At 37.9% G+C, this 72,089-nt stretch overlaps 1 protein-coding gene, 1 non-coding gene and 1 pseudogene across 2 annotated transcripts; 1 reads left to right on the plus strand and 2 right to left on the minus strand.

Annotated features, from left to right (window-relative positions):
* Window positions 1-1,049: 1,049 nt before the first annotated feature.
* On the minus strand, window positions 1,050-35,060 carry LOC133248689 (uncharacterized; annotated as a pseudogene).
* A 16,832-nt stretch (window positions 35,061-51,892) lies between these two features.
* Window positions 51,893-52,732, plus strand: LOC133248858 (olfactory receptor 6C2-like). The gene has a single exon (XM_061419144.1). It carries the CDS (start codon window positions 51,893-51,895, stop codon window positions 52,730-52,732), a length of 840 nt encoding a protein of 279 aa, XP_061275128.1.
* Window positions 52,733-59,131: 6,399 nt separating this feature from the next.
* LOC133249034 (U6 spliceosomal RNA) lies at window positions 59,132-59,238 on the minus strand. Its single transcript, XR_009736842.1, has one exon. It is a non-coding gene; the product is annotated as a U6 spliceosomal RNA (small nuclear RNA).
* Between the last annotated feature and the right edge of the window lie 12,851 nt (window positions 59,239-72,089).

Raw genomic sequence — 72,089 nt, forward strand, 5'->3', positions numbered from 1 at the left:
TGTACACATCACTTTTTATCTTAGGGAATTTATACTATATTTTCTTTCCCACATTTCTTTTGTTCAAAGTATAGCAATACTGTACATAGAATCAACTTAATTAGCAGAAAGAAAAGACTAGTGACTCCACTGACCTTTCTGAGATTTAGTTTGTATCAGTAGCATGACCAGTAACAGTACCAAAGGCTCAGTTGGAAATAGAAACTAGAATAGAATAGTAAACTGCAATTTGACATTGTATAAAATAATAATTATTGAACTCAAATAAGGAATGTTTTAGATAGTGAAAGCAGCTTTATTCAAGCAGGAAAATTCTGTGGAAGACATAGACTGTACTTCGGTTTTGAAGTAAGACAATGCAGCAAATTCTTACATTATAATTCAACTCATAGGTATAGGTAGACAATATCTCTCAGAAACTCAAAATTTAGCAGTGTAATTAAAAATATTTTCATTTGGGGTCATATAAAATACGATGATTTTTCTTATTCATCACATAAAGAATAATCAAAATGTATTATCTTACTCTGTGAAAACATATTTTGTAAAATAATTATAAATTATATCTTACTTTATAATTTATACAATCTGTTCACACATTAAAAATTATGACACTTATGAAACTATATTCTCAGGAGCATAATACTATATCTATTATAATTGAACTATTTCTTAACTAAATAATTGATTTCATCATTTCTTTCAAGTAGTCAGTTTTGTTCTAAAACTATAAATACAGCTCCATACATTTTATTAACATGCCAAGTCCTGAAAATTTATCTAACACATAGCTCATAGAAAGCCTTATTGAAAACATTTGTTTCTTACAATGTGATCTGTGAAAAATATCACATTTAAAATACTGCATTCCTGAAATTGATAAACGAACAGATTTGTAGAGCAGAAATTCTAGCAGGAAATGATAGCTTGGAAGGAGGCCCTAAGTTGGCTGAAATTGCTATATAATCTAAAAATATAGACAGAATAAGACAAACTAGACCAAGATTAAAAGGAAAACATTTTTTTCCTTTATACATTTTAGAATTTTCTCATTTGTTTGAAGTTAACCAAACTATCTGGGCCATATTTTTAAAGGCATGTTTCACTAGCTGGTTTCTTAGGGTATAAATGAAGGGATTCAGCAAAGGGGCAACTGAGGTATTGAGCACAGCTACTCCTTTGTTTAAGGTCACTCTGTCATTGGCTGATGCTTTTATGTACATGAAGATGCAGCTTCCATAAGAAATGGAAACTACAATCATGTGGGACTAACAGGTAGAAAAGGCTTTGGTCCTTTGTTGGACAGAAAGGAATTTGAGAATTGTCTTGATGATATAAGCATAGGAGAGAATCACTAACATCAGTGTGGCCATCAGTGTCACCATAGCCAAGAGAAAAGACATGAGCTCTAGGAAATGTGTATCTGGACAAGAGATCTGTAGGATGGGAGAAGAATCACAAATAAAATGATCAATGACACTGGAATCACAGAATTCCAACTTGAGTCCTAAGATCACTGGAGGAAAGATCATCAGGAATCCAGTTGCCCAAGAGCTGAGTACAAGTTGGTGGCAAACACTATTGCTCATGAGAGTGGTGTAATGGAGGGGTTTACATATGGCCACATAATGGTCATTAAGACATAGCAGGTAGAATGTAAAATTCAGTGATTCCCAGAAAAAAACAAAACAAAACAAAAAACTGAGTCATACAACTCATATAGGAAATAGTTCTGTCCTTTGTGACAAGGCTCACCAAGAACCTTGGAATGCAAACAGTTGTGAATGAAATTTCTAAAGAGGAGAAATTGTGTAGAAAGAAATACATCGGTGTCTTAAGGTGGGAATCTAGCAGAGTGAGAAGGATAATGGTTAAGTTTCCTGTCACACTGAACACATATTTGAAAAAATAGAAAGAGAAAGACTACAATCTGGAATACAGGGTCATCTGTCAGACCCAAAAGAATGAACTCTGCATTGAGTGGTTCCCCATTTTTCTCATAGGGGTTTTATCAAACCTAGAGAAAAAGATCTTAAAAAAAATTAATAGGATTGGATGTGAGAGTCAATAAGAAAAAAAAAAAAGATGAGAGAGAAGCTAACATGAAATTTACGCCAACAATATGCTAAGCACCGTGTTTGGGAATGTACATAAATTTTCTTGTTAATATCTGCAAACCCCTCTATGAGTAGAGTATTACTATCCCCACTTTTTAGAGAAAGAAATTGAGGCTTAAAATTTTTTTCTGAGGTACATATCTATATCTCAGCTTTTTAATAGAAATATGTTGAATCTTTAGTGAAGATAAATATTATAAAGACACAACAGATAAAATCTTTCTGAATCCCTTGGGTGAGATCTAAGCATTTATATTTCTACAAAGTTTAAAGTTCATAGGCAATGAAGATGTACTGTGTTGGTAATTCAGTGGGATGTTGAACCCAAAGCCTTTTACATTCAACACCTTTGCTACTTTCAACTTTATCATAATGAATATCCACTACAAGGTCTTAGTCTTAAATGCATGAATAAATTTATAGTGTTTGTGAATTCACTTAAAATCTATGGAAATTATATATGAAGAGGGCATATATAGTTTTTTTTTTAAATCTTCTGCATGTCTTCTTAGCCTCCTTGTAGATAAGATGTACTACTTCCATACGAAGTTTACCATTTACATGGCTCCTAACAGATAAAATTACTGTAAAACTTTCAATTGATGGCAATAATGCTTTTTCTCAACATGTCCAAATAGTCAGCTTTCTTTTAAAATCTATCATATATTGTATCTAAAATTTCTTACCATTCTATGTTTCCTTTACTTTCTTTAGTTTCTATATCAGAATTTAAGTCTGTATAGTACAATTATGTGTTGCTTCCTTAATAGCTGTCTCTTAGGGTGATTTAAAAAGATAAACTCTGGTTCTTTGAGAGGATAAATAAAATTGACAAACCATTATCCAGACTCAACAAGAAACAAAGGGAGAAAAATCAATAAAAATAGAAATTAAAATGGAGAGATCACAACAGACAACAAAGGATCATAAGCGACTACTACCAGCAATTATATGCCAATAAAATGGACACCTTAGAAGACATGGACAAATTCTTAGAAAAATACAGCTTCCAAAACTGAACCAGGAAGAAATAGAAAATCTTAACATACCATCACAAGCATGGAAATTGAAACTGTAATCAGAAATCTTCCAGCAAACAAAAGCCCAGGTCCAGACGGCTTCTGAATTCTACCAAAAATTTAGAGAAGAACTGACACCAATCCTACTCAATCACTTCCAGAAAATATCAGAGGAAGGTAAACTTCCAAACTCATTCTATGAGGCCACCATCACCCTAATACCAAAACCTGACAAAGATGCCACAAAAAAAGAAAACTACAGGCCAATATCACTGATGAACATAGATGCAAAAATCCTTAACAAAATTCTAGCAATCAGAATCCAACAACACATTAGAAAGATTATACACCATGACCAAGTGGGCTTTATCCCAGGGATGCGAGGATTCTTCAATATCTGCAAATCAATGTAATACACTACATCAACAAACTGAAAAATAAAAGCCATATGATTATCTCAATAGATGCAGAGAAAGCCTTTGACAAAATTCAACATCCATTTATGATAAAAACTCTCTAGAAAGCAGGAATAGAAGGAACATACCTTATCATAATAAAAGCTATATATGACAAACCCACAGCAAACATTATCCTCAATGGTGAAAAGTTGAAAGCATTTCCCCTAAAGTCAGGAACAAGACAAAGGTGCCCACTTTCACCACTACTATTCAACATAGTTTTGGAAGCTTTGGCCACAGCGTTCAGAGCAGAAAAAGAAATAAAAGGAATCCAAACAGGAAAAGAAGTAAAACTCTCACTTTTTGCACAAGACATGATCCTTTACATAGAAAACCCTAAAGACTCCACCAGAAAATTACTAGAGCTAATTAATGAATATAGTAAAGTTGCAGGATATAAGATCAACACACAGAAATCCCTTGCATTCCTATACACTAATAATGAGAAAATAGAAAGAGAAATTAAGGAAACAATTCCATTCACCATCGCAAGGAAAAGAATAAAATACTTAGGAATATACCTACTTAAAGAAACAAAAGACCTATATATAGAAAATTATAAAACACTGGTGAAAGAAATCAAAGAGGACACTAATAGATGGAGAAATATACCATGTTCATTGATTGGAAGAATCAATATAGTGAAAATGAGTATGTTATCCAAAGCAATCTATAGATTCAATGCAATCCCTGTCAAGCTACCAACGGTATTTTTCACAAGCTAGGACAAATAATTTCACAATTTGTATGGAAATACAAAAAACCTCGAATAGTTAAAGCAATCTTGAGAAAGAAGAATGTTACTGGAGGAATCAACCTGCCTGACTTCAGGCTCTACTACAAAGCCACAGTCATCAAGACAGTTTGGTACTGGCAGAAAGACAGAAATATAGATCAATGGAACAAAATAGAAAGCCCAGAGATAAATCCACACACCTATGGACACCTTATCTTTGACAAAGGAGGCAAGGATATACAATGGAGAAAAGACAATCTCTTTAACAAGTGGTGCTGGGAAAACTGGTCAACCACTTGTAAAAGAATGAAACTAGAACACTTTCTAACACCATACACAAAAATAAACTCAAAATGGATTAAAGATCTAAGTGTAAGACCAGAAACCATAAAACTCCTAGAGGAGAACATAGGCAAAACACTCTCTGACATACATCACAGCAGGATCCTCTATGACCCACCTCCCAGAATATTGGAAATAAAAGGAAAAATAAACAAATGGGATCCAATTAAACTTAAAAGCTTCTGCACCACAAAGGAAACTCTAAGCAAGGTGAAAAGACAGCCTTCAGAATGGGAGAAAATAATAGTAAATGAAGCAAGTGACAAACAACTAATTTCAAAAATATACAAGCAACTCCTACAGCTCAACTCCAGAAAAATAAATGACCCAATCAAAACATGGGCCAAAGAACTAAATAGACATTTCTCCAAAGAAGACATACAGATGGCTAACAAACACATGAAAAGATGCTCAACATCACTCATTATCAGAGAAATGCAAATCAAAACCACTATGAGGTACCATTTCATGCCAGTCAGAATGGCTGTGATCCAAAAGTCTACAAGCAATAAATGCTGGAGATGGTGTGGAGAAAAGGGAACCCTCTTACACTGTTGGTGGGAATGCAAATGAGTACAGCCACTATGGAGAACAGTGTGGAGATTCCTTAAAAAACTGGAAATAAAACTCCCTTATGATCCAGCAATTGCACTGCTGGGCATACACACCAAGGAAACCAGAATTGAAAGAGACACCTGTACCCCAGTGCTCATCGCAGCACTGTTTATTATAGCCAGGACATGGAAGCAACCTAGAAGTCCATCAGCAGATGAGTGGATAAGAAAGCAGTGGTACATCTACACAATGGAGTATTACTCAGCCATTAAAAAGAATACATTTGAATCAGTTCTAATGAAGTGGATGAAACTAGAGCCTATTATACAGAGTGAAGTAAGCCAGAAAGAAAAACACCAATACAGTATACTAATGCATATATGTGGAATTTAGAAAGATGGTAATGATAACTCTGTATGCGAGACAGCAAAAGAGACACCGATGTATAGAACAGTCTTCTGGACTCTGTGGGAGAGGGAAAGGGTGGGATGATTTGGGAGAATGGCATTGAAACATGTATAATATATGTGAAATGAATTGCCAGTCTAGGTTCGATGCACGATACTGGATGCTTGGGGCTGGTGCACTGGGATGACCCAGAGGGATAGGATGGAGAGGGAGGTGGGAGGGGAGTTTAGGATGGGGAACACGTGTACCCCTGTGGCAGATTCATGTTGATATATGGCAAAACCAATACAATATTGTAAAGTAATTAGCCTCCAATTAAAATAAATAAATTTATATTAAAAAAAAAAAAGATAAATGGAGAAGGCAATGGCAACTCACTCCAGTACTCTTGCCTGGAAAATCCCATGGATGGGATTGTCTGGTAGGCTGCAGTCCATGGGGTCGAGAAGGGGTCAGACATGACTGAGCGACTTCACTTTCACTTTTCACTTTCAAGCATTGGAGAAGGAAATGGCAACCCACTCCGTTGTTCTTGCCTAGAGAACCCCAGGGACGGAGGAGTCTGGTGGGCTGCCGTCTATGGGGTCGCACAGAGTCGGACATGACTGAAGCGAATTCACAGCAGCAGAAGCAAAAGTTAAAATTTGATCTAATCCAGAGGGTTTGTGTGAATATCACAATAATTTCCAGAATTAAATGAGGAAAGATTTAGAGTAATTAATGATATCTTCTGTGTCAAATGCTGCTTAATATTATTGTCTGCTAAATGAAAATAATCTGTTCTTCTTCACATATATTCTCATTTAATAAGTATCTTAATAACTTCTATTTTTAATTAATGAATGGATGTATTTTTTTAAGAGGATATAATCATGCAGAAGAAATTGATAACTAAAATGTGGCCAAATTTTGATTAGAAGTGAGGATGTCTCTTTTTTGAGATCATTTTATTAGTCTTCTTTTCTCAACTTTTTCATTGTTAAGTTTATGCAGTTAATAAAAACCCCAATGGACAGATTTAAATCATTTTATGAATAGACACCATTTATATATATTATATTTCTATACAAAAAAGATGAAAAACAATTATCCAGAAACAAAAAAATCAAACTGCTTATAAATATCTGCCTTTGATTTCCAGAAAATTACCTTAATTCACAATTAAAACAAAAGATCCAACCTCTAAAGCACTTACCTTATTTCCTGCATTGTCCTGTATTTTTGCCTAAGATGTGAAAAGGGAGAGAAAATGGATTATCAATCTACTCAAAGTCTAAACAATATTATTTCATCAAGAAATTGAAAGAAAAATAGCTTTTAAGTTATAACTCAATGCCAAAATGTGGAATGTATTCTATGCTTCTGTAAAATTTCTGCTCCCACCTCACTCTTGTATGAAAATGTAAACTGAGGCCAACATTCTGGACTTGGGTAGTAGAAGCTACTTTATTTGATTTTAGCCAAAATAAGATAAATTCTCTAGAATTTACGTGAATAAGTCCAAATGATATCATATATATTATTAGTATAATACATTCTTATATTCCTTACATGTTGAAATAGAATTAGAAAAAATCCAGGCACTTTTGACAAAAGTGTTGGCATATCCTCCAAATAGGGAGATGTTTTATAGTTAATTTCACACACTAATTGAAGAGGCTTTCTTTTATAATTTATTTACTTACTTACACATTCAAGGGATTTACTGAGAAGGTAAAAGATGCAAAACTACACAAAGAAAAGTTACCCTTGGGACTAATGAACAGAACACACTAATTATATGCAATAAAACTGACTTGTATAGCATATTATCATACAATGTGAAGGGCGTATCACCTATAGAGAACTGAGATTATTAAACATCTCTAAGACAGCAAACAAGAACAACTGGTGGGTCAGGATCATAGTCATTATTCAGTGATTAGCTTTAGTATTTAAGGTTAAAGGTATACAAATTTTGTTAGTTTTACCACATTCACAAAATTTTTCATTCAGTCAATCCTTGTTGAGATGACCGAAAAGTTACTAATTTTATCATGAATTGTGGCATGCTCCAAGCTGATTAATTTGGGTATCAATGACCTTAGTATGTAAGACTCAACTTAAGTAGAGCAGTATTTAAGACTCTAAGAAACATGACTGAGTGAAAGGAGATATGAGGTTAAATGGTGATGTAAGAATTGTATCCAAGGAATGTAAAAACTATATGACACTTTTAGTGACTCAAGAAATTAAGGAAGAATCACATTCAGACATTAGTAACTTTATGGTATTTCTTCCAGGTGTGTTAAAATAAAAACGTTAAAGGTAACGGTATTCCTACCCTTGACTTACCATGTATGAGACAAAGAGAAACCCCATGAAGTGAAAAAAACCCAGCATTATCCCACTCACATACACTCAAAGAGAATGGCAAGGGTTGTATATCCCTATCTTGCCCCCTCTCTCCTCTCTTCCCCCTGGTAACCACTAGTTTGTTCTTTAATTGTGTAAGCCTGTTTCTGTTTTGTTATATTCGTTTCTTTCATTTTATAGGTTCCTTAAGAAAGTGATAGCATACAGTGTTTCTCTTTCTGTGGCTGACTTATTTCACTTAGTGTGATACCATCCCAGTCCATCCACCGTGAGATATTACCTCACACCTGTGTCAGAATGGCTATCATCAAAAAGACCATAAAAAAAAGTTGGGGGAATTAAGACAAAAGGGAACCCTAGTACACTGCTGCTGAGAATGTGAATTGGTGCAACCATTCTGGAAAATGGTTTTGTGGTTCCTCAAAAGACTAAAAATAGAACTGTCATATGATCAATCAGTTCCACTCCTGGGTATTTATCTGAAGCAAATGAAAACACTAATTTGAAAAGATACTTGCATGCCAATATTTATGGAACATTGTTCACAGCTGCCAAGATATAGATGCAACCTAAGTGTTAATCAACAGATGAAAAGATAAAGAAGGTGCTGTATATATATGCATACAATAGACTAGTATTTAGCCATAAAATAAAGAGATGTTACTTTTGAAATACTAGCATTTATATACAATTTAGAAAATGAAAAAAAGATATTATAATCCCTTTTCTCTGAACAAATTTTGATGTCCAAGAGGAAGGGATGGGGGTGGCAGGAGGTGGTAATGAGTTACTCTATTCTTGTTTAGGTTTTATTTTCTCCAGCTTTATTGAGATATGACTGACATATACAATTTTGTAAATTAAGTTGTACAATATGTTGATTTCACACTTGTATGTTGCAAAATGATTACCACCATAGAATGAACTAACAACTCCATCACATTACATAGTTACCGTTTCCTTTTTTGAGGTGAAATCATATAAGATCTACTTTCTTAGCAACTTTCTTGTATATCAGATCAGATCAGATCAGTAGCTCAGTTGTGTCCGACTCTTTGTGACCCCATGAATCACAGCACGCCAGGCCTCCCTGTCCATCACCAACTCCCGGAGTTCACTCAGTCCATCGAGTCAGTGATGCCATCCAGCCATCTCATCCTCTGTCGTCCCCTTCTCCTCTTGCCCCCAATCCCTCCCAGCATCAGGCTTTTCCAATGAGTCAACTCTTCGCATGAGATGGCCAAAGTATTGGAGTTTCAGCTTTAGCATCATTCCTTCCAAAAAAATCCCAGGGCTGATCTCCTTCAGAATGGACTGGTTGGATCTCCTTGCACTCCAAAGGACTCTCAAGAGTCTTCTCCAACACCACAGTTCAAAAGCATCAATTGTTCGGCACTCAGCCTTCTTCACAGTTCAACTCTCACATCCATACATGACCACTGGAAAAACCATAGCCTTGACTAGACGAACCTTTGTTGGCAAAGTAATGTCTCTGCTTTTGAATATGCTGTCTAGGTTGGTCATAACTTTTCTTCCAAGGAGTAAGCGTCTTTTAATTTCATGGCTGCAGTCACTATCTGCAGTGATTTTGGAGCCCAGAAAAATAAAATCTGACACTGTTTCCACTGTTTCCCCATCTATTTCCCATGAAGTGATGGGACCGGATGCCATGATCTTCGTTTTCTGAATGTTGAGCTTTCAGCCAACTTTTTCACTCTCCACTTTCACCTTCATCAAGAGGCTTTTTAGTTCCTCTAATACAATATTATTAACTATAATCACCATGCTGTACATTACATCCTCAGAATTTATTTGTTTTATTACTAAAAGTTTGTACTCTTTGACCCAACGTCTGCTTATCTTTGCAAGAACATATAATGGAGAAAAGACAGTCTCTTCAATAAGTTGTTCTGGGAAAACTGGACATATACATATAAAAGAATGAAATTAGAACCCTCCCTAACACCATACCATGATCAAAATGGACTGAAGACCTAGATGTAAGGTTAGACACTATAAAACTCTTAGAGAAAATCAGAAGCAGAACACTCTTTGATATAAATCACAGCAAGATCTTTTTTGACCCATCTCCTTGAATAGTACAAGTTACAATAAAGCAAAAATAAATAAATGGGATCTAATGAAACTTAAAATCCTTTACACAACAATGGAAACCATAAACAAAACAAAAAGACAACACTCAGAAATAGAGAAAATATTTGCAAACAAAGCAACTGAAAAGGAATTAATCCCCAAATATACAATTAGTGCGTGCAGCACCTTACCAGAAAAAACAAAACAAAACAAAACAAGCAAACAAAAAACAAGAACAAACATCCTAGTCAAAAAATGGCCAAAAGAATTAAGTAGACATTTCTTCAATGAAGAGATACAGAAGGCCAACAAACACATGAAAATATGCTCACCATCACTTAAGTATTCAGTTCAGTTCATTCACTCAGTCGTGTCCGACTCTTTGCTACCCCATGAACCACAGCAGGCCAGGCCTCCCTGTCCATCACCAACTCCCAGAGTTCACCGAAACCCATGTTCATTGAGTTGGTGATGCCATCCAACCATCTCATCCTCTGTCGTCCCCTTCTCCTCCTACCCTCAATCTTTCCCAGCATCAGGGCCTTTTCAAATAAGTCAGCTCTTCCCATCAGGTGGCCAAAGTATTGGAGTTTCTGCTTCAGCATCATTTCCTCCAAAGAAATCCCAGGGCTGATCTCCTTCAGAATGGACTGGTTGGATCTCCTTGCAGTCCAAGGGACTCTCAAGAGTCTTCTCCAACACCACAGTTCAAAAGTATCAACTCTTTGGCTCTCAGCTTTCTTTATATTTCAACTCTCACATCCATACATGACCACTGGAAAAACCATAGCCTTCACTAAATGGACCTTTGTTGACAAAGTAATGTCTCTGCTTTTAATATGCTGTCTAGGTTGGTCACAACTTTCCTTCCAAGGAGTAAGTGTCTTTTAATTTCATGGCTGGAGTCACCATATGCAGTGATTTTGGAGCCCAGAAAAATAGTCTGACACTGTTTCCACTGTTTCCCCACATATTTCTCATGAAGTGATGGGACCAGATGCCATGATCTTAGTTTTCTGAATGTTGAGCTCTAAGCCAACTTTTTCACTCTTCTCTTTCACTTTCATCAAGAGGCTCTTTAGTTCTTCATTTTCTGCCATAAGGGTGGTGTCATCTGCATATCTGAGGTTTTTGATATTTCTCCTGGCAATTGATTCCAGCTTGTGCTTCCTCCAGCCCAGCATTTCTCATGATGTACTCTGCATATAAGCTAAATAAGCAGGGTGACAATAAAAAGCCTTGACATGTTCCTTTTCCTATTTGGAACCAATCTGTTGTATTAGAGAAATGAAAACAAAACTACAGTGAGGTATGATCTCATTCCAGTCAGAATACCCACAATAAAAAATTCTACAAACAATATATGCTGGAGAGAGTGTGGAGAAAACAGAATGCTCCTACACTATTGGTGGGAATGTAAATTGATACAGTCACTATGGAGAACAATATGGAGATTCCTCAAAAAATTAAAAATTAAACAAACATGTGGCCCAGCAATCCCACTTCTGGGCATATACTTGGAGAAAATAATAATTAAAGAAGACATGTGCACTTGAACGTTCATTGCAGCACTATTTACAATAACCAGGGCATCGAAGTAACCCAAATGTCCATCCAGAGAGGAATGGAAAAAGAAGATTTGGTATATATATACAATGGAATATCAGCCCGAAAAGGAATGAAACAGTGCCATTTGCAAAGACATAGATGGACCTAGAGACTGTTATATAAAGTGAAGTATGTCAGAAAGAGAAAAACAAATATCATTTAATATCACTTACATGTGGAATCTAGAAAATGTTACAGATGAACTTATTCTCAAAGCAAAAATAGAGACACAGATGTAGAACACAAATGTATAGTCCTACTATGGGGTGGGGGAAGGGATGATGAGTGAATTAAGATATTGGGATCTACATATACACACATTATATATAATATAGATGACATCTATAATATAGATGACTAATATAGATGACTAGATATAGATGATATCTAGTGTATAGCACAGGAAAACTGTATTCAATAACTGGAGTAGGGTATTAAAAGATGAGTAACACTTATTCTTAAATATGAACTAATATTGATAACAAAAAGAAAGCATTACCATTCAACATAAGACACTGTCAATAGTATCCTTCAAGTTAGTCCAAAACAAGAAAAAGAAAGTAAAAAATCAGGCTGAGTTACAGCTTTGTTTGGAACTATTCTCTGGATGTCATTTATTTGTGGACATTAAAAGAAAAACCAATATTGAATATGTGTGTTAACCTATAACATGCAGTAATAAAAATGTACTTAATACTCCTTTAAAGAAGCTGAGATAGTAAATTTTATTTTATATGTATTTAGTCAAAATTGTAAAAAAATAAAATGAGAGAGTATCAACAAAAACAAATATATATTGAGGATAATCACAGAATAAAAAGAAATACAGGTCAATTCTCTTCACAAGATGTTGAAAAGAATGAGCAATTTTGAAAACTATGAAAATTAAAAATAAAATATTTAACTGTAAAAGTGAAGTTGTTCTGACTCTTTGCCTGCCAGGCTCCTCCGTCCATGGGATTTTGCAGGCAAGATTACTGGAGTGGGTTTCCATTTCCTTCTCCAGAGGATCTTCCCGACACAGGGATTGATGCCAGGTCTACCTGCATTATAGACAGACACTTTACCATCTTAGCCACCAGGGAAGATCACCATTTAATTGTACTACTAAACAAAAATAGATTGTAAAATATAATATTATCTCATTTAAAAGTATAAAGTATGAAAAATGTCATAATCAGAAAAATATGAATTCTTTCTGAAATGTAACTTGAGATTCTATTTCAGGAAAATCCACAAACAAGTTGAAGACCAGTAAAAAAAAACTGGGGAAAATAGTCACAACCCACATAACAGTCAATATGTCAATGTACACAGAAGTAATAACAGCAATGCTCACTTTTTTGTGGCATCTTTGTCTGGTATCAGGGTGATGGTGGCCTCACAGAATGAGTTTGGGTATTTACCTTCCTCTGCAATTTTCCTGAAAAGTTTGAGCAGGATAGCTGTTAGTTCTCTAAATTTTTGGTAGAATTTACTGTGAAGCCATCTGATCCTGGACTTTTGTTTATTGGAAGATTTTTTAAATTATGATCTCAATTTCCATGCTTGTGATGAGTCTGTTAAGACTTTCTATTTCTTCCGGGTTCAGTTTTGGAAGGTTATATTTTTCTAAGAATTTGTCCATTTCTTCCAAGTTTTCCATTTTATTGACATGTAATTGCTCATAGTCTCTTTTGTATTTCCGTGTTGTCTGTTGTGATTTCTCCATTTTCATTTCTAATTTGATTGATTTGATTCTTCCTTTTTTTTCTTGATGAGTCTGGCTAACAGTTTATCCATTTATCTTCTCAACAAGATTTTAGTTTTGTTGACCTTTTCTATAGTCACCCTTGTTTCTTTTTCATTTATTTCTGCTCTGATTTTTATGATTTCTTTCCTTCTACTAACTTTGGGGTTCTTCTGCTCTTCTTCTAGTTGCTTTAGGTATTAAGTTAGGTGGTTTATTTGATGTTTCTCTTATTTTTTGAGGTAGGCTTGTATTGCTAGGAGTTAACAAGGCCCAAGGATGGGGAAGCCTGGTGGGCTGCCGTCTATGGGGTCGCACAAGAGTCGGACACAACTGAAGCGACTTAGCAGCAGCAGCAGGAGATGGGAGAAAGGGGAGGACTTACAAAGGTTGGAATAAACAATGGATAGGAGGCACAGTGAGGATTTGTAGTTCTGGAGGGAAATAGGTCAAAGATTAGAAGGTAATGAGTTATAAAATCTATATGATAGAAGGATTGAAGATATTGGTAAAGATCTAGTTTATAGCCAGGTCTAGTTTATAGCCAAGGTCTAGTTTGTAGTCAGGCCAATGAGAGCTCAAATAAGAAGTTATACCCAGTGGAATATTACTCAGCTATAAAAAATAACACATTTGAGTCAGTTCTAATGGGGTGGATGAAATTGGAACCTATTACACAGAGTCAGAAAGAAACACCAATATGGTATATTAACGTGTATATATGGGATTTAGAAAGATGGTAATGATGATCCTATGTGCAAGGCAGCAAAAGAGACACAGATGTAAAGAACAGACACTTGGACTCCATGGGAGAAGGTGAGGATGGAACGATTTGAGAGAATAGCATTGAAACATGTATATTACCATATGAAAAATAGATGAATGGTGCAAGTTTGATGCATGAAGCAGGGCACACAAAGTTGGTGCTCTGGGACAATCCAGAGGGATGGAGTGGGGAGGGAGAAGGGATGGTGGTTCATGATGGAGGGATATGTGTGGACCTGTGGCTGATTCATGTTGATGTATGGCATAATGTTCGTAGGTCTGATGCTGTATAGAGCAATATTGCATAGGCACCTGGAATGTTAGGTCCATGAATCAAGGCAAATTGCTGCTACTGCTGACTGCTAAGTCGCTTCAGTCGTGTCCGACTCTGTGCGACCCCATAGACGGTACCCCAACAGGCTCCCCCGTCCCTGGGATTCTCCAGGCAAGAATATTGGAGTGGGTTGCCATTTCCTTCTCAAATTGGAGGTGGTCAAACAGGAGATGGCAAGAGTGAACATCAACGTTTTAGTAATCAGTGAACTAAAATGGACTGGAATGTGTGAATTTAACTCAGATGACCATTATATCTACTACTGTGGGCCAGAATTCCTTAGAAGAAATGAAGTAGCCATCATAGCCAACAAAAGAGTCTGAAATGCAGTACTTGGATGCAATCTCAAAAACGACAGAATGATCTCTGTTCGTTTTCAAGGCAACCTATTTAATATCACAGTAATCCAAATCTATGCCCCCACAAGTAATGCTGAAAAAGCTGAAGTTGAATGGTTCTATGAAGACCTACGAGACTTTATAGAACTAAAACACAAAAAAGATGTCCTTTTCATTATAGGGGACTGGAATGCAAAAGTAGGAAGCCAAGAGATACCTGGAGTAACAGGCGAATTTGGCCTTGGAGTACAAAATGAAGCAGGGTAAAGGCTGACAGAGCTTTGCCAAGAGAACACACTCATCAAAGCAAACACCCTCTTTCAAGAACAGAAGAGAAGACTGTACATGTGGTCATCACCAGATGGTCAATTATGAAATCAGATTGATTACATTCTTTGCAGCTATCGATGGAGAAGCTCTATACAGTCAGCAAAAACAAAACTGGGAGCTGACTGTGGCTCAGATCATAAGTTCCTTATTGCCAAATTCAGAATTAGGTCGAAGATAGTAGGGAAAACAAATACCATTCAGGTATGACCTAAATCAAATCCCATACAGTTATACAGTAGAAGGGACAAATAGATTCAAGGGATTAGATCTGATAGAGTGCCTAAATAATTATGGATGGAGGTATATGACATCGTACAGGAGGCAGAGATCAAGACCATTCCCAAGAAAAAGAAATGCAAAAAGGCAAAATGGTTACCTGAGGAGGCCTTACAAATAGCTGAGAAAAGAAGAGAAACAAAAGTCAAAGGCGAAAAGGAAAGATATACCTATTTGAATGGAGAGTTCCAAAGAATAGCATGGAGAGATAAGAAGGCCTTCCTCAGTGATCATTGCAAAGAAATAGAGGAAAACATTAGGATGGGAAAGACTAGAGATCTCTTCAAGAAAATTAGAAATACCAAGGGAACATTTCATACAAAGATGGGCACAATAAAGGACAGAAATGGTACAGACCTAACAGAAGCAGAAGATATTAAGAAGAGGTGGCAAGAATACACAGAAGAACTATACAAAAAGATCTTCATGACCCAGAAAACGACAATGGTGTGATCACTCACCTAGAGCCAGACATCCTAGAATGTGAAGTCAAGTGGGGCTTAGGAAGAATCACTATGAACAAAGCTAGTGGAAGTGACAAAATTCCAGTTGAGCTCTTTCAAATCCTGAAGACGATGCTGTGAAAGTGCTACACTCAATATGCCAGCAAATTTGAAAAACTCAGCAGTGGCCACAGGACTGGAAAAGGTCAGTTTTCATTCCAATCACATAGAAAGGCAATGCCAAAGAATGCTCAAACTACGACACAATTGCACTCATCTCAAGTGCTAGTAAAGTAATGTTCAAAATTCTCCAAGCCAGGCTTCAACAGTATGTGAACCATGAACTTCCAGATGTTCCAGCTGGATTTAGAAAAGACAGAGGAACCGGAGATCAAGTTGCCAGCATCCATTGGATCATCAAAACAGCAAGAGAGTTCCAGAAAAACATCTATTTCTGTTTTATTGAGTGTGTGGATCACAGCAAACTGTGGAAAATTCTGAGAGAGATGGGAATACCAGACCACCTGACCTGCCTCCTGAGAAATCTGTATGCAGGTCAAGAAGCAACAGTTAGAACTGGACATGGAATAACAGACTGGTTCCAAATCAGGAAAGGAGTATGTCAAGGCTGTATATTGTTACCCTGCTTACTTAACTTATATTTAGTGTACATCATGTGAAATGCTGGGCTGGATGAAGCACAAGATTGCTGGGAGAACTATCAGTAACCTCAGGTATGCAGACTATATCAACCTTATGGTAGAAAGCAAAGAACTAAAGAGCCTCTTGATGAAAGTGAAAGAGGAGTGTGAAAAAACTGGCTTAAAACTCAACATTCAGAAAACTAAGATCATGGCATCCCATCTCATCACTTAATGGCAAATAGATGGGGACAAAATGGAAACAGTGAGAGACTTTATCTTTTTGGGCTCCAAAATTACTGCAGATGGTAATTGCAGCCATGAAATTAAGACACCTACTCCTTGGAAGAAAAGCTGTGACCAACCTAGATCAGTTGGTCAATCTAATACCTGGATCAATCTAATATCTTAGCATGTTAAAAAGCAGAGATATTACTTTGCCAACAAACGTCCATCTAGTCAAAGCTATAGTTTTTCCAGTAGTCATATATGGATGTGAGAGTTGGACTATAAAGAAAGCTGAATGCTAAAAAATTGATGCTTTAGAACTGTGGTGTTGGAGAAAACTCTTGAGAGTCCCTTGGATTGCAAGGAAATCCAACCAGTTAATCCTAAAGTAAATCAGTCCTAAATATTCATCGGAAGGACTGAGGTTGAAGCGGAGGCTCCAATACTTTGGCCACCTGATGCGAAGAACTGACTCACTTGAAGAGACTCTGATGCTGGAAAGATTGAAGATGGGAGAAGAAGGGGATGACAGAGGATGAGATGGTTGGATGGCTTTACCGACTCAATGGACATGAGTTTGAGTAAGCTCTGGGAGTTGGTGATGGACAGGGAGGCCTAGTAAGACATGACTGAGAAACTGAACTGACTGAACAGAACTATAGGGAGGGCCTCCCTCGTAGCTCAGCTGGTAAAAATCAGCCTGCAATGCAGGAACTCACGGTTTGAATTCTTGGGTCGGGAAGATCCCCTGGAGAAGGGATAGGCCTACCCATTCCTTCTTCATTTTTTCTCGATTTGTTTTCTCCACTAATCTCCCATAGCCTTTTGGGTACCTACTGACTTGGGGAGTTCATCTTTCACTGTCCTATCTTTTTGCCTTTTCATAATGTTCTTGGGGTTCTCATGGCAAGAATACTGAAGTGGTTTGCCATTCCCTTTTCCAGTGGGCCACGTTTTGTCAGAACTCTCCACTATGACCCGTCCATCCTGGGTGGCCCTACACTGCATGGCTCATAGTTTCATTGAATTAGACAAGGCTGTGGTCCGTGTGATCAGGTTGGTTAGTTTTCTGTGACTGTGGTTTTCATTCTGTCTGGCCTCTGATGGAGAAGGATAAGAGGCTTATGGAATCTTCCTGATGGGAGAGACTGACTGAGGGGGAAACTGGGTCTTGTTTTGATGGGCGGGCCATGCTCAAGAAATCTTGAATCCAATTTTCTGTTGATAGGCAGGGCTGTGTTCCCTCCCTGTTGTTTGACCTGAGATCAAACTATGGTGGAGGTAATGAAGATAATGTTGATCTCCTTCAAAATATCCCATGCGTGCACTCCTGCACTCAATGCCCCTAACCCTGCAGCAGGCCTCCACTGACGCATGCCTCTGCTGGAGACTCCTGGACACTCACGGGCAAGTCTGGGTCAGTCTCTTTTGGTCTCACTGCTCCTTTCTTCTGGGTCCTGGCTCACAAAAGTTTTTGTTTGAGCTCTCCAAGAGTCTCCCCAGTTCTGTGTTAAGTTTTGGCAGCTCTATGGCGGGGTTAATGGCGACCTCCTCCAAGAGGGCTTATGCCATATCCAGGTCTTCTGCACCCAGAGCTCATGCCCTGAGGCAGGCCACTGCTGACCGCTACCTCCACAGGAGACATTCAAACACAGTGCTGGCTCAGTCTCTGTGAGGGCTCTGGGTCTTGGTGTGTACAAGGTTTGTTTGAGCCCTCTGAGCATCTCTGGCGGGTATAGCATTTGATTCTAAATGCAATTTTGCCCCTTGCTGGGGCTTTTCCTTTGCCCTTGGATGTGGGGTATCTATTTTTGGTAGGATCCTACACTCTCCTGTTGAAGGTTGTTCAGCAGCAAGTTGTAATTTTGAAGTTCTCACAGGAGATGAGCACGAGAGATGATTATTATATGGCCCTATAGTTATTAAAGTCAAAAATTACAAAAGTGTAACTGTGGAAAACTGTGGAGAAATAAAAGTTAAAATATGTAAATATTGCTAGTTGGAAAAATGTGGAGAAATGAAAGTCAAAGTAAGTATACTATTGCTATCAAGTGGCATAAATAGGATTCTAAACTATTTTTATTGATTCAAAATGGAACTCTTTGTCTAAGTAAGTGTGTCTGCAGAGGCACCAATAGTATTTCAAGGAATAACCCAAGGAATACTACCCAGCATTAAAATTGAGCAAGATATATGTCATATACAAAGTACAAAGTTAAAAGCAAAATATAATTCATTATGCTACTGCTGCTACTGCCAAGTCGCTTCAGTCCTGTCCGACTCTGTGCGACCCCAGAGATGACAGCCCACCCGTCCCTGTGATTCTCCATGCAAGAACACTGGAGTGGGTGGTATTGATAAATGATATCAATTGTAATTTGATAAAATACTAAAAATATGAAATTAAATATAAAATTAGTGTACTGATATATGAAATAAAGAGGAAGCAAAAATTTAAAAAGAAGTACAAGCAATAGATCTTCAATCTCATTGAGAAAAGCCTGCCTCCAGGCACTCTTCTTGTTACTAATCATCTTGCTGTGACTTATGTCAAAGAGGTACTGCCTATATTTTCCTCTAAGGGTTTTATAGTTCCTGGCTTTACATTTAAATCTTTACTCCATTTTGAGTTTATTTTTGTGTATTTTGTTAGAAAATGTTCTTGTTTCATTCTTTTACATGTTGCTGTCTAGTTTTCCCAGTACCACGTACTGAAGAAGCTGTCTTTTCTCCATTGTATATTCTTGCCTCCTTTGTCAAAAATATGTGCCTATAGGTGCATTGTCAGGAGCTGCGTTAGGTATTACTGACAAAATGGAGGCATGGCCCCAATGCCCTCTCCTCATTCCGCAGGCACGGCCCTGGGATGAAGGAGTTAGGTCTTGTGATTCTGACTTGTTCTTTCCTTTCTTCGGTTGAGTTGGCTGGAAAGAATATTAAGGTGCTTATTGTTCTTGAGAGAAGCATGAGAAAGCACAAAGCCTTCTGCTGTTGTGCCCAGAAAATAATCTATAAAGTAACTATTGGCATTTGTTCAAGGATCTTTACAAAGAATGTTCCAGGATGAGCATGTAGGCCGCAGCTTGAGGCCATGGGAAGGACTGTTATCTGAGACCTGTTTGTGAGGGGAATGTTTATGGCAAAAGAAGTTTGCTGAGCTTAGGGTTTAGGAATAATTAAGAATAGCTAGAAACCTTTTTAGGAGATAGTGATCTTAAGACGCTAGGGGCAAACAGGATTTAGAAAGATAAAAAATAAACTGAGGAATGTAGCATGAGTTACAATGTAATCACAAGTTAAGTATAAGACACATAAGAGGAAGTAGATAATAGATAGTAAAGCTGATTCAGAGAGAATTCCTGAAGCAGGAACTCTGTTTGTAGGGCAACAATGATTTCTGGAGACAATAACTCTGGGTGGGGGAAACTAAAAATGTCAAACCTCTGACCTAACGCTTTGGTCAAAGTATAAAAGAAAACTTGAAGCTTGAAATAAACATGTAGTCCTGTACTTCGAGACAGAGGCTACATCATTGCCTGTCGACACCACTCATCCCTTCAGGCTGATTCCCTGGCTGCTGGAGATGGACTCTGGCAGTGCATATGTTTATCTCCAGGTTTTCTCTCTTATTCCATTTGTCTCTATTTCTGTTTTCATGCCAACACATAGTATTTTAATGACTGTAGCTTTGTAGTATAGTCTGAAATCAGGAAGCTTGATTCTTCCAGTTCCATTTTTGCTTCTCAAGATTGCTTTGGCTATTTGCAGTCTTTTGTGTTTCCATACTAATTGTGAAATTTTTGTCCTAGTTCTGTGAAAAATGCCATTAGCAATTTTATAGGAATTTCAATGACTCTGTAGATTACTTTGGGTAGTATAATCATTTTCACAATATTGATTCTTCAAGTGCAAGAACATGGTATAGCTCTCTATCTGCTTGTGTCATCTTTGATTTTATTCATCAGTGTCTTATAGGTTTCTGCATACAGGTCCGTTGTCTCTTTAGGTATGTTTATCCCTAGGTATTTTATTCTTTTTGTTGCAATGGTGAGTGGAATTGTTTCCTTACCTTGTCTTTATGATATTTCATTGTTAGTGTATAGAAATGCAAAGGCTTTCTCTGTGTTAATTTTATATCTTGTTACTTTATTATATTCATTGATTAGCTCTTGCAATTTTTGATGGAATCTTTAGCATTTTCTATGTTTAGTATCATGTTATCTGCAAATAGTGAGAGTTTTGCTTCTTCTTTTCTAACTTGGATTACTTTCATTTCTTTTTCTCCTCTGATTGCTGTGTCTAGGACTTCCAAAACTATGTTGAATTTAGTGGTGAGAGTATGCACCCTTGTCTTGTTCCTTATCTTAGAGAAAATGCTTTCAGTTTTTCACCATTAAGAATAAAGTTTGCTGTGGGTTTTTTGTGTATGGTCTTTATTACGTTTAGACAGGTTCTTTCTATGCCTACTTTCTGGAGAATTTTTATCATACATGGTTATTGAATTATGTTAAAAGCTTTTTCTGCATCTACTGAGATGATTATATGATTTTTATCTTTCATTTTGTTGATATGGTATATCACATTGATTGATTTGCATATATTGAAAAATTCTTGAATCCCGGGATAAATACCACTTGATCGTGACGTATGATCATTTTAATGTGTTGCTGGATTCTAGTTGCTAGAATTCTGTTGAGGATTTTTGCATCTATGTTCATCAGTGATATTGGCCTATAACTTTCTTTAGTGTGTGTGGTATCTTTGTTATCTTCTCAAAGAACCAACTTTTAGTTTTTTTGATCTTTGTTATTGTCCCCTTTATTTCCTTTTCATTTATTTCTGCTATGATCTTTATGATTTCTTTCTTTCTACTAACTTTGGGTTCCCCCCGCTTCTTTTTCTAGTTGTTTTAAAGTGTAAGGTTAGGTTGTTTATTTGATGTCTCTCTTGTTTCTTGAGGTAGGCTTATATTGCTATAAATTTCCATCTTAGAACTGCTTTTGCTCTATCCCATAGATTTTGGACATGGTTGTTTTCAGTGTCATTTGTTTCTAGGTATTTCTTTTATTTCCTTTCTGATCTCTTCGTTGACTTGTTGGTTATTTAGCCTCCATGTTTTTGTGCTTTTTACAATTTTTTCCCCCATAGTTGATATCTAGTCTCAAAGTGTTGTGGTCAGAAAATATGCTTTATAAGATTTGTTTTCTTGCATTTACTGAGGCTTGATTTGTGACCCAAGATGTGATCTATCCTGGATAATGTTCAATGTGCCCTTGAGAAAAAAGTGCATTCTGGTGTTTTTAGATAGAAAGAATGTCCTGAAAATATAATTAGGTTCATCTGGTGTGAGATTCAAGGCTTGTGTTTCCTTATTAATTTTCTGTCTGGATGATCTGTCCGTTGGTATAAGTGAGGTATTAAAGTCCTTTACTATTATTGTGTTACTGTCAATTTCACATTTTATGGTTGTCAGCATTTGCCCTATGTTGGGTGCATAAATGTTTATAATTGTTATATCTTCTTGTTGAATTGATTTCTCCATCATTATGTAGTATCCTTCCTATCTCTTGTAACAGTTTTTTTTTTTTTTCTTATAACAGTTTTAATTTTAAAGTCTCTTTTTTATGATTTGGGTATTGCTACTTCATCTTTCTTTTGATTCACATTTACATGGAATATCTTTTTCCACCCTCTGATTTTCAGTCTGTATGTGTCCTTCATGAGAAGGACTAGCTTTCAGCTAGAGAAGCTTCTTTAGCATTTATTGTAAGACTGTTTGGTTGGTGCTGAATTCTCTTAGCTTTTGTTTGTTTATAAAGCTTTTGATTTCACTTTCAAATCTGAATGAAATCCTTGCTGGGTAGAGTAATCTTGGTTGTACGTTTTTCTCTTTCATCATTTTAAATATATCCTGCCACTCCCTTCTAGCCTGCAGTGTTTCTGTTGAAAAATCAGTTGTTAGCCTTTTAAGGATTCCTTTGTATGTTGTTTTTGTTTTTCCCTTGCTGCTTGTAATATTTTCCCTTGTGTTTAATTTTTGTTAGTTTGATTAATATGTGTTTTGGTGTATTTCTTTTTGGGTTTATCCTGTAAAGAACTCTCTGGGCTTCCTTGAGAACTAAGACCTTGGGAACTTTTTTCCGTATAAATCACACTGCTTATTCCCCCTACATATTTCTATCTTCATGTTAGCCTTTTGCAATGCTGTGGCATTTTCCTCTTTGTTCTTCTTGTTAAGAAAACTATTCATTTTGAGATATTTTTTATTTTTCACCCTTTTTTGGGTAATTTTTCTGATTTTGCTTTTGATATATTTGACTGCTTTTCTTATAGTTCTTTACCAGCTGTAGCTATTCCTGAATATATCATATCTTTTTCACATACATCTATTTATCTTTGCTTTTCTATTTTTTCTTTTGCCTTTCTGTTTTACCCTCTTTTCCACCTTTCTTTTTCTCTCCCCTCTCCTGTATTTTTCCTCTTTTTTATTGTCCTTGTTTTCCTTCACTCTTTCTTTTTTCACCAAGTAAGTTAAATCGTTGAGCTCTCTTTGCTATATTCCACAGTTGACACTCTGTGCAGGCTCAGTTTTCCAGATTGAACGTTAGTTAGCTCTGCTTTTAATTGGTTGATATCACTTTTTATTTTCTTTGTTCACCAAGTCAATCTCCTGTACTCTTTTGTTTAGAATACTTTGGTTATAACTATGTGTTGAAGTGTGCATATATGTCCCATTATTTCTGTAACTGCCTGCTTGATCTCCCACTAGAACACAGGCACAAATCACCCCTAACAAGAAGTCAACACAAACCACTCAACCAACCTTTCCCTCAAAGGGAAAAACCAAAAGGAAGAAGGAATACAACCCTAAAAGAAAAGGAGACCTCAAGTGGAGCAAGTTAGAAAAAAAAAAAAAAATACAGAGAAATACAGTACAAATGAAAGAACAAGGTAGAAACTCAGAAGACTAGATGAATGGAGAGGAAATAAGCAATCTGCCTGAAAGAGAATTTAAAATAATGATAGTAAAGATGATCTGAAGAGATGAAAATAGAATGGAGAAAATTCAAGAAATAACACAGTTAATACAATCACCAAGGACATAGAAGAAATAAAGAATAAACAAACAGAGATGAATAACACAGTTACTGAAATTAAAAATACTCTCAAGGAACCAACAGCAGAATGACTGAGGCAGAAAAACAGATAAGTGAGCTGGGAGATAGAATGGTAGAAACACCCGATGAAGAAGAGAATAAAGTAAAAAGAATGAAAAGAGTTGAGGATAGCCTCAGAGACCTTTGGGACAATATTAAATGTACCAACATTCAAGTTATTGGGTCCCAGAGGAAGAAGAAAAAAGAAAGACATTTAGAAAATTTTTGAAGAAACTATAGTTGAAAACTTCCCAAACATGGGAAAAGAAATTGCCAGACAAATCCAAGAAGTTCAGAGAATCCCTTATAGTATAAACCCAAGGAGAAACACATCGAGACATATATTAATCAAGCCAACAGAGATTAAGCACAAAGAAAGAATATTAAAAGCATCAAGGGAAAAGCAATAAGTAACATACAAGGAAAAACCCATATGATTAACAGCAGATCTTTAAGCAGAAACTCTGCAAGCCAGAAGGGAATGGCAGGGTATATTTAAAGTACTGAAAGAAAAAATTTACAACCAAGATTACTATATCCAGCAAAGATCTCATTCAAAATTAACAGAGAAATCAAAAGCTTTACAGACAAGCAAAAGCTAAGAAAATTTAGCACCACCAACCAAGCCTTACAACAAATACTAAGAAGACTTACATAGCCAATAACACAAGAGAAAGGAAAGACCTACAAAAACAAACCCACAACAATTAAGAAAATACAAATAGGAACATATATATCAACAGTCACCTTAAATGTAAATGGATTAAGTGCCCCAAACAAAAGATAAACAGACCGACTTACTGGATACAAAACAAGACCCATATACCTGCTGCCTTCGAGAGACCCACTTCAGACCTAGAGACACATACAGGTGAAAGTAAAAGGATGAGAAAAGATATTCCATGCTAATGGAAACCAAAAGAAAGCTGGAGTGGCAATCCTTATTTCAGACAGAACAGACTTGAAAAATATTATAAGAGACAAAGAATGATACTACAAAATGATCAAAGGATCAATCCAAGAAGAAGACATAGCAATTGTAAATATTTATGTACCCAACATAGAATGATCTCAATACATAAGGCAAACACTATGAGGCATAATAAGGGAAACTGACAGTAACACAATAATAGTAGGGGACATTAACACCCCACTTACACCAATGGACAAATAATCAAAATAGAGAATCAATAAGGAAACACAAACCTTAAAAGAAACATTAGACCAAATGGACCTAACTGATATCTTCAGGACTTTCTATCCAAATGCAGAAGAATAAACTTTCTTCTCAAGTGCACAGGAACATTATTGTAGGCCCACATCTTGGCTCACAAACCAAGCCTCAGTAAATTTAAGAAAATTGAAATCATATCAAGTATCTGATAGCTTACTGTGATCGGATTTGTGATCTCTGAAGAATAAGATTTAGCTTTGGGACTAGGGAGCAGGTTTGATCACTCAAGAGCTTTTGTGTACCAGAGTTTTATTAAAATGAAAAAGGTACAGAAAAAAACTTCTGACATAGACATCATAAGAGGGACAGAGAGTGTCTACCCACTGCTAGTCTTAGAAAAGGGAGTTATATACTTTTTCAATTGGTTATTACAATAAATAAAAAGAATGTCTCAAGGTTGTAAAGATCTTACTAGACCCACTCCCACAATTTACATTTTAAGATAACAGGGTTAGTCAGAAGGTTTTCAAGAAGGAGAAACTGTCCTCAAGCAGGATACATTGTTGTCATATAATCCTTAGTACAGAGTTTAAGCTGAGTTGTGTTGTATTATGTAATAATCAGCTCAGGGCTTAAAGAAAAGAAAAAAAAAAAAAAACGTTTTATGTGACTTTGACTAAGGAATGTAGAGAAAATAATTTGCTCTTTTCTCCTCCTTAAGAATTCCAGACCCTTATCTCCTCCTTGAGAGCCCCAGACGCCTTTCTCTTCCTTGGGGACCCCAGATTTCTTATCAACCTGCCTAGGAATTGACTCATACTTTCTTGGACCACATGCTATAAGACTAGATATAAACTACAGGAAAAAAAAAAAAAACTACAAAAAGCACAAACTCATGGAGATTAAATAATACCTCACTAAATAATGAAGAGGTTACTGAAGAAATAAAAGGGAAATCAATAGATTCCTAGAAACAAATGACAACAAAAACATGATGATCCCAAACCTATCGGATTCAGTAAAGCCATTCTAATAGGTAAGTTTATAGGAATACAATGCTACCTCAAGAAACAAGAAAAGCATTGAACAGACAACATAACTCTACATCTGAAGCAGCTGGAAAAAGAAGAAGAACAACAACAACAAAGAAAAACCCTGAAGTTAGGAGAAGGAAAGAAATCATAAAGATCAGAGCAGAAAAAATGAAAAAGAAATGAAGGAAACAATAACAAAGATTAATAAAACCAAAAGCTGGTTCTTTGAGAAGATAAAATTGACAAAACACTAGCCAGACTCATCAAGGAAAAAAGGGAGAGAAATCAAAATAACAAAATTAGAAATGAAAAAGGAGAGGTTACAACAGACAACACAGAAATACAAAGGATCGTAAAAGAATATTATGAGTAACTGTATGCTAATAAAATGGACAACCTAGAGGAAATGGACAGAGTGTTAGAAAAGCTCATCTTCCCAAGACTGAGCCAGGAAAAAGTAGGAATTATGAACATGACAATTACAAACACTAAAATCTAAACTGTGATAAAAAATCTCTCAAAAAACAAAGTCACAGGGCCAGATGGTTTCACATGGAATTTCTATCTAACATTTAGAGAAGAGGTTAATGCCTATTTTTCTTAAACTCTTCCAAAAAATTGCAGAAGAAGGAACACTTCCAAACTCATCTGCAAGACCACAATCCCCCACCCCCACCCCATACCAAAACCAGGCAAAGACAACACACACACACAAATTACAGGCCAATATCACTTATGAACATAGATGCAAAAAAAAACCCAACAAAATTCTGACAAAAAGAATTCAACAGCACATTAAAAAGCTCATACACCACGATCAAGATGGATTTATTTCAGGGATGCAAGGATTCTTCAATAAACGTAAATCAATCTGTGTGACACACCATATTAACAAATTGAAAGATAAAAACCACGAGTATCTCAGTAAATGCAGAAAAATCCTTTGACAAAATTCAGCACCCATTGATGTTAAAAATGCTTCAAAAAACGAGCATAGAAATAACCTACATCAACATAGTAAAGGCCATATATAAGCCCATGTCAAACATTATTCTCAGTGGTGAAAAATTAAAAACATTCCCTCTAAGATCAGGAAAAAGGCAAGGGTGTCTACTCTCACCACAATTATTCAATGTAGTTTTGGAAGTCCTGGCTGTGGCTTAGATAAGAAAAAGGAATTAGAGAAGAAAAAGAAATAAAAGGAATCCATATCAGAAAAGAAGTAAAACTGTTTGCGGATGACATGATACTATACATAGAAAACCTAAAAGAAACTATCAGAAAATTGTTAGAGCTAATCAGTGAATTCATTGGAGAAGGAAATGGCAACCCACTCCAGTGTTCTTGCCTGGAGAATCCCAGGTACGGGGGTGGGGTGGGGTGGGGGTGGGGCCTGGTGGGCTGTCGTCTATGGGGTTGCACAGAGTTGGACATGACTGAAACGACTTAGCAGCAGCAACAGCAATCAGTGAATTCAGCAAAGTCGTGAGATACAATGTATACACAGGTCAATTGTATTCCTATATACTAACAATGAAAAGTCCGAAAGAGAAATTAAGGAATTAATCCCATTCACCACTGCAACAAAAAGATAAAACATCTAAGAATAAACCTACTTAAGGAGACAGAAGAACTCTATACAAAAAATTATAAGACACTGATGAAAGAAATCAAAGACAACATAAACAGATGGACAGATATTCCATGCTTATGGACAGGAAGAATCAATATTGTGAAAACTACTATGCTACCAAACAGTCTAGATTCAATGTGATCCCTATCAAATTACCAATGGAATTTTTCACAGAACTAGAACAAAAATTTCACAATTCATATGGAAACACAAAAGACCCTGAATAGCCAAAGCAGTCTTGAGAAAGAAAGATGGAGCTGGAGGAATCAACCTTCCTTAATTCAGACTATACTACAAAGTTACAGTCATCAAAACAGTATGGTACTGGCCGAAAAACAGAAATATAGACCAATGGAACAAGATAGTGAGCCCAGAGAAAAACCCATGCACCCATGGGTACCTTATTTTTGACAAAGGAAGCAAGAATATACAATGGGGCAAAGATAACCTCTTCAATAAGTGGTGTTGGGAAACTGGAGAGGTATATGCAAAAGAATGAAATTAGAATACTTCCTAATGCCATACACAAAGATAAGTTCAAAACGGATTAAAGACTTAAAAGTAAGACCAGTCAGTTCAATTTAGTTCAGTTGCTCAGTCACGTCCGACTCTTTGTGACCCCATGAATCGCAGCACGCCAGGCCTCCCTGTCCATCACCAACTCCTGGAGTTCACTCAGACTCACGTCCATCGAGTCAGTGATGCCATCCAGCCATCTCAACCTCTGTCGTCCCCTTCTCCTCCTGCCCCCAATCCCTCCCAGCATCAGAGTCTTTTCCAATGAGTCAACTCTTCGCATGAGGTGGCCAAAGTACTGGAGTTTCAGCTTTAGCATCATTCCTTCCACAGAAATCCCAGGGCTGATCTCCTTCAGAATGGACTGGTTGGATCTCCTTGCAGTCCAAGGGACTCTCAAGAGTCTTCTCCAACACCACACTTCAAAAGCATCAATTCTTCGGTGCTCAGCCTTCTTCACAGTCCAACTCTCACATCCATACATGACCACTGGAAAAACCATAGCCTTGACTAGACCGACCTTTGTTGGCAAAGTAATGTCTCTGCTTTTGAATATTCTATCTAGGTTGGTCACAACTTTGCTTCCAAGGAGTAAGCGTCTTTTAATTTCATGGCTGCAGTCACCATCTGTAGTGATTTTGGAGCCTAGAAAAATAAAGTCTGACACTGTTTCCACTGTTTCTCCATCTATTTCCCATGACGTGATGGGACTGGATGCCACGATCTTCGTTTTCTGAATGTTGAGCTTTAAGCCAACTTTTTCACTCTCCACTTTCACTTTCATCAAGAGGCTTTTGAGTTCCTCTTCACTTTCTGCCATAAGGGTGGTGTCATCTGCATATCTGAGGTTATTGATATTTCTCCCGGCAATCTTGATTCCAGCTTGTGCTTCTTCCAGTCCAGCGTTTAGTAAGACCAGAAACTATAAAACTCTTAAGAGGAAAACATAGGCAGAACAGTTAATGACATCAATCAAGAGAAGATCTTCTATGACCCACTTCTTAGAGAAATGGAAATAAAGCCAAAAATAAACAAGTCGGACCTATTTAAACTTAAAAGCTTTTGCACAGCAAAGGAAATTATGAACAAGGTGAAAAGAGAACCCTCAGAATGGGAGAAAATAATATCAAAGAAACAACTGACAAAGAATTAATTTCCAAAATATATTAGCAGCTCATACAACGCAATAATAGAAAAACAAACAACCCAATCAGGAAGTGGGAAAAAGACCTAAACAGACATTTTTTCAAAGAAGCCACAAACACATGATGCCTAAAAAACACATGAAAAGATGCTCAACATCACTCATTATTACAGAAATGCAAATCAAAACTACAATGTGATACCAACTCCCACCAGTCAGATTGGCCATCATCAAAAAAGGCTACAAGCAATAAATGCTGGAGAGGGTGTGGAGAAAAGGGAACGTTCTTGCACTGTTGATGGGAATGTAAGTTGATACATCCACTATGGAAGATGGTATGGAGATTCCTTAAGAACTAGGAATAAAACCACCACATGACCCAGCAATCCCACTCCTAGGTATATACCCTGAGGAAATCAAAACTGAAAAAGACACATACCCCAGTGTTCACTGCAGCACTATTTACAATAGTTAGAACATGGAAGCAACCTAGACGCCCATTGACAGATGCATGGATAAAGAAGTAGTGGTACATATATACAATGGAATATTACTCCGCCATCAAAAGGAACACATTTGAGTTAGTTTTAATGAGGTGGTTGAACCTAGAGCCTATTACACAGAGTGAAATAAGTCAGAAAGAGAAATAGCGTATACTGACACATACATATGGAATCTATAATGATGTTACTGATAAATTTATTTTCAGGGCAGCATTCAAAAAAGACATAGAGAATAGGCTTATGGACCCAGAGGGAGGGGACCAAGGGGAGGGTGAGATGTATGGAGAGAGTAATATGGAAACTTACAATACCATATGTAAAATAGATGACCAATGGGAATTTGCTGTATGACTCAGGGAACTCAAACGGGGGCTGTGTGACAATCTAGAAGGGTGGGATGTGGAAGGAGATGAGACAGAATTGTGGGAGGGAGGGGAAATGGGTGTACCTATGGCTGATTCTTGTTGATATTTGACAATAAACAACAAAATAATAATACAAAATGATAATGTAGTAATGCTTAGATTTCCTGAAAAAACAGCTTGTATTTTTTAAAAATATATTGTGTGATTTTCAAGGAATTTTGTTTATAAGAAGACTGTACAGGTAGCTTGATTAAGTCAGTACAGAAGGGAAGATCAAATCTAAATTTGGAAGAAACAAAATAGTTTTAAAATTATTTATGAATAAGAAATAAGAAAATTATAAATTGTTTATAAATAAGAAAATTGTTTATGAATCCTGACTTCAACATGCTCCTAATTCTTTGAGACCAATAGAATCCATTTGACTAAGTCATAAAAGTCTTGTCGAAATGCAGTACTTGGATGCAATCTCAAAAACGACAGAATGATCTCTTTGTTTCCAAGGCAAACCATTCAATATCACAGTAATCCAAATCTATGCCCCAACCAGTAATGCTGAAGAAGCTGAAGTTGAATGGTTCTATGAAGACCTACAAGACCTTTTAGAACAAACACCCAAAAAGATGTCCTTTTCATTATAGGGGACTGCAATGCAAAAGTAGGAAGTCAAGAAACACCTGGAATAACAGGCAAATTTGGCCTTGGAATATGGAGTGAAGCAGGGCAAAGACTAATAGAGTTTTGCCAAAAAAATGCACTGGTCATAACAAACACTCTCTTACAACAACACAAGAGAAGACTCTACACATGGACATCACCAGATGGTCAACATCGAAATCAGATTGATTATATTCTTTGCAGCCAAAGATGGAGAAGATCTACACAGTCAGCAAAAACAAGACCAGGAGCTGACTGTGGCTCAGATCATGAACTCCTTATTGCCAAATTCAGACTGAAACTGAAGAAAGGGAAAACCACTAGACCATTCAGGTATGACCTAAATCAAATCCCTTATGATTATACAGTAGAAGTGAGAAACAGATTTAAGGGTCTAGATCTGATAGATAGAGTGCCTGATGAACTATGGAATGAAGTTCACTACATTGTACAGGACAGGGATCAAGACCATCCCCATGGAAAAGAAATGCAAAAAAGCAAAATGGCTGTCTGAGGAGGCCTTACAAATAGCTGTGAAAAGAAGAGAAGTGAAAAGCAAAGGAGAAAAGGAAAGATATAAACATCTGAATGCAGAGTTCCAAAGAATAGCAAGAAGAGATAAGAAAGCCTTCCTCAGCGATCAATGCAAAGAAATAGAGGAAAACAACAGAATGAGAAAGACTAGAGATCTCTTCAAGAAAATTAGAGATACCAAGGGAACATCTCATGCAAAGATGGGCTCGATAAAGGACAGAAATGGTATGGACCTAACAGAAGCAGAAGATATTAAGACAGGTGGCAAGAATACACAGAAGAACTGCACAAAAAAGATCTTCATGACCTGGATAATCATGATGGTGTGATCACTCACCTGGAGCCAGACATCGTGGAATGTGAAGTCAAGTGGGCCTTAGAAAGCATCACTATGAACAAAGCTAGTGGAGGTGATAGAATTCCAGTTGAGCTATTTCAAGTCCTGAAAGATGATGCTGTGAAAGTGCTGTACTCAATATGCCAGCAAATCTGGAAAACTCAGCAGTGGCCACAGGACTGGAAAAGGTCAGTTTGCATTCCAATCCCAAAGAAAGGCAATGCCAAAGAAAGCTCAAACTACCGCACAATTGCACTCATCTCACACGCTAATAAAGTAATGCTCAAAATTCTCCAAGCCAGGCTACAGCAATATGTGAACTGTGAACTTCCTGATGTTCAAGCCAGTTTTAGAAAAGGCAGAGGAACCAGAGATCGAATTGCCAACATCCACTGGATCATCGAAAAAGCAAGAGAGTTCCAGAAAAACACCTATTTCTGCTTTATTGACTATGCCATAGCCTTTGACTGTGTGGATCACAATAAACTATGGAAAATTCTGAAAGAGGTGGGAACACCAGACCACCTGACCTGCCTCTTGAGAAACCTATATGCAAGTCAGGAAGCACCATTTAGAACTGGACATGGAAAACAGACTGGTTCCAAATAGGAAAAGGAGTATATCAAGGCTGTATATTGTCACCCTGCTTATTTAACTTCTATGCAGAGTACATCATGAGAAACGCTGGGCTAGAAGAAACACAAGCTGGAATCAAGATTGCCGGGAGAAATATCAATAACCTCAGATATGCTGATGACACCACTCTTATGGCAGAAAGTGAAGAGGAACTAAGAAGCCTCTTGATGAAAGTGAAAATGGAGAGTGAAAAAGTTAGCTTAAAGCTCAACATTTAGAAAACGAAGATCATGGCATCCGGTCCCATCACTTCATGGGAAATAGATGGAGAAACAGTGGAAACAGTGTCAGACTTTATTTTTTTGGGCTCCAAATTCACTGCAGATGGTGACTGCAGCCATGAAATGAAAAGACACTTACTCCTTGGAAGGAAAGTTATGACCAACCTAGATAGCATATTCAAAAGCAGAGACATTACTTTGCCAACAAAGTTCCATCTAGTCAAGGCTATGGTTTTTCCAGTGGTCATGTATGGATGTGAGAGTTGGACTGTGAAGAAGGCTGAGCACCGAAGAATTGATGCTTTTGAAGTGTGGTGTTGGAGAAGACTCTTGAGAGTCCCTTGGACTGCAAGGAGATCCAACCAGTCCATTCTGAAGGAGATCAGTCCTGGGATTTCTTTGGAAGGAATGATACTAAAGCTGAAACTCCAGTACTTTGGCCACCTCATGCGAAGAGTTGACTCATTGGAAAAGACTCTGATGCTGGGAGGGATTGGGGGCAGGAGGAGAAGGGGACGACAGAGGTTGAGATGGCTGGATGGCATCACTGACTCGATAGACATGAGTTTGAGTGAACTCCAGGAGTTGGTGAGGGACAGGGAGGCCTGGCGTGCTGCGATTCATGGGGTCGCAAAGAGTCGGACACGACTGAGTGACTGAACTGAACTGAATTGAACTCATTTGTTTGTTCCTTAGTCTATAAATAAAGGGGTTTAACATGGGAGAAATGGAATTAGTAAGTATATATACTCCTTTATTAATGGTAATTTCATCTTTTAATGATGGTTTGATATAGACTAAGATGCAGCTGCCATAGGTGATCGAAACCATAATAAAGTGGGAAGAACAGGTGGGAAAGGCTTTTGTACTTTGCTGGACAGTGGGGAATCTTAGAATTGTTGTGATGATATACATGTAGGACAAAACAACACATGTAAGAAACATGATAAATATCAAACACAGCCAACAATGGTCATTTCTTTGATGATCCATGGATCTGACCATGGTATCTTCAGAAGTGGATTAACATCACATATAAAAAATGGTCAGTGGCAGAGTCACAGAATTCCCGGTCCCATATCAAGTGAAATGTTGGAATATTGATGAAGAAAGTGATCATCCAACAGCAGAAGACAAGCATTTTGCAGAACCTGTGGTTCATGATGGTCATGTAACGTAGGGGTTTGCAGATGGCTACATAGTGATCATAGGACATGGTGGCCAGGAGGAAAAATTCTGTTCCTGCAAACACATATGTAAAAAAATATTTGGGATAGACAAGCATTGTAGGTAATGGTCCTGTCTCCTGTTGATATACTGTATAAGAATCTAGGAGTGCAGGCAGAAGTGAATAAGGTTTCTAAGAATGAAAAAATTTGGAGAAAAAAGTACATTGCAGTTTTAAGATGAGAACCCAGTAATATGAGGATGATTATGACCAGACTTCCAATTATACTCAACATGTAGGTGATGAGAAGAAATGTAAAAATAAACATCTGTGTTTGTAGGTCATCTGTTAATCCTAGGAGGATGAATGTGACTACTGGCATGTGGTTTCTAATTTCTGCGTCCTTACTTCTGCACAATCTGCCTATAATACTGAGGGAAGTAAGATCTGAGAAGTTGATAAAATGTTTTATAATAGTTGTTTAGAAAAGCAAAACAATGTATTTTATATGTACCTTCTTTTACTCATTAATGAGTATTTTTAACTAATTCATGCTGTTAGCTCTTTTGACATATCACTTGATAGGTTAGAAACTTGGCTTTCAAATATTTCTGATCAAAAAACATGGTGAGATATACATTTTATATTGTAGTTCACTGTACATGCACACACATGCATGCACAAATATATATATTTCCATGTATTTATAAGAATTTCAATAATAACTAACTCTTAGGTGCCCTGCTCTCTGATGTTTTCCATATAGTATATAAAAATATTAACCACAATGCTGTAAATGTAAAGCTAACATAATGCTGTAAATCAACTGTACTTCAATTTTTAAAATAAATACAAAAAATCGTCTCAGTTTTATAATCTGCCTAATGGTCATAAACTGTATTGAAAAAAAAAAACAACACTTCATTTTTTAAGGGATTCTTTAAATAACATTGTCCAAGTAATATGCCCTTTTCAAAACTTTTAAAAATATACACTATTCTGTTAATTTATACTTTGGAATAGATTTTTTCTTCCATAGCACTCTTGTACCCTAGGAGCATTAATATCATGAACTTTGGGATATCACTTTTTCTACGAACTTTTCCCATATCATTAACTGAAAATTTACAAAGTTTAATTATCTGCTTGAAGGTTTTTGTTCCTGGATAAGTTGAAAAAAGTTGAGGACGCTGTTCCATTGCCATGAGTGAATCTAGACTTACTCTACAAAAGACTGTTCCTGTATTAAAAATTCCTTTCCCAGGTCTTTTCCATGACTTTCTGCAATTGTTTATGCCTTTACATGGCTGTCACTGATTTCCCACTGTGGTGCAAAACATAGAGAGCATTTGACATTTATGGAATTCACTATGTGAAAGAATGTTTTATAACAGCTGAAGGATATTATTCTTGTGTGCTCAGTCACAAAATAGTGTCTGACTCTGTGACTGCCTGGACTGTAGTCCGCTAGTCCATGGAATTTTACAGACAAGAATACTGGGGTGGATTTCCATTTCCTACTCCAGGGTATCTCCCTGACCCAGGGGTCAAACCCGTGTCTCTTGTGTCCCCTGCATTGGCAGGTAGATTCTTTACCACCAAGACACCTGGGAAGTCTTGTTTATCTTTCAGTCTGATATGTATTTGTATGATACACTCTGACACTTTTTTAGCAAGTCATTGATGTTATAGTCAGCTCTATAAGTATGAAATGTTTTCTCCAGTCTGACTTCTATCCTTAGCTTCTAATAATTGTCTCTAGCTCCAGACTTCCAACATACTCCACAACTACTTCTGGGGCATTTAACATTGTCCTGGGGGTCTCTGAGATTGTCTTCATTTCTTTTAATTTGTTTTTCTTTTTTCCTCTCTGATTCATTTGTTTCTACTATTATATCTTCTACTTCACTAATCCTATCTTCTGCCTCCGTTATTCTACTATTTGTTCCCTCCAGAGTGTTTTTGATCTCATTTATTGCATTATTCATTACATATTGACTCATTTTTATTTCTTCTAGGTCCTTGTTAAACCTTTCTTGCATCTTCTCAATCCTTGTCTCCAGGCTATTTATCTGTGATTCCATTTTGATTTCAAGATTTTGGATCATTTTCACTATCATTATTTGGAATTCTTTATCAGGTAGATTCCCTATCTCTTCCTCTTTTGGTTGGTTTGGTGGGCATTTATCCTGTTCCTTTACCTGCTGGGTATTCCTCTGTCTCTTCATCTTGTTTATATTGCTGAGTTTGGGGTGTCCTTTCTGTATTCTGGCAGTTTGTGAAGTTTTCTTTATTGTGGAGTTTCCTCGCTGTGGCTGGCGTTGTATGGGTAATTTGTCAAGGTTTCTTGGTTAGAGAAGTTTGCCTCAGTGTTCTGGTGGGTGGAGCTGGATTTCTTCTCTCTGGAGTGCAATGAAGTGTCCAGTAATGAGTTATAAGATGTCAGTGGGTTTGGAGCGACTTTGGGCAGCCTGTATATTGAAGCTCAGGGCTGTGTTCCTGTGTTGCTGGAGAATTTTCATGGTATGTCTTGCTCTGGAACTTGTTGGCCCTTTGATGGTGCTTGGTTTCAGGGTAGGTATGGAGGCATTTGATGAGCTCCTGTTGATTAATGTTCCCTGGAGTCAGGAGTTCTCTGGTGTTCTCAGGATTTGGACTTAAGCCTTCTGCTTCTGGTTTTCAGTCTTATTTTTACAGTAGTCTCAAGACTACTCCATCTATACAGCACCATTGATAAAACATCTAGGTTAAAGATGAAAATTTTCTCCACAGTGAGGGACACCCAGAGAGGTTCACAGAGTTACATGGAGAAAAGAAGAGGGAGGAGGGAGTTAGAGGCAACCCGAAAGAGAGGAGGTGGAATCAAAAGAGGAGGCAGCAAGCTAGCCAGTTATCACTTCCTTATGTGCGCTCCACAGTCTGGATCACTCAGAGATGTTCACGGAATTATACAGAGAAGAAAAGAGGGAGGAAGGAGACAGAGGTGGCCAGGAGGATAAAGAGGGGGAATGAAAAGGAGAGAGACAGATCCAGCCAGTAATCAGTTCCCTAAGTGTTCTCCACCGTCTGGAACACACAAAGAGATTCACAGAGTTGGGTAGAGAAGACACGGGTGAGGGAGGAGATAGAGGTGACCTGGTGGAGAAAAAGGAGAGTCCAAAGGGGGAGAGAGAAGTCAAGCCAGTAATCTTGCTCCCAAGTAAAAATGGGTACTGAAGATTGGGTTCTTAAAGGTACAAAATTGATAACAAATACCAAAAACCAAAGATTAAAAATCTAGAGTAGAGGTTGGATTTTCAAAAATACAATATTAAAGAAAAGAGAAATAAGGAAAAAAAAAACCCCACAAAGTCACAAAAATTACAATATATATATGTATATGAAATTTGATTTAAAAATAGGGTCTCTCTCTTTTTTTCTTTTGCAAAAATTTCTTTTGCAAAATAATAGTAGGTTATAAAGATAAAAATTAAAGGAGTAATAGAGGACTTAAAAATTAAAAAAAATAAAAAAATGATAGTAAAAATAGTAAAAATATATCTAGGACTTTCTCTGGTGTTGTTGTGGGCAGCGTGGGATCAGTTCATTTTTTGATAGTTCCTTGGTCTGGCTTATATTTCTCAAGATCTATAGGTCCCTTGCCATGTAGTCGGTACTAACTACAGGGTTTTAATCTATTGCACCTGTCACTTCCAAGATGGTTCCCTCCATTTTAGCTTCTTCTGTTTGCTAGTCTCTTCAGTGTCTGATTTCCACCCTGACACAAAGCGGGTGGTGGTGGTCGCTTTTTAAGGCTCACTTGTTCAGTCGCACTGTGGGGAGGGAGGGACGCTGCAAACAAATAACACTGGCGTGTGCTCACAGTGCTCAGCCACACTGGGCCTGCCCCTGCTCATGGCGCATGTGCCCTCCCTGCCCACACTGCTCAGGCTCTAGGTTGCTCTACCGGTAACCATCCGAGGCCAGCCCTGGGCTGCATGCACCTCCCAGGTCTAAGCCGCTCAGGTTCAGGCACTTGGGTAGTCCTCAGAGGTGCAGACTCTGTTGGGCCTGTGTTTTGTGCCCCTCCCAGGTCCGAGCAGCTCAGGTGATGAGGTGTTTGGTGAGCGCAGTTGCTGCGACTTATCGCCTCCCTCATCCCTGCCGCTTGGTTTTCTGGGTGTACAACCAGCACGCCTTCTCAGGCGGATGTTGACTGTCCAGAATCCTCAGAAGCCTTTGTTAGCAAAGAAGCCTGCTTGCAGTTAGGTAGATAATGACTCTCTGGGACTGCGATTGCCCCCTTCTGGCTCTGGCTGCCTGTCACCAGAGGGGCATGGTCTGCAGCGGGATAGCTTTGTTCAGTTCTTTGTTCTGTGAGCAGGCCTGATGGTATCTTAGGTTAGGGCTTTTCACGTGGTACTATCCCACAGTCTGGTTTGCTAGCCCAAGTTAGTTCCCTCAGATTGTGCTTGGGGCATTCAGGCCCAGTCCTTACTCTAAGCAATGCAGCCCGTGCCTCCCTGCCCAGCCCCCACTTGCTAGTGGCAGGTGCAGGCCTCTGCGCTGCTTCTCTGCTGGAGGAGTTACCGCTGGACACGTAATCTGTGGGTTTTAGTTATTTATTTATTTTTCCTCCCAGTTATGTTGCCCTTTGTGGTTCCAAGGCTCGCCACAGACTCGGAAGTGAGAGTGTTTCCTGGTGTTTGGAAACTTCTCTCTTTTTAAGACTCCCTTCCCAGGATGGACCTCCATCCCTACTTCTTTTGTCTCTCTTTTTGTCTTTTATATTTTTTCCTACATCCTTTTGAAGGCAATGGGCTGCTTTTCTGGGTGCCTGATGTCCTCTGCCAGCATTCAGAAGTTGTTTTGTGGAATTTACTCAGAGTTTAAATGTTCTTTTGATGTTGTGGGTGAGAAAGTGCTCTCCCCGTCCTATTCCTCTGCCATCTTAGGGCCGCCTCTCTCAACTACTTCTGATATGGTGTCTGAAGATACCACTCTACTGAAATGACACTTGGCAATTTTAGCTGTTGTTTCTGTAAGTTTCAATGAAATGTGGCCCATTTTACTTGCACTTTTTATTGTATCTGGCACTGTCAATCACTCCCTCTTCTTATGTTGTTCTAGACACATTGTACATATCTACACTTCTGGTTTTTGTTCTGCCTTTCTTGTTTCTCCTTCATTAGAACCTCTTCTCCTATTCATCTGTGATAACACTGATATTTCTCACTTCACCTGTACATCATCTTCTCTGCTTATTTTGCATTTTCTTGGAAATTGATGAAACCATGATGTCAATTTATCATTTAAAATTTGATAATTACCCAAAATTGCATATTTGATATGATCTCTTTCAAATTTAAACATTTTCACCTGATAATTTCACACTCCCTGAAAGCACACACATTCACAATGGAATGCCTCCTCAACTGCATCTCTGTTCACTCCTTGCTTTACTTCCTGTTTGCTGTACTAAAACAAAAATCCAACATGGATTGCCCTATATTAGTAACTGGGATCAAGCTAGAGTTTTCTCAGAAAAACACTAACTTGAAACTCTTTGACTCTGCAGGTATTTTCACTTAATTATGCTGTTTCCCTGACTCAAACACAGGAAGTTCTGTTTGTTTGGCAGCTTTCAGTTATGGAGAGTGGCTCTAGAAACACACCATAGTGAGAGTCAGGTATTGTTGTCATCTTAGGTAGACTACCTGTTTGGCAAGTGGTTTTATCTAACCATTTATGATTTTCCCCTCCTCATGACTCCATCTGTTTGTTCCTTCTGACCTATATCTGGCATTTAGTGACTTGTTCCTCTGTTTTCTGTTCAGGTTCTTTCAAGGAATCTCCTAACTTCTCAAACCACAGTAAGACCTAGGTGTTTTGACACATGCTATGCTTACACTTTATTCAAAAGCTCATTGAATGTAATAACCACAGAACAGAAAGGGTCTGAGAAAGAGAATTAATTCTAGATAATATTTACCCTAGACCTAGGTACTCACACTATTTTGGATAGTCATGACATTCAAATCTTTCTAGACAAAGTGAGAATTTCTGACAGTATTAGACTGATATTTGTTTTTATGTGCCAAACAGGAAGCAAGTGAATAAACACAAGTCCTAGGTGAATTAGGTTTTAAAGTCACTTATGAATGTTTTGTGTATTCTTTTGGCAAAGATCCTGAAACAAACAGCAGTAGGGACAGTTTCATCAGAGAAGTGAAGAATCTACAATGACATTTAAGAAGAACTTTCACATAAAATAAAAATAAAATGATAAAGCTCAAGCCTATCTTTCCTTCATCTTGTTCAATAACATCTATAGTTGTTAAGTGCTGCTCTCAGAATACAATTATCCCTTGATCCTTCTAACTTAATTTTACCATTGTTGCTGTTGTTTAGTCAATAAGTCATGTACAACACTTTTGGGGCTTCATGTACTGTAGCCAATCAGGCTCTTCTGTCCATGGGATTACCCAGGCAAGAATATTGGAATGGGTTGCCATTTACTTCTCCAGGGAATCTTCCCAACCCAGGGACTGAACCCTGCATTGGCCGGTGGATTATTTACCACTGAGCCACCAGAGATGCCCTAATTTTATTTTAAGTAATTGTTACTTATTACAAACCAGATACAAGCTTATTTTATTTGTGGTTACTCTCAGCAAATATTTTTTGGTTTTGTTTATGCTTTTTCATTTTCCTTTTTATAATTTTGATAAAATACATATAACATAAAATTTACCAATTCAATTCAATTAAGGGTACATTTCAGCAACATTAAGTACATTTCCATTGTTCTGTATTACATTGATATATTGTGACTTCCATTCTGTCTGCCCTCGGATAGATAAGGATAAGAGGCTTGTGTAATCAAAATGGACTAAAGACCTAGATGGAAGGCCAGGCACTATAAAACTCTTAGAGGTAATCAGAAGCAGAACACTCTTTGGCATAAATCACAAAAGATCATTTTTGACCCATCTCCTCAAATAATAAAAATTACAATAAAACAAAAATAAATAAATGGAATCTGATGGAACTTAAAATCCTTTGGATAATAATGAAAATCATAAATAGAACGAATGCACAACAGTCAGAACTGGAGAAAATATTTGCAAACAAAGCAACTGAACAGGGATTGATCTCCAAAATATAGAAACAGTGCATGCAGCACCTTACGAATACAAACAAATATCCCATGCAAAAATGGCCAAAAGAGCTAAACAGACATTTCTCCAATGAAGAGATACAGAAGGCCAACAAACGTATGAAGAATATGCTCATCATTGTGAAGTATTATAGAAATGCAAATCAAAATTACAGTGAGGTATCACCTCACACCAGTCAGAAAGTGAAAGTGAAAGTCGCTCAGTTGTGTCTGACTCTTTGTGACCCCCATGGACTGTATAGGCCATGGAATTCTCCAGGCCAGAATACTGGAGTGGGTAGCCTTTCCCTTTTCTAGGGGATCTTCCCAAGCCAGGGATCGAACCCAGGTCTTCTGCATTGCAGGTGGATTCTTTACCAGCTGAGCCACAAGGGAAGCCCAAGAATACTGGAGTGGGTAGCCTATCCCTCCTCCAGTGGATCTTCCCAACCCAGTAATCGAACCAGGGTCTCCTGCATTGCAGGCAGATTCTTTACCAACTGAGCTATCACATGAGTTATAATGCTCATAGTAAAAAATTCTACAAACCTTATATGCTGGAGAGAGTGTGGAGGAAACAGAATGCTCCTACACTATTGGTAGGAATGTAAATTGATACAGTCACTATGGAGAACAATATGGAGGGTTCCTCAAAAAACTAAAAATAAAAACTAACTTATGATCCAGCAATTCCACTCCTGTGCATGTACTTGGAGAAAACCATAACTAAAGAAGATATGCACACCTGAATGTTCATTGCAGCACTATTTACAATAGCCAGGGCATGGAAGTAACCCAAATGTCCATCCAGAGAGGAATGGAAAAAGAAGATATGATATATATACACAATGGAACATTACTCAGCCCCAAAAAAGAATGAAACAGTGCCATTGCAAAGACATAGATGAACCTAGACACTGTCGTACAAAGTGAAGTATGACAGAAAGAGAAAAAGAAATGTTAATGTCACTTGTATGTGGAATCTAGAAAAATGTTACAGATGAAATTATTCACAAAGCAGAAATAGAGACATAGATGTAGAACACAAATGTATAGATATCATGGGAGGAAGGGGTGGTGGGAAGAATTAAGATATTGGGATCAACATATATACACATTATGAATAAAATATATAACAAATGAGTACCTAGTGTATAGCACAGGAAACTCTATTCAATAACAGGAGTAGGGTGTTAAAAAGATAAATAACTTATTCTTAAATCTGAACTAATGCTGATAATAAAAAGAAGGCATCAGCATTCAACATAAGACACGATCAATAGTATCCTTCAAATTAGTCCAAAACAAGAAAAAGACAAAAATCAGGCTAAGTTACAGTCTTGTTTGAAACTATGCTCTAGAAATCAGTTATTTGTGGACATTAAAAGAAAAACACAACATTGAATATGTGTGTTAACATATTAAGGGTAATACACAGCAATAAAAATGTACTTAATACTCCTTTAAACAAGCTGAGATAGGAAATTTTATTTTATATGCATTTAGTCAAAGTTATAAAAAATAATATGAGGAAAACAAATTTGTATTGAGTGTAATCACACATAATACAAACACAGGTAAATTATTTTCAGAAGATGTCAAAAGAATGAGCAATTTTGAAAGAAAACTATGAAAATGAAAATATTTAACTGTATTAATAAGCAAAAATAAATAGTAAAATATATCATCTTATTTAAAAGTATAGCATATAAATATAGACATGAAAAATGTCATGATCAGAAACATACGAATTTTTTCTGAAATGTAACATGAGATTCTATTTCAGGAAAATCCACAAACAAGTTGAAGACCAGTAAAAAGCTGGGGAAAATAGTTACAATCCACACAACAGACAATATGTCAATATACACAGAAGTAATAGCAATAATGCTGACTTTTAGGGAATATAGAAAACTGAAAGTTATTTGCACAAAATGATTTTTGCATCACAGTTGATAATTTATTTAGAAATAAATGAGATACATTTATTAAAAATTGTAGAATTATATAACAATATCAACTTGAGGTAGTCATTTTTGTAATAGCAAAATTTTTTTTTTAGAAATAACAAAGATTCAATTGTTAGAACTGATTTCAAATTATGATGGAATGCCCCAAGAGAAATATTACGTAGTTTCCCAAATGATGATGTAAATTCATAATTATTAAGGTAACAAGTAGTTTATTTAAAACTTTTTATTAAGTAGTTTGAAAAGCAACTTGTAAATAAAGTTTACATTTTGAAATAACCAATTAATAAAAATATATGTATATAGGAGATATCTGGAATGTTGTAATGTGAGATATTAAGATTGGTTTTCATATTGAAGTTTAACTTTTTTATTTTATTAATTTATTATATATTAAATATCAATTTTAGATAATAATTAGTGAAAACTTTATAATTTTTAATAAATAGTAATATATAACTATATATTATAAAAAATAAGCAGAGTTAGATATACGTGTTAAAATGTTAAGGATAATACATAATGGTAAAGTGAAAAGAGAAAGTGTTAGTTGTTCAGTCTTGTCTGACTCTTTGCAACCCCATGGACTTAGCCCATCAGCTCCTCTTTCCACTGAATTCTTCAGGCAAGGATACTGGAGTGGGTTTTCCATTCCCTTCTGCAATGATAGGAATGTACTTAATACTACTGAATTGTACCTTTTAGGTACAATTTTAGGTAGTTGAGATGGTAAATTTTATGTTATATGTAATTTACAAAATTAAGAAAAATAACATGAGAAAGTATAAAGAAAACCAAGAGAAATATACTGAGAATAGCAAGAAATAAAACAAAATCCATATCTAGTTTATAATAAATAACAATTAGGGTAATTTTAAGTTAAAAGGAGCAAGGGGTAAGTGTATTCTGTGAGCAGCTATTAGCAGCTGTAGATGTTATTATTGGACAAGAGGAAGAAAAGGTAAGCTTGCACTTTATCATTTTATTTTTATTTTATGTAAGAGTTCTGTGTTGAATGTCACTGTGAAATCTTCAGTTCTCTGAGGACACTGGCCCCAGGTTGCACATTTCAAAATTTTCCCCAGAAGATCACACTAGAGATTCATAATTAACTTTAAACCTAATTCACCTAGGACTCATGTGTGTTTACTTGGTTTCCTGTTTGGCACATAAAACAAATATGAATCTTGTTATGGTCAGAAATTCTAAGTTTGCCAGGAAGTTTGAATATCATATCTATCCAAACTGGAGAGTTTCTGATATTCCTCCCAACCCTGGAGTAGCAAATACCTTTCAAAGAAACACAAATGCTGTGGCAGGAAAGCCTTAGCAACATGTTAGAAATGATAGGATTGAATAAATTAGAGTCATCTCACTGCCTATGAGGTAAGTGTGGGTCCATGAGTAAGAGTGACCAGATGTCCAGGTACAAGTTTATAAAAAATGTTTTTCTTTATCCCAGGATGTCCAGGGATAAATAGCCAACTGACCACAACATTTCCGGTCTTTGAGAGACAGAAAATTATTATCTCTTATAAACAGTTTGATCAGATCAGATCAGATCAGATCAGTCTCTCAGTCGTGTCCGACTTTGCAACCCCATGAATCGCAGCACGCCAGGCCTCCCTGTCCATCACCAAATCCCAGAGTTCACTCAGACTCACGTCCATCGAGTCAGTGATGCCATCCAGCCATCTCAACCTCTGTCGTCCCCTTCTCCTCCTGCCCCCAATCCCTCCCAGCATCAGAGTCTTTTCCAATGAGTCAACTCTTCGCATGAGGTGGCCAAAGTACTGGAGTTTCAGCTTCAGCATCATTCCTTCCAAAGAAATCCCAGGGCTGATCTCCTTCAGAATGGACTGGTTGGATCTCCTTGCACTCCAAGGGACTCTCAAGAGTCTTCTCCAACACCACACTTCAAAAGCATCAATTCTTCGGTGCTCAGCCTTCTTCACAGTCCAACTCTCACATCCATACATGACCACAGGACAAACCATAGCCTTGACTAGAGGAACACTTGTTGGCAAAGTAATGTCTCTGCTTTTGAATATGCTATCTAGGTTGGTCATAGCTTTCCTTCCAAGGAGTAAGCGTCTTTTAATTTCATGGCTGCAGTCACCATCTGTAGTGATTTTGGAGCCCAGAAAAATAAAGTCGGACACTATTTCCATTGTTTCCCCATCTATTTCCCATGAAGTGGTGGGACCGGATGCCATGATCTTCGTTTTCTGAATGTTGAGCTTTAAGCCAACTTTTTCACTCTCCACTTTCACTTTCATCAAGAGGCTTTTGAGTTCCTCTTCACTTTCTGCCATAAGGGTGGTGTCGTCTGCGTATCTGAGGTTGTTGATCTTTCTCCTGGCAATCTTGATTCTAGCTTGTGTTTCTTCCAGTCCAGCATTTCTCATGATGTACTCTGCATATCAGTTAAATAAACAGGGTGACAATATACAGCCTTGACGAACTCCTTTTCCTATTTGGAACCAGTCTGTTGTTCCATGTCCAGTTCTAACTGTTGATTCCTGACCTGCATACAAATTTCTCAAGAGGCAGATCAGGTGGTCTGGTACTCCCATCTCTTTCAGAATTTTCCACAGTTTATTCTGATCCACACAGTCAAAGGCTTTGGCATAGTTAATAAAGCAGAAATAGATGTTTTTCTGGAACTCTCTTGCTTTTTCTATGATCCAGCGGATGTTGGCCATTTGATCTCTGGTTCCTCTGCCTTTTCTAAAACTGGCTTGAACATCAGGAAGTTCACGGTTCACATATTGCTGAAGCCTGGCTTGGAGAATTTTGAGCATTACTTTACTAGCATGTGATATGAGTGCAATTGTGCAGTAGTTTGAGCATTCTTTGGCATTGCCTTTCTTTGGGATTGGAATGAAAACTGACCTTTTCCTGTCCTGTGGCCACTGCTGAATTTCCAAATTTGCTGGCATATTGAGTGTAGCACTTTCACAGCATCATCTTTCAGGATTTGGAATAGCTCAACTGGAATTCCATCTCCTGCACTAGCTTTGTTCATAGTGATGCTTTCTAAGGCCCACTTGACTTCACATTCCAGGATGTCTGGCTCTAGGTCAGTGATCACACCATCGTGATTATCTGGGTTGTGAAGATCTTTTTGTACAGTTCTTCTGTGTATTCTTGCCATCTCTTCTTAATATCTTCTGCTTCTGTTACGTCCATACCATTTCTGTCCTTTATCGAGCTCATCTTTGCATGAAATGTTCCTTTGGTATCTCTGATTTTCTTGAAGAGATCCCTAGTCTTTCCCATTGTTGGTGTTGTTTTCCTCTATTTCTTTGCATTGATCGCTGAAGAAGGCTTTCTTATCTCTTCTTGCAATTCTTTGGAACTCTGCATTCAGATGTTTATATCTTTCCTTTTCTCCTTTGCTTTTCATTTCTCTTCTTTTTGCAGCTATTTGTAAGGCCTCTCCAGATAGTCATTTTGCTTTTTTGCATTTCTTTTCTATGGGAATGGTCTTGATCCCTGTCCCCTGTACAATGTCACGAACCTCATTCCATAGTTCATCAGGCACTCTATCTATCAGATCTAGGCCCTTAAATCTGTTTCTTACTTCCACTGTATAATCATAAGGGATTTGATTTAGGTCATACCTGAATGGTCTAGTGGTTTTCCCTACTTTCTTCAATTTAAGTCTGAATTTGGCAATAAGGAGTTCATGGTCTGAGCCACAGTCAGCTCCTGGTCTTGTTTTTGCTGACTGTATAGAGCTTCTCCATCTTTGGCTGCAAAGAATATAATCAATCTGATTTCGGTGTTGACCATCTGATGATGTCCATGTATAGAGTCTTCTTTTGTGTCTCAGCAATTAGAGAGATTAAATAGTTAATAGGGGATCCCCTGGTGGCTCAGCTGGCAAAGAATCTACCAGTAATGCAAAAGACCTGGGTTCAATCCCAGGGTTTAGAAGACCCCCTGGGGAAGGGAATGGTAACCCACTCCAGTATTCTTGACTGGAGAATTCCACGGACAGAGGAGCCTGGTTCGTTGGGTCTCAAAGAGTCGGACACACCTGAGTGACTAACACACACACACCACACAAATAAATAATTAATTAAATTTTGATTAAAAGAAACCTGATTTCATAATTTTGAATTGATCGAGGATACTGATGAGACTGGGGTTTGAACTAACAAATATCAGGCAACTTAAAAATAGGTGCAATGAAGGATTTCTAGAAGCAGTCTTGAATTGGACATTATTTGCTGATATGATTAAGATCTTTGCACTCTTTAAAACATTCTGTTCTCCAAAAGGCAAGACAAGTAGAGGCATCCATCAAACAATAGTGATAATTTATTTTTCAAGATATTTATGAGCAAGGACAGAGCCTGAAATTTCCAGAGTTGTGAAAGTCACCAAATAAATGTCTCAAGACTGAAGAAAAAAGAGATAGGTGGGTTGTACCTGCAATCCTTTTTTTGTAATCTGAGTCTGTTATTCTCTTTAATTATCCTGATGATTTAATCTGTTGTTTATATTTGTTTAGTTTATTGTTATATATGTGATGCTCACATATTTGGAAGAGACCCCGGCTCATCCTAAAATATGTTTTTAGACAGTCTGCCCTCCCCCTCTTTAATGGAATCTATAAACTCTGGGAGGTTTACTAGGGGAAATGGGCACATAAGTAGCTCTCACTTTTGCAGGAAAGGAATATATTAAAGCAATCAAGTGATGCTGTCACAATCCAGGTAATTGGAACTTCTAGCAGAAATTATGTTTTTTTTTTTTAATTAAAAAAAATTATACATGTGTTCCCCATCATGAACCCTCCTCCCTCCTCCCTCCCCATACCATCCCTCTGGGTCGTCCCAGTGTACCAGCCCCAAGCATCCAGCATCGTGCATTGAACCTGGACTGGCATCTCGTTTCATACATGACATTTCACATGTTTCAATGCCATTCTCCCAAATCTTCCCACCCTCTCCCTCTCCCACAGAGTCCATAAGCCTGTTCTATACATCAGTGTCTCTTTTGCTGTCTCGTATACAGGGTTATCGTTACCATCTTTCTAAATTCCATATATATGCGTTAGTATACTGTATTGGTGTTTGTATCTTTAAAAAATTTACTGATGGCCTTGGTCAAAATTTGGGGAGCAAAATCATTTCAGTAGATGTTAGTGTATTGAGTTGGTGTTGGCTGAGGAACAACCACAGAACAGTTGTTGGTCCAAATCCACAACTGTATTCCTGAATCTCTGGTATTGTTATTTTAGTGTCAGGTGTTTTGAAGAAGCATGAATTGAAGGCATAAAAGGAAAGCTATTTCTTTGCCAAACAGTGTTTGCCTTTCGGCCTTGATGCAAGTGTTTTTTATGTGCTGAGTGGAGAGGTTATAGTGCTATTTAAGAGCCACCTAATGGACTTCCCTGGTGGTCCACTGGTTATGAGTTCTGGCGATGAAGGGACACATGTTCCATCCCTGGTCTGGGGAGATCCCACATGCCACCAGTCAACTAAGCCCATTCACCAAACTTCAGAGTCCATGATCTAGAGCCCACACTCTGCAATGAGAAGCCACCATGAAGAAAATCCCAAAATTGCAACTAGAGTATAGCTCTCATTCACTGCATATAGAAGTATACACAAAACAAGGAAGACAAATCACAGTCAAAAAAGAAAATAAAAATAATAAAGTATATAAACAGATAACAAAATAAATAAAATAAAACTCACCTAGAACATTTCATCAACAAATGTAAAAACCAACAAGAATCCTTGGAATTAGAGTCAGAGATATGTAAAAGGTTAGAAGTGTCAGAGTAGTTATTAAATTGATTCCATATATTATACAATATAAACTGATCTATGTCTAAGGGTAAATATTATCTTGAATTAATTCTATATCTCAGAATCTGTCTGTTCTGTGGTTATTACATAAAATGAGATTTTTGAATAGGATGTGATATAAGGTGTGACAAAACCCCTAGGTCTTAAACTGGCTTGAGAGTTTAGGAGACTGCTTAGAGGAGTCTAAACAGAACAAAGAGGAACAAGTCACTAAATGCCAGTTATAGATTGGGAGCAGCAAACAAGTAGAATCATGAAGAGTGGAAGGGAATAAATGGTTAGGGAAAACTACTTTCTGAACAGTAGCCCACCTAAGATGACTACAATACCTGACTCTCAGGATGGTGTGCTTCTAGAGCCACTCTCCATTACTCCAAGACCAGCAAATTTCCCCAAGACCAGATAGAGCTTCCTCTGTATGAATCAGGGAAAAAACATAATTAAATGAAAATACTTGCAGTGTCGATAGACTTTCAAGATAGGGTTATACTAAGAAAATTCTAGCTTGATCTCAGTTGTTAATATAGGTCAGTCAACACTAAATTTTGGTTTTAGTACAGCAAACATGGATTAATAACCTCAGGTATGCATGTGACCACAATTATGGCAGAAGGTGAAAAAGAACTAAATAGCTGCTTTGAAAGTAAAAGAGGAGAGTGGAAAAAACTGATTTAAAACTCAACATTCAAAAAACTAAGATGAGGGCATCTGGTTCCATCACTTCATGGCAAATAGATGGGGAAACAGTGGAAACAGTGAGAGATTTTATTTTGGGGGGCTTCAAGATCACTGCAGGTGGTGACTGCAGCCATGAAATTAAAAGATGCTTGCTCCTTGGAAGAAAAGCTATGACCAACCTAGACAGCATATCAAAAGCAGAGACAATACTTTGCCAACAAAAGTCCATCTAGTCAAAGCTATGGTTTTTCCAGTAGTCATGTATGGATGTGAGAGTTGGACTATAAAGAAAGCTGGGCACTAAAGAATTGATGTGTTTGATCTGTCGTGTTGGAGAAGACTCTTGAGAGTCCCTTGCATGGAGATCAAACCAGTCAATCATAAAGGAAATCAGTCCTGAATATTCACTGAAGTACTGATGCTGAAGGTGAAACTACAATATTTTGGCCACCTGATGCAAAGAATTGACTCATTGGAAAAGACCCTGATGCTGGGCAATATTGAAAGCAGGAGGAGAAGGGGATGACAGAGGATGAGATGGTTGGATGGCATCACCGACTTGATGGACTTGAGTTTGAGCAAGCTCCAGAAGTTGGTGATAGGGAAGCCTGGCGTGCTGCAGTCTATGGGGTTGCAAAGAGTCAGGCACGACTGAGCAACTGAACTGAACTGAACACCAAACATGGAATAAGGCAGAGAGTGAACAGAGGTGCAGTGGAGATGGCATTCCATTTTAAACATGTGTGCTTTGAATGATTGTGAAATTGCCAGGTGATGATATTTAGCATTGAAAGTGTGTGTTAAAGTGTGTTAGTTGCTCAGTCGTGCCCAATTCTTTGTGACCCCATGGACTGCAGCCCACTAGGCTCCTCTGTCCGTGAGATTTTCCAGGCAAGGATACTGGAGTGGGTTGCCATTTCCTTCTCCAGGGGATCTTCCCAACCCAGGGATCGGTCCTGGGTCTCCTGCACTGCAGGCAGATTCTTTATCCACTGAGCTACAAGGGAAGCATTGAAACAGATCATATCAAATATGAAACATTTTTAAATTACCAAATTTTAAGTGATAAATTGAAGTCAAGATATTTCACAATTTCCACAAAAAAGTCATAGATAAGCAGAAGATGATGTAGGGGTGAAGTGTGAGAAATATCAATGTTATAAAGATGAGTAGTGTTAAAGGTTGTTATAAAGGAGAAACCAAAAGGGCAGAATAAACACCAGGAGTATGGATATTGTGCAGACAATGCGTTTATAGCAATCTAAGTAGAAGAAGTGATTGACAGTGACAAATTAAAACAAAACTTGCAAAGAATATGATCTACACTTCGTTGAAACATAACAGCTACAACTGCAAGAAATAATTGCTACAAATAACAGTTTCAGTGGAGTGCTGTGTTCAGAAACCATATTGGAAGTAGTTGAGGAATAGATTGGAAATTGGATGCAGTTATACTAAAGCTAATGATGAAAGTTCATTTGGAGAAATTCACGGTAAAGGTCTAGGAAAGAATTTTCATTACAGGAACTCTCCTCTGTAGATTAAGTATAGGTTTTGTCATGGCAGTGGAACAGAGTCCTCAAATGCTTTTGCAAATGGATAAAGAAACACTTAAATGTTTTTAATATATCAAAAAAGGGAGCTTCAACCAGATAATTAACCTGTGCAAAATTTCAATTAGTGATAAAAGAAAAATTCTTAGAAAACAGGATATTCTAAAGTTCATGATTTTATTGATCCTAGGGAACAAGTTTGTTATAAGAAAAATCAATTCCAAAATAGAAAGTAAAAGCATGACATACTTTTAAAGAGATATCATGGAAAATATGTTTTACTTAGACAATATGATTTAACAAGCCCCTAAAAAATGAAATGTGTTTTATAAGTACAGGTTATCACCATTTAGCATGCTATAAAATCAGTTTTGTGATATTGGTATTTTTTGTTTATTTTAAAGTTGATGTATATTTGATTTACACTATTATGTTAGTTTGACACACACAGCATAAAGATTCAATATTTTTAGAAATTTTATAGAAAACCTCAGAGATCAAGGCATGTTCAGATTGATATTGAAATTTTTGTTGTAGGTATATGTTTGTATATATATGTGTGCTTTGTTTGTGTGCCCATACACTGAACTACAATATAAAATGTACATTTTAGCATATTTTGAGGTCCAAAATATTTGGGAGCTAAGTTTCTAGCCTACCACAGATATACCAACAGAGCTTACACCATGAATTAATTAAAATACTCATTATTTAGAAAGAAGATACATATAAATGGCTTGACTTGACTTATCTAAACAAAATCTACATGTGAAATGTAAACCATTTTCTTACACTCTTCTCAGATTTTCCTTCCAACAGTTTAACAGACTGGACAGTTTAAGCAGACTGGACAGAAGTCCATACCCAGAAATGAGAAACCACACACCAGTAGTCAGTTTCATCCTCCTGGGATTAACAGATGACTTACAAATGCAGATTTTGATTTTCACATTTCTACTCATCACCTACATATTGAGTATAGCTGGAAACCTGATCATCATCATCCTCATATTAGTGGATTCTCATCTTAAATCTGCAATGTACTATTTCCTCCAAAATTTTTCCTTCTTAGAAATCTCATTCACTTCTGCCTGCATTCCTAGATTCTTGTATAGTATATCAACAGGTGACAGGTCCATTACCTATAATGCTTGTGTAGCCCAACTATTTTTTACCTATGTGTTTGGAATGACAGAATTTTTTCTCTTGGCCACCATGTCCTATGATCGCTATGTAGCCATCTGCAAACCCCTGCACTGCATGACCATCATGAACCACAGATTCTGCAAAATGCTTACCTTCTGCTGTTGGGTGACCACTTTCTTGATTATATTTCCACCATTTTGCTTGGGACTGAACCTGGAATTCTGTTACTCTGTCATTGATCACTTCTTCTGTGACGTTAATCCACTTCTGAAGATCTCATGCTCAGATCTATGGTTCATTGAGGAGATGACCCTTGTTGGCTCCGTGTTGATATATATCATGACTCTCATATGTGTGGTTTTGTCTTACATGTTTATCATCAGAACAGTTCTAAGATTCCCTTCTGCCCAGCAAAGGACAAAAGCTTTTTCCACCTGTTCTTCCCACTTTATTGTGGTTTATATCACTTATGGAAGCTGCATCTTTGTCTCTATCAAACCTTCATCAAAAGATGAATTGGCTATTAATAAGGAAGAAGTAATACTTCCATTTCCCCCATGTTAAACTTATTTATTTATACTCTGAGGAACAAACAAGTGAAATGTGCCTTTAATGATTTAGTCAAAAGAATTTTATTGGTTTCAAAGAGCTAGGAGAATGTTGATAGGATCCCTAAACAATTTTCTTTTGTGTGTATCCTATTTTATCTCTTCTTGAACTACATTTGGTCTTCCATTCTTCATTGACCCTGATGAAGTCAACTCTGTGTGTGTGTGCTGGTCTCTTCAGTTGTGTTTGACTCTTTGCAACCCTGTGGACTGTCCCCTCTAGGTCCCTCTGTCTATGGGATTCTCCAGGCAAGAATACTAGAGTGGGTTGACATGCCCTCCTCAGGGAACCTTCCCGACTAAGGGATCAAACCCATGTCTCTTTCATCTCCTGCATTGACAAGGGGGTTCTTTGCTACTCATGCCATTTTAGAAACCCTTAGAATTACAAACATAGAAAAAATGAAAATTGTTGTTTCAGGATGTTCACTTTGAACTTTTCTTTCCCAGCACTGAAAAGATTGCATATAATTTCTCTAAACAATTTCTACAAATTGAGAGAAATAATAATAAAAAGAAGAAAATACTATTTCTGAGTTTAACAGAGAAAAAATTCTCAAAACCTTAAAGTTTTTTTAAAGTAAAAAATAAGTATAAATATTTAGAATTTCAAAAAAACTTTTATCAATAAGGAAGTTTAAAGTCACAGGTTACATAGTCATACAATGGATATAATTCATTGTAAAAATCATTTAATGACTGCCATGAGGACATTGATTAAAATAAAGAGAGAAATGCATTGGTCATTGCTGCTAAGGATTAAATTTTGCGTTGTAATTCCATAAAGGAGATTGATACTGATGTACCAATTGAAATACGAAAGCACAAAGTCGTGGCAGCACGTCTAAGGAACCCCATAGGGCTAGTGTGTTAAGTTGCTTCAGTCATGTCCAACTCATTGTGACACTATGGACTGTAGACTGCCAGGTTCCTCTGTCCATAGGCTTTTCCAGGCAAGAATACTGGAGTGGGTTGCCATTTCCTCCCCCAGGAGATCTTCCTGATCAGGCAATGTACCCACATCTCCTGAGTCTCCTGCATTGACAGGCAGGTTCTTTACCATTAGTGCCACGTAGGGCTAGAAGAGTTACAAATAGGCCTAGAAGAGTGATAAATAAATAACAAGGAAGATGGAGAAAAGAGACGATAATTAAAAGTAATGTCAACTAAATTATTTGCCTTTTGAAAAGCTTATATGATATTATACATGTTTCAATACAATATTGTAAAGTAAATATATATATATATAATAATACAAAAATAAAAAAAATTTAAATGTGAAAAGAAAAGCTTTAGTCATTTCAAGAGTTCAAAATATGCATGTAGTGATACCTCATAAGAAAGATCAGCATTTAATTATTTGTTAAATTCTTCACCACTTGAAGTGCTATTGTTCGTCATATTTAAAGTTCCTTTGACTTTAGCTCGCTTTGAGGTTACTTATCTTATCATGGTCCCTGTAGGCAGGAAATTTCCACTCATGTCAACTTCCCAATGTTAGTGTTCAGTTCAGTTCAGTTGCCCAGTCGTGTCCGACTCTTTGTGACCCCATGAATCGAAGCACTCCAGGCCTCCCTGTCCAACAACAACACTCGGATTTCACTCAAACTCACCTCCATCAAGTCGGTGATGCCATCCAGCCGTTTCATTCTCTGTCATTCCCTTCTCTTCCTGCCCCCAATCCCTCCCAGAATGAGTCTTTTCCAATGAGTCAGCTCTTTGCAAGAGGTGGCCAAAGTACTGGAGTTTCAGCTTTAGCATCATTCCTTCCAAAGAACACCCAGGGCTGATCTTCGGAATGGACTGGTTGGATCTCCTTGCAGTCCAAGGGACTCTCAAGAGTCTCCTCCAACACCACAGTTCAAAAGCATCAATTCTTCAGCACTCAGCTTTCTTCACAGTCCAACTCTCACATCCATACATGACCACTGGAAAAACCATAGCCTTGACTAGACGGACCTTTGTTGGCAAAGTAATGTCTCTGCTTTTGAATATGCTATCTAGGTTGGTCAGAACTTTCTTCCAAGGAGTAAGTGTCTTTTAATTTCATGACTGCAGTCACCATCTGCAGTGATTTTGGAGCTCCCAAAAATAAAGTCTGACACTGTTTCCACTGTTTCCCCATCTATTTCCCATGAAGTGATGGGACCAGATGCCATGATCTTTGTTTTCTGAATGTTGAGTTTTAAGCCAACTTTTTCACTCTCCTCTTTTACCTTCATCAAGAGGTTTTGGAGTTCCTGTTCACTTTCTGCCATAAGTGTGGTGTCATCTGCATATCTGAGATTATTGATATTTCTCCCAGAAATCTTGATTCTAGCTTGTGTTTCTTCCAGCCCAGCATTTCTCATGATGTGCTCTGCATATAAGTTAAATAAGCAGGGTGACAGTATACAGCCTTGACATACTCCTTTTCTTATTTGGAACCAGTCTTGTTCCATGTCCAGTTCTAACTGTTGCTTCCTGACCTGCATATAGGTTTCTCAAGAGGCAGGTCAGGTGGTCTGGCATACCCATCTCTTTCAGAATTTTCCACAGTTTATTCTGATCCACACAGTCAAAGGCTTTGGCATAGTCAATAAAGCAGAAATAGATGCTTTTCTGGAACTCTCTTGCTTTTTCCATGATCCAGCAGATGTTGGCAATTTGATCTCTGGTTCCTCTGCTTTTACTAAAACCAGCTTGAACATCTGGAATTTCACAGTTCAGGTATTGCTGAAGCCTGGCTTGGAGAATTTTGAGCATTACTTAACTAGTGTGTGAGATGAGTGCAATTGTGCGGTAGTTTAAGCATTCTTTGGCATTGCCTTTTTTAGGGATTGGAATGGAAACTGACATTTTCCAGTCCTGTGGCCACTGCCAAGTTTTCTAAATTTGCTGGCATATTGAGTGCAGCACTTTCACAGCATCATCCTTCAGGATTTGAAATAGCTAAACTGGATTTCCATCACCTCCACTAGCTTTGTTTGTAGTGATGCTTTCTAAGGCCCCCTTGACTTCACATTCCAGGATGTCTGGCTCTAGGTCAGTGGTCACACCATCGTGATTATCAAGATCGTTTTTGTACAGTTCTTCTGTGTATTCTTGCCCCATCTTCTTAATATCTTCTGCTTCTGTTAGGTCGAGAACATTTCTGTCCTTTACCGAGCCCATCTTTGCATGAAATATTCCCTTGGTATCTCTAATTTTCTTGAAGAAATCTCTCATCTTTCCCATTCTGTTGTTTTCCTCTATTCTTTGCATTGATCACTGAGGAAGTCTTTCTTATCTCTTCTTGTTATTCCTTGGAACTCTGCATTCAGATATTTATATCTTTCCTTTTCTACTTCGCTTTTTGCTTCTCTTCTATTCACAGCTAATTGTAAGGCCTCCCCACACAGCCATTTTCCTTTTTTTGCATTTCTTTTTCATGGGGATTGTCTTGATCCCTGTCTCCTATATAATGTCACGAACCTCATTCCATAGTTCTTTAGGCACTCTGTCTATCAGATCTAGTCCCTTAATCTATTTCTCACTTCCACTATATAATCATAAGGGATTTGATTTAGGTCATACCTGAATGATGTAGTGGTTTTCCCTACTTTCTTCAATTTAAGTCTGAATTTGGCAATAAGGAGCCATTGATCTGAGCCGCAGTCAGCTCCCAGTCTTGTTTTTGCTGACTGTATAGAATTCTCCATCTTTGGCTGCAAAGAATATAATCAATCTGATTTCAATGTTGACCATCTGGTGATGTCCATGTGTAGAGTCTTCTCTTGCATTTTTGGAAGAGCGTGTTTGCTATGACCAGTGCGTTCTTTTGGCAAAGCTGTATTAGCCTTTTCCCTGCTTCATTCTGTATTCCAAGGCCAAATTTGCCTATTACTCCAGGTGTTTCTTGACTTCCTAAAAGGTCTTGTAGGTCTTTTTTTTTTAATTTTACTTTATTTTTAAACTTTACATAATTGTATTAGTTTTGCCAAATATCAAAATGAATCCACCACAGGTATACATGTGTTCCCCATCCTGAACCCTCCTCCCACTTCCCTCCCCATACCATCCCTCTGGGTCGTCCCAGTGCTCTAGCCCCAAGCATCCAGTATCGTGCATCGAACCTGGACTGGCAACTCGTTTCATACATGATATTTTACATGTTTCAATGCCATTCTCCCAAATCTTCCCACCCTCTCCCTCTCCCACAGAGTCCATAAGACTGTTCTATACATCAGTGTCTCTTCTGCTGTTTCGCACACAGGGTTATTGTTATCATCTTTCTAAATTCCATATATATGCGTTAGTATACTGTATTGGTGTTTTTCTTTCTGGCTTCCTTCACTCTGTATAATAGGCTCCAGTTTCATCCACCTCATTAGAACTGATTCAAATGTATTCTTTTTAATGGCTGTGTAATACTCCATTGTGTATATGTACCACAGCTTTCTTATCCATTCTTCTGCTGATGGACATCTAGGTTGCTTCCATGTCCTGGCTATTATAAACAGTGCTGTGATGAACATTGGGGTACACATGTCTCTTTCCCTTCTGGTTTCCTCGGTGTGTATGCCCAGCAGTGGGATTGCTGGATCATAAGGCAGTTCTATTTCCAGTTTTTTAAGGAATCTCCACACTGTTCTCCATAGTGGCTGTACTAGTTTGCATTCCCACCAACAGTGTAAGAGGGTTCCCTTTTCCCCACACCCTCTCCAGCATTTATTGCTTGTAGACTTTTGGATCGCAGCCATTCTGACTGGCATGAAATGGTACGTCATAGTGGTTTTGATTTGCATTTCTCTGATAATGAGTGATGTTGAGCATCTTTTCATATGTTTGTTAGCCATCTGTATGTCTTCTTTGGAGATATGTCTGTTTAGTTCTTTGGCCCATGTTTTGATTGGGTCATTTATTTTTCTGGAGTTGAGCTGTAGAAGTTGCTTGTATATTTTTGAGATTAGTTGTTTGTCAGTTGCTTCATTTGCTATTATTTTCTCCCATTCTGAAGGCTGTCTTTTCACCTTGCTAATAGTTTCCTTTGATGTGCAGAAGCTTTTAAGGTTAATTAGGTCCCATTTGTTTATTTTTGCTTTTATTTCCAATATTCTGGGAGGTGGGTCATAGAGGATCCTGCTGTGATGTATGTCAGAGAGTGTTTTGCCTATGTTCTCCTCTAGGAGTTTTATAGTTTCTGGTCTTACATTTAGATCTTTAATCCATTTTGAGTTTATTTTTGTGTATGGTGTTAGAAAGTGGTCTAGTTTCATTCTTTTACAAGTGGTTGACCAGATTTCCCAGCACCACTTGTTAAAGAGATTGTCTTTAATCCATTGTATATTCTTGCCTCCTTTGTCAAAGATAAGGTGTCCATATGTGCGTGGATTTATGTCTGGGCTTTCTATTTTGTTCCATTGATCTATATTTCTGTCTTTGTGCCAGTACCATACTGTCTTGATAACTGTGGCTTTGTAGTAGAGCCTGAAGTCAGGTAGGTTGATTCCTCCAGTTGCATTCTTCTTTCTCAAGATCGCTTTGGCTATTCGAGGTTTTTTGTATTTCCATACAAATTGTCAAACTATTTGTTCTAGCTCTGTGAAGAATACTGTTGGTAGCTTGATAGGGATTGCATTGAATCTATAAATTGCTTTGGGTAGTATACTCATTTTCACTATATTGATTCTTCCAATCCATGAACATGGTATATTTCTCCATCTATTAGTGTCCTCTTTGATTTCTTTCACCAGTGTTTTATAGTTTTCTATATATAGGTCTTTAGTTTCTTTAGGTAGATATATTCCCAAGTATTTTATTCTTTCCGTTGCAATGGTGAATGGAATTGTTTCCTTAATTTCTCTTTCTATTTTCTCATTATTAGTGTATAGGAATGCAAGGGATTTCTGTGTGTTGATTTTTTATCCAGCAACTTTACTTTATTCATTGATTAGTTCTAGTAATTTTCTGGTGGAGTCTTTAGGGTTTTCTATGTAGAGGATCATGTCATCTGCAAATAGTGAGAGTTTTACTTCTGCTTTTCCAATTTGGATTCCTTTTATTTCTTTTTCTGCTCTGATTGCTGTGGCCAAAACTTCCAAAACTATGTTGAATTGTAATGGTGAAAGTGGGCACCCTTGTCTTGTTCCTGACTTTAGAGGAAATGCTTTCAGTTTTTCACCATTGAGGATAATGTTTGCTGTGGGTTTGTCATATATAGCTTTTATTATGTTGAGGTATGTTCCTTCAATTCCTGCTTTCTGGAGAGTTTTTTTTTTTAATCATAAATGGATGTTGAATTTTGTCAAAGGCTTTCTCTGCATCTATTGAGATAATCATATGTTGTTTATTTTTCAGTTAGTTAATGTGGTGTATTACATTGATTGATTTGCGGAAAAATATGGAACGCTTCATGAATTTGCGTGTCATCCTTGTGTAGGGGCCATGCTAATCTTCTCTGTATCGTTCCAATTTTAGTATATGTGCTGCCGAAGTGAGCACGGTCTTGTAGGTCTTCATAGGACCATTTAACTTCAGCTTCTTCAGTGTTACTAGTTGGGGCATAGACTTGGATTACTGTGATATTGAGTGGTGTGCCTTGGAAATGAACAGAGATCATTCTGTCGTTTTTGAAATTGCATCCAAGTACTGCATTTCAGACTCTTTTGTTGACCATGATGGCTACTGCATTTCTTCTAATGGATTCCTGCCCACAGTAGTAGATATAATGGTCATTTGAGTTAAATTCACCCTTTCCAGCCCAGTTTAGTTCGCTGATTCCCAGAATGTTGATGTTCACTCCTGCCATCTCCTGTTTGACCACTTCCAAGTTGCCTTGATTCATGGACCTAACATTCCAGGTTCTTATGTAATATTGCTCTTTACAGCATCAGACCTTACTTCTATCACCAGTCACATCCACAACTGGGTATTGTTTTTGCTTTGGCTCCATCCCTTCATTCTTTCTGGAGTTATTTCTCCACTGATCTCCAGTAGCATATTGGGCACCTACTGACCTGGGGAGTTCCTCTTTCAGTATCCTATCATTTTGCCTTTTCATACTGTTCATGGGGTTCTCAAGGCAAGAATACTGACGTGGTTTGCCATTCCCTTCTCCAGTGGACAACATTCTACAATAGATCATGTTCCAACATGATGATTTGAACTTCTGATAATGCTCATGAGAATTTTTATATGAAGATGAAAAATACAAAAGTAACATTTAGGATCAATCTGTGAACATGAAAGAAGAAAAGTATGGTGAAAGTATAATCCTGTTAAAAATGTTTTTTTTTAAAATTTTGGGATGAGAGAATAGAAATCAAAACTTATTAAAAATTTATGATACTGATAAATATCTGTATCTGATAATCAGTAACTGAAAATTACCCTACAATTATTATGGTCAAAAATTAAACTGGAAACATATGGAGAAATAAAAGTTAAAATAAATAAACTATTGCTAGCAAGTGGCATAAATAGGATCCAAAACTGTATTTATTGGTTTCAAATGGAATTCTTTGTTTAAGTAACTGTATCTGCCTCTGCAGAGACACCAAGAGTGTCTCAAGGAACAGACCAAGGAATATCTACCAGCATTAAAATTTAGCAAGATATATGTCATAGATAAAATACAGAGATAAAAGTAAAATATAATGTATCATACACATACACTATTCATTGTATGGTAATAATAAATGATATTAATTGTAATTGGATAAAATACCAAACGTTTTAGATTAAATTAAAAAAATCAGCATACTGATACATGGAATTAAAGAGGAAGAGAAAATGAAAAAACAATAAAAGCAATAGAAGAGTGCCAGGGTCCAGCCCTGGCTGATCCAGGGAATTCGAAGGGGAGACAGCTTCAGCGATTACACTGGCTTTAATTAAATATAATCAAATATATAAAGAGTAATAGAATGAGAATAGCTCAGTAGGAAAATTCAGCGGAGAAAAGAGGCTGAGTAGCTTGGTTTATGCGGAAAATCAATATAACCTGTGACATCAGGCTAGCTCTGACCACGGAGGCTGCAGGCACCCTCTTGAACAGTGGAAGGTGCCCCACTGTAGGCACCTTCTCGAGTGGGTCTTAGAAGCCCAGGCAAATAAGTGGTCGCAGAGGACCTCTGCGCTCCAGATGGAAACCCAGCCAGAGGTTGAGAGAAAGAATGACATGGGGAGACCAAGCTTCGGTGAGCAAGGCCCGTAGCTTTATTTTCAACAGGGGCTTTTATACCATAAGTTGCACATAGAGGATAATAGGGGGTGTGAAATCATGCAAAGTCAGCAGTCTTTGATCCTTATCGAAACCAGGGTTTCTTTTCTTCAAATTTATCATATACAAATGGTTTAGGTGATTTACATCATCTTCTGGCTAGAAGGCCTATTAACATTTTATGACTCTGACAAAGGTTTGTCAACTGTAAGACTTATTTTCTCTAAGAGTAATTATTTTAAAGTTTGGCGCCATCCTCCAAAGGTGTTAGATAAAGTTGCATTCCTATAGGGCAGAGGTGCAGTGGGTTTACAACAAAGGAAAGAATTTATTACCTTAAGGGTCTAAAGTTGCTAACACCAAGGCCACTACTTATTTTTTCTACATACCAACTATATTAATCAATACACATTCAAGGATACAAAACAGGGGATGTGGAAACTTGGCAGCAAGCATTGGCTCATCAATGAAATCTTCTACTAGTTTTATTCTGACAGTTTCTAACTCTCCGAGAGGCTCTAAGCTACTTGAATATCTTAGGCTTCCCATGCCTCTCGCGGCTGGGAGCCTGTAAACAATCATATGTATAGCTGTAGGAGTCCAGGTAAACTTGTCAGGCAAGTTAGAGAGCTATCTGAGGGGTTTGGATTTAAACACTCCTATTATGCCCAGGCGGAGAAAGCAATGGCACCCCACTCCAGTACTCTTGCCTGGAAAATCCCATGGACGAAGGAGCCTGGTAGGCTGCAGTCCATGGGGTCGCTAAGAGTCGGACACGACTGAGCGACTTCACTTTCTCTTTTCACTTTCGTGCATTGGAGAAAGAAATGGCAACCCACTCCAGTGTTCTTGCCTGGAGAATCCCAGGGATAGGGGAGCCTGGTGGGCTGCCATATATGGGGTCGCACAGAGTCGAACACGACTGAAGTGACTTAGCATAGCATTATGCCCAGGAACTTTATTAACTGGAGCTGTAAGTTAACTCCTTTTCAGAGAGAGCGAGATGGTCATGGGGGACAGCCCCCCATAAAGTCAGAGGTGAGAGCACAAAGCAGTAAAGTACACAGACTCTGGTTTTGGGGGTAGATACTCGAGAATATCCAGGGGGACTCCTGAGGCTCAATCCCGCCTTTGTGTATGCTGAGCCTCCTTCCTCATGACCTTTGCCATGGGCAGAATTCCTCACGCTGGCTCCCGGCAGAAAAGGAAAAGAAAAAATGGCCTTGTACTTTGGATCTTCAACCTCACTGAGAAAAGCCTGCCTCCAGACACTCTCCTTGATGCTAATCATCTGTTCTCCTAAGGCAGACTTCAAATGTAGAGCTAGAAGAAATTCCTGCAGGAATTTCTCAAAATCTTAGAGTGCTTGAGGGACAGGTTGTCCAAGTTCAGTCCTCTTCAGGGATCAAAAATGTTTCATGTCCTTGCAAATTTCAACCCAGAAAAAGCATCTGGGTCTAGAAACCCTAACCCTACAGCTATAGTTTAATTTCAGATTTCTGAAATATTTAGCTTCTCTGATATTTTGATTCTGCCTATGCTATCAAGTTAAATATAGGATACATACATATGCATGTATATATGTGTGTGTATTTATTTAAGATTTCAGTTCAGTTCAGTCGCTCAGTCGTGTCCGACTCTTTGCGACCCCATGAATTGCAGCATGCCAGGCCTCCCTGTCCATCACCAACTCCCGGAGTTCATTCAAACTCATGTCCATTGAGTCGGTGATGCTATCCAGTCATCTCATCCTCTGTCGTCCCCTTCTCCTCCTGCCCCCGATCCCTCCCAGCCTCAGTGTCTTTTCCAATGAGTCAACTCTTCGCATGAGGTGGCCAAAGTACTGGAGTTTCAGCCTCAGCATCAGTCCTTCCAATGAACACCCAGGACTGATCTTTAGAATGGACTGGTTGGATCTCCTTTCAGTCCAAGGGACTCTCAAGAGTCTTCTCCAACACCACAGTTCAAAAGCATCAATTCTTTGGCGCTCAGCTTTCTTCACAGTCCAACTCTCACATCCATACATGACCACTGGAAAAACCATGGCCTTGACTAGATGGACTTTCGTTGGCAAAGTAGTGTTTACTATTTTTCTCCATGTGAGAGTTGCTTAGTCTATCTATACAGTTAAGATGAAGGGTGCAGTGTTTGCCTTCTGAATAGTCTTCACTGATATCAATTTATATAACTGTGGTTACAGTACTGATTCCTGCCTTCTTTAACCCCAAAAGTGCAAAATCATTTTCTACACAAGCCTGGTTTATCCTCTGGGTTCACAGCTTGGTCACACACATGAAGGGTATCCATATTAGTTTTCTAATGATAACTGGCTGCTAACTGATATTATTAAATCACACATTTCTTCAATATGCATTCCAAACAAATTGAAAAAAGGCACTGGAGTCAAGTAAGTGTAAATAATTGTTTCACTCACGATGAATGCAAACTGAAGGATATGTCTAAGATAATAGAACTTCCTTTACTGGCCTAATTTATTATACCTGTGGCATTAGAAGTAGAGAACCCACTGCCAATTTAGGAGATGTAGTAGACATTGGTTTGATCCCTGGGTCAGGAAGATCCCCCTGGAGAAGGAAATGGCAACCTACTCCAGTATTCTTAACTGGAGAATCCCGTGGACAGAGGAGCTGGACTGTAATCTGTAAGGATCACGAAGTTGGACACGACTGAAATGACTTTGAAACCACACACTTCTGATGTCATAGGTGAGGACACTGGGCCCTAGGGAGCTAATTCAGAGGCAGATGCAGGGAAGAGGGCAGCTTGCTTGTCTTTCAGGTCACCAGTCATGGGTGGTGATGATACCTTCAACTCAGTAAGCAGATATATTTTGTAGAAAGTCATTCAGTCATCTAGGTTTGATTTTATTAGTTTTAATTTTGTATTTTATACTGAAGTATAGGCAATTAAGAATGTTGTTATAGTTTTAGGTGTATAGTAATGCCACTCAGCCATACATATACATGTATCCATTCTGAGCAGAGTTTCATGTGCTATCCAATATTTTGTTGGTTATCTGTTTTAGACATAATAGTGTGTACATATAGGTTTTAAACCATTCTCAAATGGTATTTTTAAACACTTATAAAGGGAGAAAAGACATAATAGTTAATGGAAAAGTACCCATTTCTCAGATGTCATAATTAGCAACATACTAAAATTATTTTCCTCTGTCACCTTCTAATCATTTATTTTTTGACTGTCATTTCACCTTATAGCATTTTACCCATACATACATTTTATTTTATTCACAAGTTTATCAGTAGGTGGAGGGAAGGGAAAATCACTCAGTTGTGTCCAACTATTTGTGACCCAATGGACTGTATAGTCCATGAAATTCTCCAGGCCAAAATACTGGAGTGGGTAGCTGTTTCCTTTTCAAGGGGACCTTCCCAACCCAGGCCTCCCACATTGGAGGTGAATTCTTTACGTGCCGAGTCACCAGGGAAGCCCAAGGATCCTGGAGTGGGTAGCCTATCCCTTCTCCAGCAGATCTTCCTGACCCAGGAATTGAACCAGGGTCTTCTGCATTGCAGGTGTATTCTTTCCTAGCTGAGCTACCAGGGAAACCCTGGTATCAGTAGGTGTAGCTAACTGATAAGAAAATGTTCTTTTACTTCCACCATGCTGTTGTCCCATATATCAGTAAGTCAAAATAGATTCTCATATTCAGAGTGTATTCATACTTTCCTGGTTCACATAAAGGTGTTTTTTATTTTTTATTTTTATTTTTACTATTAGGTGTGTGAATCAAAATCCAAAGGAAATTCTTTATCTTGTTCAGTTGTTAGGTTACTTACCACTTTCTGTCTATTTTTTTCCCCCGGCATTTTATTTATTTTTTTAAAATTTATTTTAATTGGAGGCTAATTACTTTACAATATTGTGGTGGTTTTGGCTAAGATCAAGTGTAGTATCTGTCTATTCTTATAATGATGTAATTTTTTTTAACTTTAATTGATGGTGAAATGAAGTCATTTTAGTATAGAATGTCCTTGTTTATTTAACTGATTGCTTACTTGCAGGATCACTGAAATTATTTCTCTAGTGCCTAGTTTCTTCTCATGTATTAATTAGATTTAATTTTGACTAAATTTAGATTCATATTTTTATCATATATGGATGAATCTAAGCAATTTATTCTTATGTACAAAGAACCATTTGACAGGGACAGTTCTAATCAACACATCAGGCAGTACTGAAAGGAGGTCCAGCTGACTTTATAAGGCTCATGAAGTCTTGCAGTATGAGTCACACAACCTCATTTATCAACTATCTTTTGTAAAAATATGAATCCAAATTTTCATTGCTGCTAGGTTAAATGATAGTCAAAAATAAAAGATTAAAGCATTACAGAGAAAATAATTTTAAAATGTTGATTGTTTAAATCAACCTTTTAAAATCTGCAAGAAGACTGAACATTTTTGGTCCCAGATGGGCACAGAAGTTGGAAAACCTCTCATTCAAGCACTCAAAGATTTTGAGAAATTCCCGAAGGATTTTTTTTTTGTTGAAATCTATTATTATCTAAGGCTACATACCTAATTATTGTATTATTGTTGTTTGTTCAGTCGCCAAGTTGTGTCTAATTCTTTGATACCCCATGAACTGTAGCATGCCACACTTCCTTGTCCTTATCTATCTCCTGGAGTTTGCTCAAACTTATATCCATTGAGTCAGTGATGCCATCCAACCATCTCATCCTCTGTCACTCCCTTCTATCCTGCCCTCAATCTTTCCTAGCATCAGGGTCTTTTCCAAGGAGTTGGCTCTTCGCATCAGGTGCCCAAAGTATTGGAGCTTCAACTTTAGCATCAGTCTTTCCAGAGAATATTCAGGGTTGATTTCCTTTGGGACTGACTGGTTTGATATTCTTGCTGTCCAAAGGGACTCTCAAGAGTGTTGTCCAGCATCAAGTCTTCGGTGCTCAGCCTTTTTTACAGTATGACTTTCACATCTACATGACTACTGGAACAACCATAGCTTTGACTATACAGACCTTTGTTGGCAAAGTGATGTCTTTGCTTGTCAATACACTGTCCTTGTCATAGCTTTTATGTTACTAACCTTGTTACCATAGCAACAGCCATGTATCATTGAACACTTGCTCTTATCAGATGCTACACTGGGTTCTACACACAATCTAATTAATCCTAATGGCAAGGTAGGTAAGCCACTTGATAGGTCAAAAGTCCCAGAGAATTTCAGAGAATTAAGTGGCTTCTTCATATCAGGTAGCAAATAAATTATGTAATAAGAATTTGAATATGGATCTGCTTGGTTCCAAGTCAGTCTACTGAAGGATCTCTCTGACCAAAGTACAATTCTGATTTACAGGGTATATAGAGTCAGACTATAGAGTAACAGTAATTTAGATATGGGGTTAGATAGGTAGGTATGGAAAAGTTTGTCTAATGTGCCAGGCAGTGCTGTGCCAACTACTTAGTGTTGTTGTCTCATTGAATCCTGATATGTGTTCAAATTCCAATTTGGTAATATTTGGATAATATGAACTTCACATGATTGATTTTAGGATTAAGAGAGAGGAAGTATTTAAGCACCTGACACCATGCACATAGCATGTGCTTAAGAAATGGGAGAGAGCATCATGATCACCACCATCATCCTTCCTCTGAGGTCACACAACTGGTAAGTGGCTCAGATAGGGCTGGAGCCAGGACCTGTGCCCCTCTGAAGTCTGCTTTCACCCCAGCACACTTCTCTGGCTTCAACTTAGTTTCTTTTCATCTACCAGTTGGCCATGGTGCATTAACTTTTCTAAAATATATGTGAATTCAATTTATTAAAGTTTTGTTAAGAATTTTTTCAACTATGTTCAAGAGGATATGGGTCTGTAGTTTTCTTTCTTTCTTTCTTTTTTTAATAAAATATTTGTTCTCATATCAGAGAGATACTGGACTCACAAGATGAGTTGTAAACTATTCCCTCATCCTTAAGTTTTCTAGAAGAGTCAGTGCAGACTTGGACATTTTATAACCAAGCAGGACCCATCTGGGCCTCCCTGGAACAGACCTCCCCTTTCCCCGCCCACCGTCATGCCTACCACATCCTCTGCCTGCCTCTTGATTTTAAAAAAACCTTTAGCCTCCTAGGCCTTCCTTGAGTGACAAAGAATGAATTTAACCAGGGAACCTGTGGGGTCTAGACAGATTGACATTTGAAGTCTGTGCCTTAGGAGGACAGATGATCAGCACCAAGAAATGTTTCTGGAGGCAGGTTTTTCTCAATGACATTGAAGATACAAATTACAAAGCCCCTTTTTTTCTTTTTTCCTTTTCTCTTGCTTGTACTACTTTTTTCATTTTCTCTTGCTCTTTAATTCTATATATTGGCACTCTCAATTCAGTTCAGTCACTCTGTTGTGTCTCTTTGCAGCCCCATGGAGTGCAGCACGCCAGGCTTCCCTGTCCATCACCAACTCCTAGAGCTTGCTCAAACTCATGTCCATCGAGTCAGTGATGCCATCCCACCATTTCATCCTCTGTCATCTCTAAGGGCTCCCCATGCCTTCAACCTTTCCCACCATCAGGGCCTTTTCCAATGAGTCAGTTCTTTGCATCAGGTGGCCAAAGTATTGGAGTTTCACCTTCACCATCAGTCCTTCCAGTGAATATTCAGGACTAATTTCCTTTGGGATTAACTGGTTTGATCTCCTTGCAGTCCAAGGGACTCTCAAGAGTCTTCTCCAACACCACAGTACAAAAGCATCAATCCTTTGGCACCCAGCCTTCTTTATGGTCCAACTGTCACATCCATACATGACTACTGGCAAAACCATAGCTTTGACTAGGTGGACCTTTGTTGGCAAAGTAATGTCTCTGTTTTTTCATATGCTGTCTAGGTTGGTCATAGCTTTTCTTCCAAGGAGCAAGCGTCTTTTAATTTCATGTCTGCAGTCACCATCCACAGTGATTTTGGAGCCCAAGAAAATAAAGACTGCCACTGTTTCCCCATCTATTTACCATGAAGTGATGGGACCGGATGGCTTGATCTTCATTTTTTGAATGCTGAGTTTTAAGCCAGCTTTCCCCTCTCTTCTCTTTCACTTTCATCAAGAAGCTCTTTAGTTCCTCTTTGCTTTCTGCCATAATGGTCATGTCATCTGCATATCTGAGGTTATTGATATGTCTCCAGCAATCTTGATTCCAGTTTGTGCTTCATCCAGTCTGACATTTCACATGATGTACTCGGCATACAAATTAAATAATCAGGGTGATGGTACTCTGATTTTTATTTAATCTTGCAGTTTTTATTGTATTTATCCTATTACAATAATATCATTTAAGTTCTCACAAGATGACAGAGTAGAAGGACCTGCCCTCATCATCTCCTGTGAGACCCCCAGAATTACAACTCACTGCTGAACAACCATCAATAGGAGAATGTTGGATCCCACCAACAAAAGATAACCCACATCCAAGGACAAAGGAGAAGCCCCAGCAAGATGGTAGGAGGGGTGAAATCTCATTTAGAATCAAACCCCATACGCTCCAGAGATGCTCAGTGGGCTCAAACAAAACTGTGTGCACTCCAGGAAGAGGGTGTTTGCTATGACCAGTGTGTTCATCACTGAGGAAGGCTTTTTGTCTCTCCTTTCTATTCTTTGGAACTTCTTCAGTGATCAGTAAAAGATATGAAACTGAAAGATGAACTCCCTAGGTTGGTAGGTGCCCAATATACTACTAGAGAAGAGTGGAGAAATAACTCCAGAAAGAATTAAGAGACGGAGCCAAAGGAAAAACAATGCCCATTTGTGGATGTGACTGGTGATGGAAGTAAAGCCTGATAATGTAAAGAGCAATATTGCATAGGATCCTGGAATATTAGGTCCATGAATCAAGGTAAACTGGAAGTGGTCAAACAGGAGATGGAAAGAGTGTACATTGACATTTTAGGAAACTAAAATGGATTGCGATGGGTAAATTTAACTCAGATGACCATTATATATACTACTGTGGGCAAGAATCCTTTAGAAGAAATGAAGTAGACCTCACAGTCAACAAAAGAGTCCAAAAAGCAGTACCTGGGTACAATCTCAAAAAACGACAGAATGATCTCTGTTCATTTCCAAGACATACCATTCAATATCACAGTAATCCAAGTCTATGCTCCAACCAGCAATGCTGAAGAAGCTGAAGTTGAATGGTTCTATGAAGACCTACAAGACCTTCTAGAACTAACACCCCTCAAAAATGTCCTTTTCATCATGGGGGACTGGAATTCAAAAGTAGGAAGTGAAGAGATACCTGGAGTAACAGGCAAATTTGGCCTTGGAGTACAAAATGAAGCAGGGCAAAGGCTAACAGGGTTTTGCAAAGAGAAAGCACTGGTCTTAGCAAACACCCTCTTCCAACAACACAAGAAAAAACTCTACACATGAACATCACCAGAAGTGTCAATACCCAAATCAGATTGATTGTATTTTTTTGCAGCCAATGATGGAGAAGCTTTATACAGTCAGCAAACAACACTGGGAGCTGACTGTGGCTCAGATCATGAACTTCTTATTGCCAAATTCAGACTTAAGTTGAAATAAGTAGGGAAAACCACTAGACCATTCAGGTATGACCTAAGTCAAATCCCTTCCGATTATACAGTGGAAGTGACAAATAGATTTAAGGGACTAGATCTGATAGACAGAGTGCCTGAAGAACTATGGATGGAGTTTTGTGACATTGTACAGGAGGCCATGATCAAGACCATCCCCAAGAAAAAGAAATGCAAAAAGGCAAAGGTTGCCTGAGAAGACCTTACAAATAGCTGAGAAAAGTGAAAGTTAAAGGAGAAAAGAAAGGATATACCCATTTGAATGCAGAGTTCCAAAGAATAGCAAGGAGAGATAAGAAAGCTTTTCTCAGTGATCAATGCAAAGAAATAGAGGAAAATTATAGAATGGGAAAAACTAGAGATCTCTTCAAGAGAATTAGAGATACCAAGGGAGCATTTCATGCAAAGATGGGCTGAATAAAGGACAGAAATGTTATGGACCTAACAGAAGCAGAAGATATTAAGAAGAGGTGGCAAGAATACACAGAAGAACTGTGCAAAAAAGATTTTCATGACCCAATCATAATCGTGTGATCACTCACCTAGAGCCAGACATCCTGGTGTGCGAGGGCAAGTGGGCCTTAGGAAGCATCACTATGAACAAAGCTAGTGGAGGTGATGGAATTCCAGTTGAGGTCTTTCAAATCCTACAAGATGATGTTGTGAAAGTGCTGCTTTTTTCACTCAATATGTCAGCAAATTTTAAAAACTCAGCAGTGGCCAAAGGACTGGAAAAGGTTAGTTTTCATTCCAATCCCAAAGGAGGGCAATGCCAAAGAATGTTCAAACTATCCCACAATTGCGCTCATCTCATATGCTAGCAAAGTAATGCTCAAAATTTTCCAAGCTGGGATTCAACAGTACATGAACTATGAGCTTCCAGATGTTCCAGCTGGATTTAGAAAGTAAGAGGAACCGGAGATCAAATTGCCAACTTTCGCTGGATCATTGAAAAAGCAAGAGAATTTAGACAATTATCTACTTCTGCTTTATTGACTATGCCAAATCCTTTGACTGTTGTAGATTACAGCAAACTGTGGAAAATCCTTTAAGAGATGGGAATACCAAACCACCTAACCTACCTCCTGAGAAATCTGTATGCAAGTCAAGAAGCAATAGTTAGAACTGGACATGGAACAACAGACTGGTTCCCAATCACGAAAGGAGTGCATCAAGGCTGTATGCTGTTACCCTGCTTACTTATCTTACATGCAGAGTACATCAAGCAATATGCAAGGCTGGTTGAAGCACAAGCTGGAATCAATATTACTGGGAGAAATATCAATAATCTCAGATATGCCGATCATATCACCCTTGTGGTAGAAAGCGAAGAGGAGCTAAAGAGCCTCTTGATGAAAGTGAGAGAATGAAAAGGCAGGCTTAAAGCTCAACATTCAAAAAACTAAGATCATGGCATCTGGTCCCATCACTTCATAGCAAGTAGATGGGGAAACAATCGAAACAGTGACAGACTTTATTTTTTTTGCGCTCTAAAATCACTGCAGATGGTGACTGCAGCCATGAAATTAAAAGACACTTACTCCTTGGAGGAGAAGGCAATGGCACCCTACTCCAGTACTCTTGCCTGGAAAATTCCATGGACGGAGGAGCCTGGAAGGCTGCAGTCCATGGAGTTGCTGAGGGTCGGACACGACTGAGTGACTTCACTTTCACTTTTCACTTTCATGCATTGGAGAAGGAAATGGCAACCTACTCCAGTGTTCTTGCCTGGAGAATCCCCGGGACGGGGGAGCCTGGTGGGCTGCTGTCTATGGAGTCGCACAGAGTCGGACATGACTGAAGTGACTTAGCAGCAGTAGCAGCAGTACTCCTTGGAAGAAAAGCTATGACCAACCTAGACAGCAAATTTAAAAGCAGAGACATTACTTTGCCAACAAAGGTCCGTCTAGTCAGAGCTATGGTTTTTCCAGTAGTCATGTATGGATGTGAGAGTTGGACTATAAAGAAAGCTGAGCACCAAAGAACTGATGCTTTTGAATTGTGGTGCTGGGGAAGATTCTTGGGAGTCCCTTGGCCTGCAAGGAGATCCAACCAGTCAATCCTAAGGAATCCTGAATATTCATTGGAAGGACTAATACTGAAGCTGAAACTCCAATACTTTGGCCACCTGATGCGAAGAACTGACTCATTGGAAAAGACCCTGATGCTGGGAAGGATTGAAAGCAGGAGGTGAAGGGGATGACTGAGGATGAGATGGTTGTATGGAATTACTGATTCGATGGACGTGAGTTTGAGCAAGCTCTGGGAGTTGGAGATGGATAGGGAAGCCTAGCATGCTGCAGTCCATGGGGTCACCAAGAGTTGGACACAACTGAGCTACTGAACTGAACTGACTAAATATCATTTATTATTACCAAATAATTATTAATATATAATTAATGTATAAATACTTTGTGCTCAGTTGCTCAGTCATGTGCACCCTACGACCCCATGGACTCTAGCCTTCCAGGCTTCTCTGTCTATGGGATTCTCCAGAAAAGAATAGTGGAGCAGGTTGCCATTTTCTTCTCCAGGGGATCTT

This window comes from Bos javanicus, chromosome 5 (assembly GCF_032452875.1).
Source record: "Bos javanicus breed banteng chromosome 5, ARS-OSU_banteng_1.0, whole genome shotgun sequence".
NCBI lineage: Eukaryota > Metazoa > Chordata > Mammalia > Artiodactyla > Bovidae > Bos > Bos javanicus.

Bases quoted from the DNA above. Each gene is read 5' to 3' on its own strand.
- LOC133248858 (XM_061419144.1), top strand. From the start codon at position 51,893: ATGAGAAACCACACACCAGTAGTCAGTTTCATCCTCCTGGGATTAACA.